The sequence below is a fragment of the Salvia hispanica genome, chromosome 3, assembly GCF_029641045.1.
Source record: "Salvia hispanica isolate PSC_SH4W2 chromosome 3, Shi_PSC_v1, whole genome shotgun sequence".
Taxonomy (NCBI): domain Eukaryota; kingdom Viridiplantae; phylum Streptophyta; class Magnoliopsida; order Lamiales; family Lamiaceae; genus Salvia; species Salvia hispanica.
In genome coordinates, this window is record NC_142694.1 from 22,129,203 (window position 1) to 22,201,291 (window position 72,089).

The 72,089-nt window shown below is 38.3% G+C and overlaps 1 protein-coding gene and 3 long non-coding RNA genes across 4 annotated transcripts; all 4 read left to right on the plus strand.

Annotated features, from left to right (window-relative positions):
• The first annotated feature begins 20,984 nt into the window (after positions 1-20,984).
• On the plus strand, positions 20,985-22,085 carry LOC148930375 (uncharacterized). The gene is made up of 3 exons (XR_016136170.1): positions 20,985-21,547; positions 21,658-21,725; positions 21,802-22,085. It is a non-coding gene; the product is annotated as an uncharacterized LOC148930375 (long non-coding RNA).
• Positions 22,086-30,414: 8,329 nt separating this feature from the next.
• On the plus strand, positions 30,415-31,863 carry LOC148930376 (uncharacterized). The gene is made up of 3 exons (XR_016136809.1): positions 30,415-31,326; positions 31,437-31,504; positions 31,581-31,863. It is a non-coding gene; the product is annotated as an uncharacterized LOC148930376 (long non-coding RNA).
• A 1,479-nt stretch (positions 31,864-33,342) lies between these two features.
• LOC125196416 (uncharacterized) lies at positions 33,343-34,792 on the plus strand. Its single transcript, XR_007171888.2, has 3 exons — positions 33,343-34,254; positions 34,365-34,432; positions 34,509-34,792. It is a non-coding gene; the product is annotated as an uncharacterized LOC125196416 (long non-coding RNA).
• Positions 34,793-51,248: 16,456 nt separating this feature from the next.
• Positions 51,249-53,369, plus strand: LOC125211161 (9-cis-epoxycarotenoid dioxygenase NCED1, chloroplastic-like). Its single transcript, XM_048110873.2, has one exon. It carries the CDS (start codon positions 51,322-51,324, stop codon positions 53,056-53,058), a length of 1,737 nt encoding a protein of 578 aa, XP_047966830.2. The 5' UTR covers positions 51,249-51,321; the 3' UTR covers positions 53,059-53,369.
• The last annotated feature ends 18,720 nt before the right edge of the window (positions 53,370-72,089 follow it).

A 72,089-nucleotide genomic window follows, 5' to 3' on the forward strand; every position in this document is an offset into this window, starting at 1 on the left:
TTCTCGGGCTGGTTAGGGTTCCATTATTTTAAAAATCAAAAACTAAGCAGTAGTTTTTGAACTATAAACATCTCTAGAAATGTCAGATGTGTTTATTTACTTAAAAAAATGTTTTCTATATAGGCGAATAGACGAACTGTCTCAAAAACAAATATTCAAAGAATAGGTTGATTGGTCTTCAAAATGTATCGAAACATCAAAAATTAATCTATAAAAGGAGGAGAAAAGTTCACTTGTATCTTGAGTGGTGTGACCTACCGGAATGGACCACCTAATACATTATCTTCACATGCGTAGGTTAATAATTGGCGTCGATCAAACATTTGCATGTAAGTAGGAACAAACTACTTGCAAAATATTATTTGCGGTCCTTATACTTGAACTTATGCATGTTTTTAGGTTCTTTTCACTTTTGTCTTTTTTGTGGACGAAAACACCCCCATATGGGTTAAAGGCCAATTTGTACACTATTTTCTCTCTTTCATCCTTCTTCTTCTTCTTCCTTTTTTTCTCTTTCGTCTTTCTGCAAAATAAACACACATTTGCCCTCTACCCTTTGGGGGTAGTTTCGTCCGAGAAAAAGGATGAAGAGTGAAAAGTACCTTAAACATGCATAAGTACAAGTATAAGGACCGTAAATGATATTTTACTAGTATAGGAACCGCTATAGGAACCGCAGAATGCGTCTTGACAAGTATTCAGCCTAAATATGTAGTTCACTAAAATTTAAAATTTTAATTTGGGTTTGTTTTATGTAATCCAAGGAATTGATATATTTTTCTCAAAGAGTCTGAAATGGAGTCAGTTGCAGTACTATTGGAGCTATTTGCTTATTCAATTTGGGTTTAGAGTACCATGGAAAATGGTCTTTAATATGAACTCTGGATTCACTCGCCATAAAATAATCAGTTACTCCCTTCCCATAATGATGGCGACTTAGGTGATATCACAGGTTTAATGCAAACACTGATGAAGTATGAAATAGATAAAAAGAAAAGGTAATTAGATATTGTTAGTAGAGAACTTATAAGCGAAAAAAAACCCTTACCGAATACTCCCTCCGTATTCAAAAACTAGAAACATTTGAAACGGCACGGGTTTTAATGCACAATTGGTAAAGTAAGTGATAAGAATTAGTAAAGTAAGAGAGAGGAAAAGAAAAATGAGTAAAGTAAGAGAGAAGAAGAGAAAAAGTAGTGAAAGTAGAGTTAGTGGATTGTGGGGTTCATGTCCTAAAATAGAAAGGTTTTAAAGTTTCTATTTTTAAGGAACGACTCAAAATGAAAATAATTGCTATTTTTAAAAAATAAAAAGAGTATGAAAATAAGCTAATTTTATGTGATGGACTAAAATAAAAAAAAAGGAAAACAATTTTTGTAGCATGTAAAGTGTATTAATTACTCCACCAGTCCCGTAAAGTTAGAGACTCTCGGGACGAGAGAGAGTATTAATTATTCCAATTCCTCAATAATCAGGCGTCCACCCCAATTGCAACCCCTCGATCTATGTCTTTGATGAGAGAGAGAAATAGAGTAAGGGAGAAAGCACTTTTGGGCTTAAAAAAGCAAATTTCAACTCAAATTATTTTATCTTCGCACATGAAATTAGGTAGTGTTTGTTTAGTAATTTAATTTATAATAATAAATACTATCCGTTCCATATTAATATAGTCATTTTACCATTTTCGTATGTTCCATAGTAATAGAGAGTCATTTCATTTTTTAGTACAAGTCAACACATTTTTCCACACCTACTTTACTCTCTCTTACTTTTTTTTCTCTCCATCTCTCTACTATTTTTATTTTTCACTTTATTCTATCTTTACTTAACTCACCTAACACAATTTTTCTTAATCTCCATGTCGAAAAGAAACGCCTCCATTACTATGGAACGGAAGGAGTAAAAGACAGAAGAAAGTAAAATGAAAAGAAAGAGAGAGTAAAGTGAGAAAGAGAAAAAAGAAATAAAATTAAAGATAGGGAGTATTAAGTATGAGAGATAAGATTAGGGGTAAGTAAAAAATCAGAAACCGAATATCTGAATCGAACCAAACCAAACCAAACCAAAATTTTGAAATTCAGTTCGGCTTTTATAATTTTTCGGTTCAGTTTTAAAAATACAAAAATTTTGATTTTTCGTTTCCGGTGGAAAAACCAAAAAACCGGAAGACAAAATTATAATTTAATATAATATATTATATTAATTTAATATTATATATATATATATAATATTATGCAACTTTATTTTGCATATGCAACTTATGCAACTTTATTTTGTATATGAAGTGAAAAGAGTAAAGTACTCCCTCTGTCCCAAGGAAGATGACTCCTTCCTTGGGTGACACGTAAATTTATGCAACTTTATTTTGTGTATGAAGTGGGGAGAGTAAAGTAAGAGAGGGGGAATAGAGTACAGAGAAAGGTGTTTCCAATATTAGTAATGAATCATATTAGTTGGGACAAACTTAAAAGGAAAGTGAGTCATCTTTAATGGGACAGAGGGAGTAAGAGAGAGGGAACAAAGTAGAAAGAAATGTGTTTCTATTTTTATTCATGGTTCATCTTGGTTAGGACAGACCAAAAAAGAAAGTGAGTCATCTTCAATGAGACGGAGGGAGTATGTATTGTATATATATTCTATTAATTTGTTTTTTTTTAGTATATATACTCTATTAGTGTATATGCTGCCTAAATCTTTGCCCTAGGATTAAGTGATCTAATGGTCAATAATTGACCACAACCACAAAAGGTTATTATTAATCCGTTTTAGATCATTTTACAAAATCTGTGTTTGATATCATTTTTAGTTCACTTTAGGTCATCCATTATTCAAATGACCTATATATACACCAACAATGACCTAAACAAGCCCTCCGTATGATTTTGTTCTGCATTTTTTATTAAGATCAAGTTTTGCATAGATCAAAACCCTATATTAATATATACTGCCTCCGTCCATGAAAAATAGACAAGATTGTGAATGGCACGGGTTTTAATATATAATTGGTAAAGTAAGAGAGAAATAGGAAAAGGTAAAAGAGAGAGAGGAAAAAGGTAGTGGAATGGATGTTAGAGGTGATAGAGTTTGTATACTAGAAATCACCTTTCGAGTGATTGAATAATGTTAAAACTCTTATTTTAATGTTTTACATTTAATGGATGCTTATTACATGTTTAAATGTATAAGTAACTTAACAAAGTCTAAGTCTTTGTTTCAGTAGACCGGTTGTGGGCGTCGTTCACTTTAAGGTAACACGGTCAGTTCTGAACAATTAAAAGAAGAATTTCACAATCTAGATAGGCTTAGACTACCTATCGTGAAAGGTTGCAATGTCAGTCCAATTATTTCTAAGCCTTACTGAAATAAGATGAAGTTGGTGTGGTATAACACTGAATTGGATCTAACAGCGAGACATGTCTTTATGCTATCTACTGAAAGACGAGGTCTTGTAAATTATTGTTTCTTAATCAATGTACGTTAGCATTGAGCATACGGTATTGATTATGCACTATTTTGACTTACCAAATGGTGCGGGTTTTTCGCAACCCAATAAGCCTGGTATATTGGATAGTGGTGATTAATATCTAGTGGTGCTAGGATTGCTATTATATTGAATCGTGCGTGAGGTGAGTCTCGTTTGATAACATCCTCAAGAGGAGCTTGAAATAAGGTTTTATTATTCGGAACCTATCTAGTTGGAGTTTGATTACTCTATGAATAATAAATAAGAATTTCTTGCTGAGTCCACTCTTGGAATTAATAAGATATTAATTAATTAAGTCCATAACAGACAATGATTAATTAATGGATGTTTCTATCTTAAGCGCGAGAAATAAATATCAAGCAATGGAAACCCGGATTACTTATAATTTCGGATTTGGATGGGGAGTGTAATATTACTTCTGTAGTGGCTGCTCATAATATTCCAATTATAAGCTTATATTAACTTGGGGTTCAATTTAATTAGAAAAAAGCTAATTGGAGGAGCCCAAATCCAAAACCTTCCATAGATCCCTGTCTGGGCCCAATATGTGACTTAATATAAATAGGAGAATAAAGGAGACGGAAAATACATTTTTTTTAGATCAAAATTTTTGTCCCCCTCTCTACATAGAAGAGGGACGATTTTCTCTCCTCCGTGAGATAGGTTTTCCGTCTTCTTTATTTAAGTCCTAGTATACTGGTGAGATCAGCCCACCCTGATATCAATTTACAGTCCGGGAACCAGACAGAAGATCCGTGGTTTAGTACTGAAGATCTTCACGTGGAGAAGGCGCTAGCTATCTTCGATTGCTTTGGAGAATCATCAAGGTAAAATAGCTAAACCGGAGAAAAGCATGTTTTAGGTTTTAATTAATTTAAAGCATGATTTATTTTGAGTTATGAGCATGATACATGTGATAATTGCGCGAATAGAATTTGTCTAAATAATCTGCTAAATAGATCAGGATTATTATGTAATCGATTTATGTACGCTTCCGCTGCCAACCACTTCAAGAGGATTGCGGGGTCCACATTTAGAATGATGTGTAGGGATAGTATTGGTTGAAAACTTTCCTTTTTGAACTTAATCTATTTTTCGTGGACGGACCTAAATGGCAAAACTTGTATATTTTTCGTAGACGTAAGGAGTATATGTCTTTTTGGTTTTTCAGTTTTTCGATTTTTCAGTTTTAGATTTTTTAGATTTTTAAAATTTTTATATAATTTGTGTTGATTCTGTTTAGTTTGGCATTTGATATTCAGTTTACGATTTTTCGGATTCAGCTCGATTTAAATTTTGAACTAAATCCGATTTTTTGGGTGAGGTTCGGTTTGGAAAAAAACTGAACCGAAACCTGAATGCTTATCCCTTGATAAGAGGATAAAGTAAAAAAAAATGATCTAATTATTGCTAAAAAAGGGAAATGTCTCACTTAAATTGGAACACCCCATTCAAAATACTTCCCCCTTAGATTGGGACAGAGGGATATTATTTTTGATCATTTGTGTAACACCCGCAAATTCCAAATAATAATTTTTTTTATTGAATGTGGTAGAGTGATTAAAATGAAATTTCTGAAAAAATAATATTTAGTTTCTTGCGGAGTGAGGAATTAAATATTTTGGGTTTACACGAATAATAGTCTTTGGAGCGATTAATTTCTTTTAGTTCTTTTGTGAACCTTGTGAAATACGAATCTTGAGGAATTAATCGAGTTGATGTGATGATGAATTATTATAGTAGTTGGCATAACACCAAACGATTAATTACTTTGGTTGCGCGAAAGGAAGGGTGTACTTTGATTAAATAATCATGCTTGCGTAGTGTGAATTAACTGTGGGAAGGAATATTTTCCTATCTTCGTTGGTTTTGTATAAAGATCTATGCGTAGTACGTTGTGTTCGGAGTCACACATTAATTTTGGAATTTAGTTTGACATCATGGAGGAAAATACGAGGATCCAACAAAGAATTTACGGGTGCAAGCGGCATGCGACGCCTTGGGCGGCCGCCGGATAATCGAACATATGCAAAATTCGAGAAATGAGATAAAAGATTTTAATTAGGGCGTATGCATTCTAACTAGTAGTTTTCTCACGCTAATTGTTGTGCTACTATTTTATTATCTAAAGGGAATTGTTACATGAGGCTCTAAATTCGGAACGAGGAATATTCAAATTGCGAGATCTTTTAAGCGAACGAGGTGGTCTTTCTTTTAATTTAAGAAGTACCGTTCATAAAATATTTTGGGCATTGTTCCCAATGATACTTAAATACTTTGACGTGAAATGAATGATTGCCATGCCGTGTTTTGGGTTTTTGTGGAATACCTATCTGCCTGGCTTCTGGCTTTTTGCATGGCAGTGCATCGTGAGCTACCTGTCGCACATTTGGCTGGTCAAGTGACCATTTGGTATGCCACATTCTTGGTTTACGAGTTTATTTTAGATAGTGTATGGACAACGGAAAATGGTTGGTAGATCGATTTTTATTGAAATGAAATACTTTTAGTGTACTTGGGTTAATTCAAATATAAACCCCAAGATCACTCGAATTGGCTTGATAATTATTTTATGCAAATATTATTTCGGCAATTGTCAACTGAGTATCTTTTCCAGTACTCAGCCCTGCATCTGTTTTCCCTATCTGCAGGTTGAGCTATGACGAGTCGTGGTTGGTGTTGAGTGGAGCCTCTGAAGTCTGCTCGTTATCTTGTACCGAATGAGTTCTGGCTTCACATATGATATCATTCTTTTACTCATATTACTATTTTGAATGATGTGTTTTTATGCTGACATTAAACTCGTTACTATGATACATCGGTTTGATGATGAAATAAATTATTATTTCGTCTACTTCAGTCCAATTATGGTTTTGCTTCAATTCCCCTATCTTCCCCATTTCTTATATCCTCTCCCATTCACGATCAACCGTTCTTTCTATTCTTAGAAAGGGCCGGCGTGACAATTTGAAACACAAAATATAGACCTCATTCCCTTATTTAATCAGTCTTGGTCTATCCCAATTCTCTCTAAAAACAATCCTTCTTTTGTGTTCCCTGCTACTCGGCGAGAATCGTCCATACTCGCTAACTTGAGCCACCAATGTCCTTCACCATCTAGTTGAACCAGTGGCTAAAGCCCGTCACCTGCACCGTCATTTTAATTGTGCTCAACTCAATGACTTTCGTATTCACGAATCCATCACCATTGTTTTTATTGTCTACAAGTTTCATTTTATGAATCCATCTCTACTTATTACTATCTAAATTTAACTTGCATAGAAAATACTTCCTCCGAACGTGATATGTTTTAATGCATAATTCGTAAAAATATAAGAGATATAAAAACCAAAAAAAATTATTGAAGTACTGTATGATTTTTTTCCGTAATATTATTATTATTATTATTGTTATTATTATTAGTATTATTTTCATTAATAGACCTTAGGCTTGGATGTGCTATCATCCTTCAGCTCGAGAACAAAATAAGTTTTAATATTGATACTAAAGTACTAGTGCATTTTTAATTTAAATATTGTTGACTCAACTAGTGTAATTCTGTTAGATAATTCTAGCCTTAAGCTGAATATGCAATTGTCAATTTTTGCATTAAATAGTACAATAAATAATTAAAGTGTATATACTTTATATATGAATGGATCATTCGCTTCTAAGTTAGGTTGAATTGTGCCACGTAAGTAAAAATTTGATGTTGTGCGATATACACTTAATGGGAGGTACTATTTCTGATATTCTATGTTATATTGTTATGGACTAGGTCCAGTGATTAATAGATTAAAATATATATGAGTATCAAAGCATTAGTCCCAAGTTTTAAATATTTATATGTAATGTGAACTAAAGACTTTTAACTTATAGCTATTATAAAAAGGTTGAAATGCTATTAATGGAAGTTCCATTGAAGTGCATGTCATGATAGTAATGATGACATGGACTATATTTACCTCGAATATCATAAACCTACTATGTGATTTAGTGTAAAAAGAACTTTTCTAACTGAGGTTTAAAACTATTTGGGGTGGGGTGGGGTGGGGGTGCCCGGGGGAAGGGGGTGTTAGCTCTTTAACTATGTACTCCCTTTTTTTTTAAGGCAGGTGAATCATTTCTTTTTTCACATCTTTCACAAAAATAATAATGAATAAATTTGATAAATAATTTTAACAGTCTAAAAATAGTCTATTTTTATTTATTGAAAGTTCTTCCTAACTCAATACCCATATATATCATTTTATTATCCACTAATACTATTTTAATTATCAATTCTTTTCTCTCTCTTACTTTGTCCATTATACATTAATTCTCGTGTCGTCCTAAATGTCCGTATTTATATGGAACGGAGGGACTAATTTTTAAATAGGCATTAGTCCAAAAATCAAAACAGATATATATACTTATGATATAAGCTCATGATAAACACAATGATAATGCTCTTTTGCGCATTCTTAGGTTTTTTTGAATCGAGATATAAGCGCAAGAAGAAAAATATCTGCATGATGATAGTGTTAGTGGAAAGTGTTGACCCGATCGTAGCCGCAAAGAAAGGCAGAAGATAGATTGCGACAAAACTCAATTGATAAGACTGGGGAAAAATGAAAGGACTTGCAAATTTTAATAAAAGACATCGTGTATAGAAGGATATGTGCTTTCCATAGGAGTGCGAATTTGGAGATATTCTACTATCATTGTCACGACCACAACTCCCTAGTGCTAGTGAGCGTAGCTATTTCGCGACTAAAAATTCTCAATAATCAAGGGACAACAATAAAAGGATGAAATCACTTAAATCAATAGTATCAAAGGCATATGGGTTCATAGTCAAAACGTGTTCAGAGTATCAAGACTAAGTTCATAGCTTTCTAGCACTTAATTCTAGATTTGCAGCGGAAGAGTCCAAGACAAAATAGCACGTATGAAGACATGCTACTTTGGGTTACCTAACTACTTATTTAAAAGTCTTGTCCCAACACCTTCGCCTCCTCGTACACGTTCAACCTGCACATTTGAAAATAACATGCAGGGCTGAGTATTTGATATACTCAGTGGGCACATTGCCAAAAATGGTTTTATCTTTAATTGTCAATGCCAGAGTTGAGTGATCACGGGGTTTTACTTAAAAAGACCCGAGTCACTAAAATACTTTTCCTTTAGTAAAGATTTGATTGCGCAATCACATAACATAGATATACCATATCTGAAACTGATGTGAACCGGGAATGTGGCCACATTCCACGACGGTCACTGGACCGGCCAACCCCTTTTGTTAGCTCACGGTCCCCTTATGTGTACACTAGTCCGAGTAGGGTTTGCGGCCCTACTGGGACCCGAATTCGATTTAACTTGATTTGGCATAGCCAAGCAGATAGGTAATCATAAAACAAAACATGGCATGACAACATACTTGAGCAAAGATTCACATTTTCATACTGAAATCACATTTTGAAAGAAATGCCCACCTCAAAAGCTAAAGCTCTTTCCGTAATTTCCTTAACTTGGCCTTAGATGACGTTCGTAGACGCCCCTTTAGGAAATAGCATAATATTTAATTAGACTTTGATAAATCAATTAAGCTTAAACGTGGATGCATCCTAAGTGCGTGATCATTTTATTCCTTTTCCTTAATTCATAAAAAAGAGTCCCTGAGTACTAAAATAGACTCGAGGTCTTTTCATCATTTCGCACCATAAATTACTCGAGCGCTAATACTAAAGTCTGGGAATTAAATTTATCATCGTGAAAAAAATTTAGCGGACCATTACTTAACCTCAATTATTTGATTTAGCAACATAGGTGGGCTCATGATTTAATTAGGCTAGAGCAAACTCCCATTTTATTTTAATTATTAGCCCAACTCCTTAGATTATTTAAAGAATTGGTCCATTAATTAACAAAACCTTAGCCCATGCATTTAATTTATAGAGGCCCAAAAGAAGAAAAGGAGAGGCCCAAATGAAAGAGGCCCAATTTCTTCCTCCCTCAAAACTATCGGCCTCTCTCTCTCAAAACACAAAATCCCCAAAATCAAAATCAAAAACCCCAATTCCTAATCCTTGCTTTGGAGAGGAACGACGGCGCATCTCCCCCCCCTTCGTCGCCGGCTCCAGCTCTGGATCGACGGCGCGCCTGTGTCGCCGTTATCGCAGCTCGCCGTCCGGCAGCTCTCCCATCACTCCTTGCTCCAAAGCTAAGTTTTTTTCCTCTCATTTATTTCCTTGTAACAATACTATGTTTCAAAGATGAAGTCTTAGTGTATCTTACTGTGTGATGTTGAAACCATCTTGGGTAGTAATTTAATTGGGGAAAACTTTGATATCAAAACTTGTACATGAGGCCTACTGTGTTGGTTTGTATTCTTACTCAAAGTATGGGTTTGATAAGGCTAATTTCATGCATTGGTTATGTAGTGAAAAACATCACATTTCTGCTGGATCTAACAAGTTTTGTTAAGCCAGGTGTGTGTGTAGCGCTAGATCCAGGAGATGCTGGAGGAGGATATCTAGCGAGGAGCAGGAACGGAATCACGAGGAAAAGCTAGAGGAAGGAAGCCAAAAGCTGAGGGCAATCAAGTCAATCAATACCTCGCTGGGCCCCACCTCGAAGCTTATAAATAAAGGAGTGCGCAACAAGAATGGCAGATCCGTCACACTCCACACACAGTCACGCTCTTAGCTCACACACACTAGGGAAATGGGGAATTGGGGGTGGTTTTCGTTTTCAGGAGTCTCGTATCAGTGCATCACCGTCCCTTGAGGGCGAAGAAACAATTGTTCTTTTAAAATTTCTGTTTGGTACTCAGTTCAGTCTCGAACTTCACGTTTGGAAGTCGAGCTTGTTGTTTTGTTGCTGAATCAGTTTATCCGTTCTATTTACATTTGATTTGCTTTGATGAAGTTAGATTTCGTGTTGATTATTATGATGCTTGCTATTTTGGTTTGTTTATTTGAGATGTTCTCTTGAATTTGTTGCTGAATATTTTAGGAGATTCGAGAATCGTGGTATTGAAGTTGTGTTCGGTTGGATTTTTGTTCTGATGCTTGGATCCGGAGTGGATTTAGCATCCGAAGTGTGGATCTGAACAGGGGAGGTGAAATTTGTGCATGAGATTATGGGGATTTTGTTCTGCTTGGTTTGCTTCGTCTAGTAGTGTGATTTCCGTCGTTGTTTCGTTTACCGTTAAAATTATGTTTCCAATCTACATCTGAGTTTGTTTTTCTCGATCTCTGCATTTATTTGTGTTCGTTGAAGAAGATGAAGTCATTTTCAGTTGATGCTTTAGTTAGTTAGGCTGCAGATTCGATTCTGTCCGTACTTACCTTTTTCAGAGTTTGGTCCCCACTTGTTTTAATCTCCTTGGTCTAGAGATGTTCGTAGAAGTCCCAGATCTAGTAGTTGATTTGATTTAGTTCTTATACATAATTCATTTTTTGCCTAGATCTAGCAGTTAGCATAGCATACTTTATTTCCAAATTCACTTAGTTAAATTCCTCAACCCAAAATATGCGTGGCAGCAGCCAACCCAAAAATAGTTTCCAAATCTCTATGCATGTACTATACGAGTCCATCTCTGTGGGATCGATCCCTACTTCCCTGTGCTAGTTTAGTATCTGTGGTTGAGGGTTTTGAAGGTTTGCTTGCGTACCAACGACCAGACTTCCAGTCTTGTGAGTCTCTAGACCTTGTGATCTAGTTGATTTACTGGATCTAGGAAGTGTGTAATTAGAAATTGATAGGATACAGCAAGCAAGAAATCAACTCTTCAAATGGCGCCGTTGCCGGGGATGGATGGCGTAGTTTGTTTATGTGTTTAGAGATTTGGTGTAAATAGTTTTAATCTTTTGAATTTCGCTTTTGGCAGTTTATGAGCAAGGGCTCAAGGTCAGGAATCTGGAGCAACCCATCTTGGTCAAGGAACGTGCAGTTGAAGTGGCAAGTTAAGGAATCAACATCCGCCATAACTACCAGATCGGGGTTGTCAACTGTAGATCCATTTCCGTTTGAATCAGGGAGTGAAGAAGAGTGGAATTCATCGGGGAAAGAGGATTCACGGTCGTCGTCAGAAACTGAGCATTCGGAAAGGGAGGAAGAGGAGTCTGTAATGGCAAACTTAGTGGACCTAGACCCAGAGATTGGTTCGCTAACTGCACATCTCGACGGAGAGCCAGCTCATGCCATAGTGTCAAATCAACGTCAGCGGTCTATTGAGATCAAGACGAATGTGCTGGGCGTTTTACCTACATTCTCTGGACGGAGGAATGAGTGTCCTTATGAGTTTTTGAACGAGTTTAGTAAGCTATGTAGCATCCAGAAAAGGCCTAACGAAACTACCGAGGAGGACTATCGCCTGCGAGCGATTCCATTTGCATTGAAAGGAGAGGCAAACACTTGGTTGCTGAGGCTTCCACCTGACTCGATCACCACATGGAGGGATTTCAAATTGGAGTTCCTGGACTATTTCTTTCCGTCCAATAAGACAAACGCTTTGAAAAAAGAAATTCAAGAGTGTAAGCAGGACTACGATGAATCTTTAAGCCAATATTGGTCTCGGTTTAAAGGCCTGCTTGACGCTTGCCCAAATCACAGGATGACGGAGGCTGAAACATTTTATCTATTCTACGAAGGGGCAAATCCTGAGTCCAAGGACTTAATGAATTCCTCGAGCGGGGGGAATTTCACCAAGAATAAGGCAAGCGAGGCACGCGAGATTCTGGGAAGATTAATCGACGCGAAGAAGGCGTATGACTGCCCGCGTGCTATCATGAGGAGAAGCTCCGCGAACACAGTTAAGGAACGAGAAGGAGAAGAGGTTAGAGACAGAATAGATCGACTGGAGAAGGCACTGCTAAATGCCATTGAAAAGAAAAATACCCCTGGGTCGACTGATAAGGAAAAAAACCCAGGTCAAGAGGAACATCAGCTTCAATTTTACAATAATCCCTCACTCGATGGAGATTTCCAAGCTCAAGTGAATGCAATGGGGAATTGGAATCAAAGTAATCAAAATACCAACTGGAACCAGTGGAAGATTAGGGAGGCACCATGGAGGGACAATCCTTGTTTCAGATGGGCTGAAGGGAACCAACAACCACAGTCACAACACCCAGGTCCAGCGGAGAACCAGCAGACATGGCCCAGCCGGAATCAGGAAGGACCACAGCATAATTCTAACTGGGCAGGGAAGCAGCAAGAGGGGCTGAACAACTGGAATTTCCGTAACCAAGGGGATCAGCATAACTGGAACAACAGGAACCAGAGCAACCAAGGGAATTCTTATGTGCCACCGCATCAGAGGAACAATTCAGGAAACAATCAAAATTTCCAACAGAGTCACCCAGGTCCAGCAACCCAGTACAACAATAATCAAGGAGGTCAGGGAAATTTTCGCCAGAACCAGGTGGTTGGAACCAATCAAAATCAAGGATTTAATCCCAGTTCAATTCAAGGTTTCCGACCACAGCGGAATCTTGATGACATGGTGCATGACCTGGTAAATTTCCAACAACACATGCAGAATAACATGCAGGCTAACAATGACGTGGTGCACAAAATTCAAGATGCCCAGCAGGAGCAGAAGTCTGCCATGGACATGTTGGCAAAGCAGATGTCCCAGTTGGCCACGTCGCTGAACGAAATGCGGGGAAATGAAGGGAAATTGCCTGCCACTGTCAAACCACCAGACCGAGCAAATATTAGTCAAATTACCTTGAGATCGGGGAAAGGCTATGAAGGACCGAAGCAAGTGATAAACGAGGAGACACCCTCACAGATGAACGGAGAAAAGGGGAATCAGAAGTCTCGAGGAGATGATCCTGGACTCAGAGAAATTCCTATACAGGATGACCTCCAGGAGGGAGATTTAAGGGGATCTATGCCTCGACTAAGTGACCCATTTTTCCTTGATCCAGAACCTGAGTTGGAACTTAAAGAGGGAAGCAGGGAGACAGGTGCAGCCCCAGCAGGGAGTTCCACGAATGCAGTAAAGCGACCCAAACCATTCCCATATCGAGGAGAAGCCAAGAAAAAGAAAGATGATACTGAGGACCTTGTGGAAATATTTAGTAAGCTGGAGATTAACCTACCCTTTTTGCAGGCTCTGAAAATACCCACCTTCAGCAAGTTCATCAAGGAATTCATAGCAGGAAAAACCAAACCTGATGGGAAGATTGTTATAGGAGAAAATGTATCCGCCGTGATACAAAAGAGGAGGATGCCGTCAAAGTGTACAGATCCAGGTATGTTCACTCTTCCTATTTCTATAGGTGATATTAAAATTGAGCATGCCATGTGTGATCTAGGTGCTTCGATAAATGTCCTACCGCTGTCAATATATAAAAAATTGGTGGGAGTCAGTTTGGTTGATACTAAAGTAGTGATTCAGTTGGCCGATAGAACATGCATCTCTCCTGAGGGAGTATTGGAAAATGTTATAGTTAGAGTGCATGATTTCCTATACCCAGCTGATTTTCATGTGATAAAAATGAGGGGAAATGAATCTACTGAGTCTAGTGGGGTGTTACTGGGGAGACCTTTCCTTCGCACCGCGAAGACTGTTATTGATGTGTTTGATGGAACCATATGCCTGGACTATCATGGGGAGAAATACACCTTCAACATTGAAGAAGCTATGAAAAAACCGCTTGATGTTGAAAACTTGCATGTTGTAGATGTAATTAACCCCCTAGTCCAAGAATATCTTGAGACTGAACTAATGCAGGAACAGTTTGACAATTCGGAGCTGAGCCAGACTGTAGAAAAGGAGGTGACAGGATGGTGTGAAACTTTTTTCACACAGGACTTGACAGATGATCAGATCAATGAAGCGATCATGGCATTCTGCCACCAGCCACTATCATTCCAATCAGCCAGATCTGTTCAGGAGAAGAGCCCAGACGAGGGAGCGAATCTAGAGGAAATGGCGCCAAGAAGTAAGGCGGAGAACCCTTTACCTCAGGAAGCCATCACACCGAAGAAGGAGTTGAAAACTTTGCCTGAAAATTTAAAGTATGCATACCTGGAGGAAGGAGAAACTTGTCCAGTGATAATTAACAGCCGCTTGACTGAAGACCAAGAGAGTGCGCTGCTGGAAGTAATAAGGAGGAACAAGAAGGCCATAGGGTGGACACTTTCTGACCTAGTTGGAATTAGCCCTGATCTTTGCATGCACCACATCAGACTAGAGGAAGGGGCAAAGGCTCGGCGTGATCCACAAAGGAAACTGAATCCAAACATGAGGGAGGAAGTGCTCAAGGAAGTTCTGAAACTACTGTCCCTTGGAATCATATACTCTATTCCAGATAGCGAGTGGGTCAGTCCGGTTCACATGGTACCGAAGAAATCTGGAATACAAGTGGTGAAGAATGACAAGAACGAGTTGGTGCCTACTCGACTGGTCACTGGATGGAGGATGTGCATCGACTATAGGAAACTAAATGAAGCCACCAAAAAGGATCATTTTCCTTTACCATTCATTGACCAGATGCTAGAGAGGCTGGCTGGTAAACAGTATTTCTGTTTCCTCGACGGATATAGCGGTTATTTCCAGATTTTCGTGGACCCAGAGGACCAGGAAAAGACCACATTTACATGCCCTTTTGGAACTTATGCCTACCGAAGGATGCCATTTGGTCTATGTAATGCACCAGGTACATTCCAACGTTGTATGATGAGTATTTTTTCGGATCTACTAGAGGTATGCATCGAGATATTCATGGATGATTTCACTGTATATGGAGGCTCATTTGATACTTGTTTAGCCAGCCTTGACCTAGTGCTGCAAAGATGTCAAGAGAAACATCTAGTCCTGAATTTTGAAAAATGTCACTTCATGGTAACTGAGGGGATTGTTTTAGGTCATGTGGTCTCTGAAAGAGGAATACAAGTGGACAAGGCAAAGGTGGAAGTGATTTCGAAGCTACCTTATCCTACAAATCAAAAGGAAGTTAGAGGGTTCCTCGGTCATGCAGGGTTTTATCGAAGGTTTATCAAGGACTTTGCAAAAATTGCGCAACCACTCACTCATTTGCTGCACAACGATGTGGAGTTCGAGTTTGATGAGGGATGCAAGAGGGCATTTCAATTGCTCAAGGAGAGACTAGTGTCCGCACCAATTATCAGGGCACCGGACTGGAATCACCCTTTTGAGATAATGTGCGACGCGAGCGATTTCGCTGTGGGAGCCGTCCTAGGGCAGAAGATAGATGGGAAAAACTACGTAATTTTCTATGCGTCCAAGACACTAAATCAAGCTCAGAAGAATTACGATACTACGGAGAAGGAAATGTTGGCTGTCGTCTACTCGTTCGAAAAATTCCGCCCTTATCTTCTTGGGTCAAAGGTTATTGTTTTCACTGATCATGCAGCAATAAAGTACTTGCTAGCTAAGAAAGAATCAAAGCCAAGGCTAATTCGATGGGTCCTACTTCTACAGGAGTTTGATTGGGAAGTAAGAGACAAAAGAGGAACAGAGAATCGAGTGGCTGACCACTTGAGTAGAATTCATCAAGGAGATACGGACGAGGCTATTCCCGATGTTTTTCCCGAAGAGCATTTGTACTATATGGACGAACCACCTAGACCGATAAGCTGGGAATCTGTCTTAGTTTTAACCGGTCCAGGAGAATCTGATCGAGGAAAGCGCGTACGTAACGCAGAACCATGGTACGCAGACCTGGCAAATTACTTGGTCACGGGAGAGGTGCCAAGTTCAGAGGAAGCCTCCCGGGCCCAGAAGATGAAGCTTAAAAGCGAAGCCAAATATTACTTCTGGGATGATCCTTATCTTTGGAAGATGTGTGCAGATCAGATAATTCGACGTTGCATTCCTGAATGGGAACAAAGAGATGTACTCCATCATTGTCACTCCTTGGCGTGTGGAGGGCATTTCGGACCAAGGAGAACCGCAAGGAAAGTTCTAGACAGTGGATTCTACTGGCCTACATTGAACAAGGATGCCTTTGAATACTGTCAATGCTGCGAAAGGTGTCAACAGACAGGGGGAATCTCGAGACGAGATGAGATGCCCCAAGTGCCCATAGTGATCTGCGAAATTTTCGATGTTTGGGGGATGGATTTTATGGGCCCATTTCCGTCGTCGTACGGAAATGCTTACATATTGGTCGCTGTAGACTACGTTTCCAAATGGATAGAGGCGAAGGCTACGCCCACTTGTGAGTCTAAAGAGGTGGCCAAGTTTCTGAAGTCAAACATTTTCAGCAGATATGGAGTTCCTAGAGCGATTATCTCAGATCAAGGAACACACTTTTGCAACCGCACTATAGAAGCGCTCATGAGGAAATACGGCGTGCATCATAGATTGTCTACACCATATCACCCCCAATCGAATGGGCAAGCTGAAGTCTCTAATAGGGAGATAAAGAGTATTTTGGAAAAATCAGTTAACACCACAAGGAAGGATTGGAGTAAACGCCTTGACGATGCTTTGTGGGCGTATAGAACTGCTTACAAGACACCAATCGGGATGTCACCTTATAGGTTGGTGTTTGGGAAAATGTGTCACTTACCCGTGGAAGTGGAGCACAAGGCATACTGGGCCATTAAGGAAATGAATATGAAGTCTGTGGCATGTGAAGAAGAAAGGAAGCTGCAATTACAGGAGCTGGAGGAACTACGGCTAGAGGCATTCGATTCAGCAATGTGGTACAAGGAAAGAACGAAGCTCTGGCACGACAAGAACCTCCGGGTCAAGGAACTTCAGGTGGGGCAGAAAGTACTTCTATTTCAGTCCAGACTCAAGCTAATGCCAGGGAAGTTGAAGTCAAAGTGGGTAGGTCCATATACCATCGTTGGCCTCCGCGCACACGGAGCAGTGGAAATCCAGGGAAGTGCTCCTAACTCGGTCCCTTTTCTTGTTAATGGCCATAGATTGAAAGTCTATAGGGATAATTCTGAGCTATGCGTAGTGGAGGAAATACCACTACGTGCGCTCTCAGTTATCACTTAGCCAGACAAAGGAATATTCTCGATGAACTCCTGGGTCAAGGGAAATGTTATGTTTTTACACACTGATCCAGGGGATTCGAGAATATTCAAAGGTAATTGTACATAGTTTAATTGCTTTAGAAGACAAAGAAAATCCAAACAAAATAAAAATTCAAAAATTTCCAAAAATATTTTCGAAGACCCAAACTCAAAGGGGATTTATGTCTCGTACTTTAACCTTGACCCAGGAGTCTGGGGTCTTCATATTTTTTTAGGTCGCGGTCAAGGGAATCAATTAGAGGAAGCTGAGGAGGCCATGCCAAGTGAAGAGGTGGAAGAGCTTAGGAAGGAGGTGCAGGAGATGAGGAAAGAAGTGCAAGACGTTAGGAAGGAAATGCAGCTGATGAGGAAGGAGATGATGAAGGAACTAGGTGGGGTACGAAAGGAACTCAATGGGAGTCGGGAGGAAGTGAAAGGTCTGAGCAGCAACGTAGCAGATTTGGCCACGAAATGTGCCAAGCAAAGTGAAAGAGTGGCGGAAGCTGTAGAGATATCTACGAGGATGTTGAAATGGCTGCATCAGACGCTTCCCTTGACCCAGTCGAAGTCGACTCCTGGGTCAAGTGGCGAGGCACAGAAGATCATCCACAGCAGTCCCTCGATCAAGCCATTCCAGCAGTTGACCACCCCGACTATTCCCGAGAAAGTTCCAAATCCACCGAGGACGAAAATGCTAATGAGGAAACCAGGACTCGATCAAGCTGCAGAAGGAAAGGAAGAGCTGGAGCAACCAGCGAAGAAGAAAGTGAAAACAAACCGCCCCAGTGTTCCACCACCGTCTGGCTCTCGCGGGAGCCAGCCCCAGAAATGAGCAATTTCCCCAGACCAAGTAAATTTTAGTTTTTGTGTTTCTTTTTCTGTGTTTTATTTCCATGCGTTGCTGTGTTTTATGCTATCTTCTCCCACTTAGCCCAATGCTTGGTCTAAGTGTGAGAAGTTCTATGTTTTCTGTTGGTTTATTCTTCTCCCACTTAGCCCGTTGCTCGGTCTAAGTGTGAGAAGTGAAATTGTTGTTTAATTCTGCATTGAATTCTCTGTTTTCCCCCCTTCACGACGATGGCTTGAGGACAAGCTTGAGTGAAGTGGGAGGGGGAGAGGAATCAATGCAGTGTTATTATGCTTTGAGGAGTCGTAGGTCTAGGGGTGTGTCGCATGAACTAGTGGATATAATACGGCAGATTCCCTTAGGGAGAGCAATTGAAAATAGGAGGTATTCCAACTTAGAAGCCTGATTCTTTAGTAAGCCGAACCAATCTGAATGAAGCGAGAACGATAGTAAATGCCTTTACTTGCTCAGTTGTGAAGCCCTACTCTAGAGGTGAGTTATAAGCCTGTGATAACACTTAGAGCTAACATATGTCAAAAGTCTGCCACTGAATGCTGAAGGAAAAGAGAAGAAAAAAAAAAAAAAATATAAATAAAAAAGGGGGAAAGGAGAAAATATATAATCATAAAATCTGGAGGTATAAGCTGGACGAAGTCCAGAGGAGGAAATAAAAAGAGAGAAAAAAATCAAGGAGGTATAAGCTGGACGAAGTCCAGGAAATCAAGGAGGTATAAGCTGGACGAAGTCCAGGAAATCAAGGAGGTATAAGCTGGACGAAGTCCAGAAAGAAAAAAAAAAAAAAAGAAAAAAAGGGGGATAGTGACGGAGGATAGAAGGAGGAATTCTCATAACCCGAGGTTTCAGTGGTTTGGCAATAACTTAAGAGAGAATCGGTCCTAACATCCCTGGTAAGGAATGAGCGATCGAGTGAATCTAACAATTGGGGAAGTAAAAGGCTATCTTGACGAGCTGACAGATTGGCTAGGTAGAGGGGAGAAAAGGGCCTATTTGGAGGAGTGCAGCCTGTTGGATTGACCTTAATCTTGTGGGGACGGTTGTCTAAAAGTTGAAACCAGTTCATGCATATGTGTTTATGTGTTTTCATCTTATGTGATTATGTATTCTTTGTTTTAGTGTCTAAGTGTAGTAGTTTTGTCTAGAGTCTGTAGAGTCGGTCAAGGGGATAACCATGCTTGAAATTCGCCTTATTCTTCTTTTCTTCTTGTCTTTATACTTGAGGACAAGTATGGTTTAAGTGTGAGCAGTTTGATAAGGCTAATTTCATGCATTGGTTATGTAGTGAAAAACATCACATTTCTGCTGGATCTAACAAGTTTTGTTAAGCCAGGTGTGTGTGTAGCGCTAGATCCAGGAGATGCTGGAGGAGGATATCTAGCGAGGAGCAGGAACGGAATCACGAGGAAAAGCTAGAGGAAGGAAGCCAAAAGCTGAGGGCAATCAAGTCAATCAATACCTCGCTGGGCCCCACCTCGAAGCTTATAAATAAAGGAGTGCGCAACAAGAATGGCAGATCCGTCACACTCCACACACAGTCACGCTCTTAGCTCACACACACTAGGGAAATGGGGAATTGGGGGTGGTTTTCGTTTTCAGGAGTCTCGTATCAGTGCATCACCGTCCCTTGAGGGCGAAGAAACAATTGTTCTTTTAAAATTTCTGTTTGGTACTCAGTTCAGTCTCGAACTTCACGTTTGGAAGTCGAGCTTGTTGTTTTGTTGCTGAATCAGTTTATCCGTTCTATTTACATTTGATTTGCTTTGATGAAGTTAGATTTCGTGTTGATTATTATGATGCTTGCTATTTTGGTTTGTTTATTTGAGATGTTCTCTTGAATTTGTTGCTGAATATTTTAGGAGATTCGAGAATCGTGGTATTGAAGTTGTGTTCGGTTGGATTTTTGTTCTGATGCTTGGATCCGGAGTGGATTTAGCATCCGAAGTGTGGATCTGAACAGGGGAGGTGAAATTTGTGCATGAGATTATGGGGATTTTGTTCTGCTTGGTTTGCTTCGTCTAGTAGTGTGATTTCCGTCGTTGTTTCGTTTACCGTTAAAATTATGTTTCCAATCTACATCTGAGTTTGTTTTTCTCGATCTCTGCATTTATTTGTGTTCGTTGAAGAAGATGAAGTCATTTTCAGTTGATGCTTTAGTTAGTTAGGCTGCAGATTCGATTCTGTCCGTACTTACCTTTTTCAGAGTTTGGTCCCCACTTGTTTTAATCTCCTTGGTCTAGAGATGTTCGTAGAAGTCCCAGATCTAGTAGTTGATTTGATTTAGTTCTTATACATAATTCATTTTTTGCCTAGATCTAGCAGTTAGCATAGCATACTTTATTTCCAAATTCACTTAGTTAAATTCCTCAACCCAAAATATGCGTGGCAGCAGCCAACCCAAAAATAGTTTCCAAATCTCTATGCATGTACTATACGAGTCCATCTCTGTGGGATCGATCCCTACTTCCCTGTGCTAGTTTAGTATCTGTGGTTGAGGGTTTTGAAGGTTTGCTTGCGTACCAACGACCAGACTTCCAGTCTTGTGAGTCTCTAGACCTTGTGATCTAGTTGATTTACTGGATCTAGGAAGTGTGTAATTAGAAATTGATAGGATACAGCAAGCAAGAAATCAACTCTTCAGGGTTCTATCAGTCGATATTGCTAAGTTCACATTGGATTTTTGAGCACCTATAGTTCTAAGTTCTTGATTATCTATGATTGGCTATCATGATGCATTGGTGAGGGTGGGCTATGGAATACCTCTCCTTTGCGATTCTCGTTTTACGGCTGCTTCTCCGTGTTGCCGCTGCCCCTCCTCGCCTTCTTGCTCCTCCCGATTCCTTGCTGCACTCCTTGATTGTGAGTGAATTTGTGGTTTCTGGGGAGGGAGTCAGGGGCGGTTTATGGTGGTTTATATAGGCGAAGTGTGGTGTACTCGTGAGGCCTTAAATGGCTGTCAAAGCTCTTTGTTTTCATGCTGCAGATGGCACCTTTAGTTTACTTCCTTTGTCTCTTTCTTGAAACATAAGTACTACCTTCATTAGGTTACTTTGTTTGATGTGCAGGGGAAGCAGGTGGCTGTTCGGTTTGGGCTGATTTGGCGCAGCTGGAGGGACACGTTTTGGGCTAGCTGATCAGCAAGGTATCGGTCAAAGGATAGGTTGCCACTCCAAAAGAGGCAAGTCTCAAATTCTTGGCAGCAATGAGAGGTAAATTCTAAATGTTTTATCTCAGTTGTCCCTTCATTCATTTATTACTTAGTACACAGGTTTGCAGCCTTGTACTCCTAAGTTTTAAGAATTTTTGTTTTCACATACAGCTCTCGGTTTGGTGCATTGGCTGTGTAGGAGTGTACCTCCCATTTTGGGATCATTTAGACCTCCTTTGGTAAAGAAAGGATGCCTCCTTCCTTGTTTGGTTTGATGTTGGGAAAAGTAATCTAAAATATTTATTAGTTTTGTAGGTTCTTGCAGGTTTAATGGCAGATAAAGGAAAAGGGTTTTTTTAAAAAAAATTTTGGGGATGTGGCCTGGGATCGAGACGAGGCAGTCGGGCTGGCTGCACGGGCCTTCGGGCTGCCCTCTAAGTCTTTGGGCCGAAAGAAATCTCGTGTTCGAGAGTCGAGGCCCAACTCTTTGTATATTTGTATTCTTAAATTCTTTTTTTTTTTTTTTTTGTCAACACATGTGTAAATCATTTTTATTTCTTGACGTTTATTGTATTTCACACGTATATACGAAAATCTGTTTTAGTTTGATCGACACTCTTCAAATTAGCAACCAAGCAAGACCATCGACTAATATTTCTGATTTGAAAACAACAAACATTTCTCTAGGTTGACATTAGTCTTAAAGAAAAGGTAACAAAGAGCGGGTATTACATTCTACCCACCTTAGCAAAAATTTCGTCCCGAAATTTTGCTTATGTTACTCAAACAGCTCTGGGTACCTTTCCTTCATCTTGTCTTCAAATTCCCACGTAGCTTCCTCGTGACCATGGTGTTTCCATAAAACTTTCACCGTTACAATAGATTTGTTCCTCAGTTCCTTGACCTTCCTATCCAATATTTCCTCTGGCTTCTCTTCATAGCTTAAGTCTGGTTCCAAAACCATTTCCTCTTGGTGGACTATGTGTTTCGGGTCGAACACGTATTTCCTCAATTGTGATACGTGAAAGACATTGTGTACATTCCCGAAACTCGGTGGGAGTGCCAATCCGTACGCCACAGGACCCACTTCTTCTAGAATCTCGTAGGGTCCGATGAAACGTGGCCTTAGCTTGCCCTTGACGCCGAATCTCGTAATCCCTTTAGACGGAGATACTTTCAGAAAAACTTTGTCTCCCGCCTTGAACTGCAGATTGGTTCGGCGAGCATCCGCGTAAGACTTCTGCCTATCTTGAGCTTCCTTGATTCTCTCACGGATCTGACGGACAATCTCTATCATTTCCTTTACAGAATCCGGTCCGAGTATCTTTCTCTCTCCGACTTCATTCCTGTAAAGCGGTGGTCTACATTTCTTTCCATACAATGCTTCATTTGGGGCCATGTTTATAGATGCTGACAACTGTTGTTGTAAGCAAACTCTATAAATGGTAGTACTAGCTCCAAGTTTCCTCCACGGTTGAGCACTACGGCTCTCAGCATATCTTCCAAGGTCTGGATTGTCCTCTCAGACTGCCCATCAGTCTGTGGATGGAATGCCGTACTGAATTCAATCTGGTGCCTAGCTCTTGCTGCAGGCTTATCCAAATCTAGAAGTAAATTTCGTATCACGGTCTGATGTGATCGTCACCGGTATTCCATGTAATCGTATGATCTCTTGCACGTAGATTTGAGCTAACTTGTTCGATTCGTAAGTAATACGAACTGGTACGAAGTGCGCGCTTTTGGTGAGGCGATCTATAATCACCCAAATAACAATCCTGTCACGAAGTGCGCGCTTTTGGTGAGGCGATCTATAATCACCCAAATAACAATCCTGTCACGAAGTGCGCGCTTTTGTGACCTTGGCAACCCTGTCATGAAGTCCATAGCAATGTGTTCCCATTCCCACTCGGGGATTTCTAGGGGTTGCAATTTCCCATAGGGTCGTTGATGTAGAGCCTTCACTTGTTGACATGCTAGGCACCTTTCTACAAACGACGCTATGCTCCTCTTCATGCCATCCCACCGAAACTGCTTCTTCATATCTTGATACATTTTCGTACTTCCTGGGTGGGCAGTATAGGGTGTTTCATGCGCTTCGCTCATGATCTCATTTCTGAGAACCTCGTCATCGGGTACACATAATCTCCCTTCAAAAGTGAGGGCGTCATCCGCTTCTTCATGATAACTCACCTCTTTTCCCGACCTCACTTTAAGACGAACTTTCTCTAATGCTTCATCACTCCTTTGAGCCTCAACAATTATGGCCCTTAAGTCTGGTTCAATCACTAAAGGGGCGATCCTACCTTCCACCGTCTCTGGTGCTCTTACTACCTCCAGCCGCATCTTAGCAAATTCCCGTATGAGCTCCTCATTCTGTGTGAGGAAGGTGGCCACTTGGGGCATAGTCTTCCTGCTCAAGGCATCTGCCACTACATTGGCCTTGCCTGGGTGGTAATTTATACCACAGTCATAATCCTTGACTAATTCGAGCCATCTGCGTTGTCGCATGTTTAAATCCTTCTGCTCGAAGAAGTACTTAAGGCCCTTGTGGTCCGTGAAGATCTCACATCGAACTCCGTAGAGGTGATGTCTCCAAATCTTTAAGGCATGTACCACTGCTGCTAGTTCAAGGTCATGAGTGGGGTAATTTAGCTCATGTGGCCTGAGTTGGCGTGACGCGTACGCAATCACCTTGCCATTCTGCATCAGTACGCATCCAAGTCCAATCTTTGATGCATCGGTGTACGCTACATAGCCTGCTCCTGGTGCTGGCACGGCTAGGACTGGTGCGGTGGTCAACTTTTCTTTTAATAGTTGGAAGCTTGCTTCGCACTCCGGCGTCCAATTGACCTTAGCTCCTTTCTTGAGCTGTTGAGTCAGTGGTCTGGCTATTTTAGAAAATCCTTCAATAAACCTTCGATAATATCCAGCCAAACCTAAGAACTTCGAATCTCATTAGGCGTTGTTGGTGACTGCCAACGTTGTACTGTTTCCACCTTTGCAGGGTCCACTCGGGTCCTTTCTGCCGTTACTATGTGTCCAAGGAAGTTCACCTTGTTAAGCCAGAACTCACATTTTCCAAACTTAGCATAGAGTTTCTCGGCTCTCAACGTCTCTAAGGTGGTTCTCAGACGTTTCTCGTGTTCCTTCTCGTTCTTCGAATAGACTAGTACATCATCTATAAGGACTAGGACGAACTTGTCCAAGTATGGATGGAACACGCGGTTCATTAAGTCCATGAACACTGCCAGGGCATTTGTAAGTCCAAAAGGCATTACAGTGAATTCGTAATGGCCGCATCTAGTGCGGAACGCCGTCTTGGGTACATCATCATGTCGGACTTTCAGTTGGTAATAGCCTGATCTCAAGTCCATCTTCGAGAATACACCCGCCCCTCGAAGTTGGTCAAAAGGTCATCAATCCTTGGTAGTGGATACTTGTTCTTGAGCGTCAGCTTGTTCAACTCTCGGTAGTCGATACACATTCTCAGTGTTCCGTCCTTCTTCTTCACGAAGAGCACTGGTGCGCCCCATGGTGACACACTGGGTCGGATGAAACCGAGGTCTAGTAATTCCTGTAGCTGTATCTTGAGTTCTTCTAACTCTTTAGGCGCCATTCTGTATGGTGCCTTCGATACCGAGGCCGATCCTGGTTCGAGATCGATTGTGAATTCTAATTGCCTGTCTGGCGGCAATCCTGGTAGTGCGTCCGAAAAGACATCTGGGAATTCTCGTACCACTTCTACATCCTCAATCTTACGGTCCTCTTTCTCTTCTCCATTCAGATAAACGAGGTATGCAGAGCATCCTTTCCTTATCATAGTGGCCGCTTGTAGCGCAGAATCTATGGACTTTCGTCGCCTCACGGATATTCCGTGAAAGATTGTGGGTTCTTTCCCTGGGTATTGCACAGAGATCTGCCTTTCCTTACAAAGAATGGTAGCGTAGTTCTCGGCTAACCAATCCATTCCCAATATGATGTCGACGTTCCACATCAACGTTACATGTAAATTGTGAGCCACTAACTTAAGGTTTCCCATAGTGAATTCTACGTTCGAGCAAGTTCGTGAGGTATCTTTAAGGCCTCCTATGGGTGAGAACACCCTCATCTTATGTTCGATTTCATCAGTAGGCAATTCTAAAGTATCCACGCAAGGTGCTGACATGAAAGAATGACAATAGGTATGTTGAGGAGAGTTCCCATACTTGCTAAATTGTCTTGCTCTTGGTTCCCTGCTCAATCTTAGGCTGTTTCTGCCTCGGTGCAGTAACTATAGTCTGAGTGGGAAACCTCTGGCGTAGCTGCCGCTGGTGATATGGTGATTAGGACTGTCTTTCTTCTTGGCTCAGCTTGAAGTGCCCGCAACTACGGACGCTGCCCTTAATAGTCCTGCCTCCCTCCTGTCCTAGTATTCTTGTACAGCATTCCCTGGAGAAATGTCCGCTTCTGCCACAATTAAGGCACCTATGTGTCCTAACTATGCACTTTCCACGGTGGTTTCTTGACCACTTAGCGCGGGGATGGGCCTTAGGTCGGTACTCAACCTTCTTATTGAGATCGGCTTCTCTACCGCCATTCTGCGATGGTTTTGGGGCAAGTTGTTGCTTCTTATTCTCATTTGAAGTACGTTTTCGTTTTCCCGATCGTTCCTTCATTCGTTGGTTTTATTGCGCCATATCTCAGATGATTTTCCTCTTGTCGAAGACATCCGTTCATTAAAACGTAATCTATGAGAGTGTTCATATTTTCACTAGATTTCGTTACCTAACGATGATCTTGATCTCCATTTCCTCGTGGCTCTCCTAGTTCACTTTGTTATTTGTGCCCCAAACGATTAATCACTTAGATAAATAAGTCTTGCACAACGAAAAGTCATTAGGTCTGTACGTATATAAGATTCCTTTACATTTCTCTTTTTGTGGCCTACATTCTATGTATATAGCGTAACGATCCATCCCATAGCAGCTCGTGACCGGCGGCACACAAGTGCGAAAAGTCCAAACAACTATGCCCTTCGTGATTGCCTTGTACTAAGAACTCGATGATTAATCAAACAGTCTTAACTTGGATAGGTACTGATGTCACCTAGAAGAAGCATGACTGCAAATTTCTTTTATTGAAAGGACTATAGAATATCCAAAGGGATAAGAATAACATCTCTTGCTCGACTGTTGTGAATTTTCGACCTCAAATCGTGACAATTGATTTTGAAGGCAAGTACTAAGTTCAATTGAACTTATCGTATCCATTCAAAGAACTTCAAGGTTCAAATGGTTTCAAATACTTAAACCCATCGAATTTGTGAATTCAATTCTTATGGGAACTTGAAAGAACATGAGGTAGGTCATGAGAATAAGATGATACTGTATGAACTCTCAATTTCCATAGTAGGCTTGTCAAATAAGATGGTTAAATTGTCCGTTCAAATTGACTAGATCCGGACATCAAGGATGATGATTTCAACATGTCAAGATCTCAGATGATTAGTCGCAAGAGGGTTTAGAAATGTAAACAATTGCCATTGATTAACGTTGATCATGGTTCACCAACATTATAATGTGGAAATCATGGAAATACATCAATGGATTCACAGGTAGCGACCAAAGTGAAAGAAATATTTTTGGAAAAGTCAACTACCATCAAGGAAAATGCAATACATTAGCCTTAACTTAGTGTTTCAGAAAGAAATCTTGAGCTAGAAATAATGCATGTAGTGGAACTGGACAAGAAAAATTCACTCATATAAGAACGAAATAGTCACAATATGGTTGCCAAATAAGGAGGTGAACAAAAGTTCCACTTATTGTGCCATTCTCTGAGAAGAAATGTCTGAAAAAATCAGCAACTTAAGGGTGAAGTTATACCGTGAGAGTTAAAGAATCTGGGATATTGATTTTATCAATGGTGGGTCATACGGGGGACAACAAACAACAAAGATGCTTGAGAACATATAAGTCTTTCGAATTTAAGATTTGAAAGTAAGTCACCATTTTCGTAAAAAAAAAATAAATAAATAAAATGATAGTGACTTATTACTTGCAAAAACGTGAGTCAATCAAAAGTCTTAAAAAGACGGCAGGACACCCTTGTTCAGGATGTTCAAAATGAGATTATTCTGGAGGGCATGGCCGTAAGCAACTTTAGAGTCGAAGGTTTATGACCGGAGCTTATGAAGTCAACACCTTACATTTTCTGAACAATGAGCTCAACTACTATAGCCAACAAATTGAAAGAGAGTCACAACTTTCGTAGGAGAAAAAAAAAATGAGGCATTAGTTGCATAAATCCAAGTCAATCTAAGGTCTAAAGTAGACGAGGGCATTTTCATTAAGGAGGTTCATAGAAAGAAATCGATGGGAATCCAAGTAAGTACTGTTGATCATAATCATCTGTTCCACTTATGTGACACTTTCTTGTTTGTTCTTTCGGAGCTTGTACATGATCAGAGCGTTCCAGGAAACCATAGATTCCAAGCTAGGATTCCTGGTGTTACAACTAATAGCTGTCGTTGAAGGTCATATTTTCATAATGATCTCGATAAGTCAGGACGTTCATTCTCGTAAAACATTGCACTCTCCATCGTGCTTCACAGCGTGCTATAAGCATTGTTTCTAGATCACGTAGCCTCCTTGACTTGCTACGCAAGACTGGATCACTTAATTTGATCGTAAGTACGATATCTTTTCGTGTAAGGATACACCTCCTTTACTAGATCAAGGGTACGCTCATTTTGATTATGATTGAGTTCATGAAGACAAAGGGAACTTCATGTTGTTCCCATCATTTAAAACGTTCAACAGACGCCCATGTGCCGTAGGTAGTTTCTCGTATCTCGTCTGATCGTTACCATCTAAGAATAGATGGGTTATTTATAAATTGTTAGGTTCATTCTTGTACATTTGGAATTGTTCCAATTACAACATCATGGATCGTGGTCTCGTCAAGAGATAGGGTAGAGGAAAAGGTGTGGGGTCCACTTTTAGACACATTCATCTATATTTCCTCATTCTTAAAACAAAATTAGGGGTTTGCCCTAACTTGCATATACTCGTTCATTTTATCGCTTAGAAAAGCGGTAAGGAAGTCATCAACTTACAACTCTGTTCAAGAGCGTTTAGTCTAACGTACTTCTTAGGCATTCTATGTTCGCATGCGTTAGTCATTCCGTAACTTCCTAAAAAGTTCCTTAATCTATCATCATACTTCACATAATCGAGCATGTGTAACTGATAATACTTTAGCATTTGTCTCAAAGACATCCTTATGCTTAACAATTTAAACTTGAAATTCCATGGTTCGTAGGAAAAATGGAATTTACATGCTTTTCCTTGAAAACCCTGAATATTTTCACAATATCTTCAAAAAGAAATCATTTTTTTTTTTCAAGTTCTTTCATGAATAACTGAAAATTTTTCTGGTAAAAACTTCTTTCTTACCTCATTGCTGCAGTTGAACGTGACGAGTCGAGGTGTTGGGTCCTTTTAAGCTTTCCATTTTAGTACTATCCTAGTCTAGTACTATCATTCTCGACTAAGGCTTGAAAAGAAGGTTCTTGGGTCCAGAGCGAAAGAACGGTGCTCTGATACCACTCTGTCACGACCACAACTCCCTAGTGCTAGTGAGCGTAGCTATTTCGCGACTAAAAATTCTCAATAATCAAGGGACAACAATAAAAGGATGAAATCACTTAAATCAATAGTATCAAAGGCATATGGGTTCATAGTCAAAACGTGTTCAGAGTATCAAGACTAAGTTCATAGCTTTCTAGCACTTAATTCTAGATTTGCAGCGGAAGAGTCCAAGACAAAATAGCACGTATGAAGACATGCTACTTTGGGTTACCTAACTACTTATTTAAAAGTCTTGTCCCAACACCTTCGCCTCCTCGTACACGTTCAACCTGCACATTTGAAAATAACATGCAGGGCTGAGTATTTGATATACTCAGTGGGCACATTGCCAAAAATGGTTTTATCTTTAATTGTCAATGCCAGAGTTGAGTGATCACGGGGTTTTACTTAAAAAGACCCGAGTCACTAAAATACTTTTCCTTTAGTAAAGATTTGATTGCGCAATCACATAACATAGATATACCATATCTGAAACTGATGTGAACCGGGAATGTGGCCACATTCCACGACGGTCACTGGACCGGCCAACCCCTTTTGTTAGCTCACGGTCCCCTTATGTGTACACTAGTCCGAGTAGGGTTTGCGGCCCTACTGGGACCCGAATTCGATTTAACTTGATTTGGCATAGCCAAGCAGATAGGTAATCATAAAACAAAACATGGCATGACAACATACTTGAGCAAAGATTCACATTTTCATACTGAAATCACATTTTGAAAGAAATGCCCACCTCAAAAGCTAAAGCTCTTTCCGTAATTTCCTTAACTTGGCCTTAGATGACGTTCGTAGACGCCCCTTTAGGAAATAGCATAATATTTAATTAGACTTTGATAAATCAATTAAGCTTAAACGTGGATGCATCCTAAGTGCGTGATCATTTTATTCCTTTTCCTTAATTCATAAAAAAGAGTCCCTGAGTACTAAAATAGACTCGAGGTCTTTTCATCATTTCGCACCATAAATTACTCGAGCGCTAATACTAAAGTCTGGGAATTAAATTTATCATCGTGAAAAAAATTTAGCGGACCATTACTTAACCTCAATTATTTGATTTAGCAACATAGGTGGGCTCATGATTTAATTAGGCTAGAGCAAACTCCCATTTTATTTTAATTATTAGCCCAACTCCTTAGATTATTTAAAGAATTGGTCCATTAATTAACAAAACCTTAGCCCATGCATTTAATTTATAGAGGCCCAAAAGAAGAAAAGGAGAGGCCCAAATGAAAGAGGCCCAATTTCTTCCTCCCTCAAAACTATCGGCCTCTCTCTCTCAAAACACAAAATCCCCAAAATCAAAATCAAAAACCCCAATTCCTAATCCTTGCTTTGGAGAGGAACGACGGCGCATCTCCCCCCCCTTCGTCGCCGGCTCCAGCTCTGGATCGACGGCGCGCCTGTGTCGCCGTTATCGCAGCTCGCCGTCCGGCAGCTCTCCCATCACTCCTTGCTCCAAAGCTAAGTTTTTTTCCTCTCATTTATTTCCTTGTAACAATACTATGTTTCAAAGATGAAGTCTTAGTGTATCTTACTGTGTGATGTTGAAACCATCTTGGGTAGTAATTTAATTGGGGAAAACTTTGATATCAAAACTTGTACATGAGGCCTACTGTGTTGGTTTGTATTCTTACTCAAAGTATGGGTTCTATCAGTCGATATTGCTAAGTTCACATTGGATTTTTGAGCACCTATAGTTCTAAGTTCTTGATTATCTATGATTGGCTATCATGATGCATTGGTGAGGGTGGGCTATGGAATACCTCTCCTTTGCGATTCTCGTTTTACGGCTGCTTCTCCGTGTTGCCGCTGCCCCTCCTCGCCTTCTTGCTCCTCCCGATTCCTTGCTGCACTCCTTGATTGTGAGTGAATTTGTGGTTTCTGGGGAGGGAGTCAGGGGCGGTTTATGGTGGTTTATATAGGCGAAGTGTGGTGTACTCGTGAGGCCTTAAATGGCTGTCAAAGCTCTTTGTTTTCATGCTGCAGATGGCACCTTTAGTTTACTTCCTTTGTCTCTTTCTTGAAACATAAGTACTACCTTCATTAGGTTACTTTGTTTGATGTGCAGGGGAAGCAGGTGGCTGTTCGGTTTGGGCTGATTTGGCGCAGCTGGAGGGACACGTTTTGGGCTAGCTGATCAGCAAGGTATCGGTCAAAGGATAGGTTGCCACTCCAAAAGAGGCAAGTCTCAAATTCTTGGCAGCAATGAGAGGTAAATTCTAAATGTTTTATCTCAGTTGTCCCTTCATTCATTTATTACTTAGTACACAGGTTTGCAGCCTTGTACTCCTAAGTTTTAAGAATTTTTGTTTTCACATACAGCTCTCGGTTTGGTGCATTGGCTGTGTAGGAGTGTACCTCCCATTTTGGGATCATTTAGACCTCCTTTGGTAAAGAAAGGATGCCTCCTTCCTTGTTTGGTTTGATGTTGGGAAAAGTAATCTAAAATATTTATTAGTTTTGTAGGTTCTTGCAGGTTTAATGGCAGATAAAGGAAAAGGGTTTTTTTAAAAAAAATTTTGGGGATGTGGCCTGGGATCGAGACGAGGCAGTCGGGCTGGCTGCACGGGCCTTCGGGCTGCCCTCTAAGTCTTTGGGCCGAAAGAAATCTCGTGTTCGAGAGTCGAGGCCCAACTCTTTGTATATTTGTATTCTTAAATTCTTTTTTTTTTTTTTTTTGTCAACACATGTGTAAATCATTTTTATTTCTTGACGTTTATTGTATTTCACACGTATATACGAAAATCTGTTTTAGTTTGATCGACACTCTTCAAATTAGCAACCAAGCAAGACCATCGACTAATATTTCTGATTTGAAAACAACAAACATTTCTCTAGGTTGACATTAGTCTTAAAGAAAAGGTAACAAAGAGCGGGTATTACATGCACTCTGTCACGACCACAACTCCCTAGTGCTAGTGAGCGTAGCTATTTCGCGACTAAAAATTCTCAATAATCAAGGGACAACAATAAAAGGATGAAATCACTTAAATCAATAGTATCAAAGGCATATGGGTTCATAGTCAAAACGTGTTCAGAGTATCAAGACTAAGTTCATAGCTTTCTAGCACTTAATTCTAGATTTGCAGCGGAAGAGTCCAAGACAAAATAGCACGTATGAAGACATGCTACTTTGGGTTACCTAACTACTTATTTAAAAGTCTTGTCCCAACACCTTCGCCTCCTCGTACACGTTCAACCTGCACATTTGAAAATAACATGCAGGGCTGAGTATTTGATATACTCAGTGGGCACATTGCCAAAAATGGTTTTATCTTTAATTGTCAATGCCAGAGTTGAGTGATCACGGGGTTTTACTTAAAAAGACCCGAGTCACTAAAATACTTTTCCTTTAGTAAAGATTTGATTGCGCAATCACATAACATAGATATACCATATCTGAAACTGATGTGAACCGGGAATGTGGCCACATTCCACGACGGTCACTGGACCGGCCAACCCCTTTTGTTAGCTCACGGTCCCCTTATGTGTACACTAGTCCGAGTAGGGTTTGCGGCCCTACTGGGACCCGAATTCGATTTAACTTGATTTGGCATAGCCAAGCAGATAGGTAATCATAAAACAAAACATGGCATGACAACATACTTGAGCAAAGATTCACATTTTCATACTGAAATCACATTTTGAAAGAAATGCCCACCTCAAAAGCTAAAGCTCTTTCCGTAATTTCCTTAACTTGGCCTTAGATGACGTTCGTAGACGCCCCTTTAGGAAATAGCATAATATTTAATTAGACTTTGATAAATCAATTAAGCTTAAACGTGGATGCATCCTAAGTGCGTGATCATTTTATTCCTTTTCCTTAATTCATAAAAAAGAGTCCCTGAGTACTAAAATAGACTCGAGGTCTTTTCATCATTTCGCACCATAAATTACTCGAGCGCTAATACTAAAGTCTGGGAATTAAATTTATCATCGTGAAAAAAATTTAGCGGACCATTACTTAACCTCAATTATTTGATTTAGCAACATAGGTGGGCTCATGATTTAATTAGGCTAGAGCAAACTCCCATTTTATTTTAATTATTAGCCCAACTCCTTAGATTATTTAAAGAATTGGTCCATTAATTAACAAAACCTTAGCCCATGCATTTAATTTATAGAGGCCCAAAAGAAGAAAAGGAGAGGCCCAAATGAAAGAGGCCCAATTTCTTCCTCCCTCAAAACTATCGGCCTCTCTCTCTCAAAACACAAAATCCCCAAAATCAAAATCAAAAACCCCAATTCCTAATCCTTGCTTTGGAGAGGAACGACGGCGCATCTCCCCCCCCTTCGTCGCCGGCTCCAGCTCTGGATCGACGGCGCGCCTGTGTCGCCGTTATCGCAGCTCGCCGTCCGGCAGCTCTCCCATCACTCCTTGCTCCAAAGCTAAGTTTTTTTCCTCTCATTTATTTCCTTGTAACAATACTATGTTTCAAAGATGAAGTCTTAGTGTATCTTACTGTGTGATGTTGAAACCATCTTGGGTAGTAATTTAATTGGGGAAAACTTTGATATCAAAACTTGTACATGAGGCCTACTGTGTTGGTTTGTATTCTTACTCAAAGTATGGGTTCTATCAGTCGATATTGCTAAGTTCACATTGGATTTTTGAGCACCTATAGTTCTAAGTTCTTGATTATCTATGATTGGCTATCATGATGCATTGGTGAGGGTGGGCTATGGAATACCTCTCCTTTGCGATTCTCGTTTTACGGCTGCTTCTCCGTGTTGCCGCTGCCCCTCCTCGCCTTCTTGCTCCTCCCGATTCCTTGCTGCACTCCTTGATTGTGAGTGAATTTGTGGTTTCTGGGGAGGGAGTCAGGGGCGGTTTATGGTGGTTTATATAGGCGAAGTGTGGTGTACTCGTGAGGCCTTAAATGGCTGTCAAAGCTCTTTGTTTTCATGCTGCAGATGGCACCTTTAGTTTACTTCCTTTGTCTCTTTCTTGAAACATAAGTACTACCTTCATTAGGTTACTTTGTTTGATGTGCAGGGGAAGCAGGTGGCTGTTCGGTTTGGGCTGATTTGGCGCAGCTGGAGGGACACGTTTTGGGCTAGCTGATCAGCAAGGTATCGGTCAAAGGATAGGTTGCCACTCCAAAAGAGGCAAGTCTCAAATTCTTGGCAGCAATGAGAGGTAAATTCTAAATGTTTTATCTCAGTTGTCCCTTCATTCATTTATTACTTAGTACACAGGTTTGCAGCCTTGTACTCCTAAGTTTTAAGAATTTTTGTTTTCACATACAGCTCTCGGTTTGGTGCATTGGCTGTGTAGGAGTGTACCTCCCATTTTGGGATCATTTAGACCTCCTTTGGTAAAGAAAGGATGCCTCCTTCCTTGTTTGGTTTGATGTTGGGAAAAGTAATCTAAAATATTTATTAGTTTTGTAGGTTCTTGCAGGTTTAATGGCAGATAAAGGAAAAGGGTTTTTTTAAAAAAAATTTTGGGGATGTGGCCTGGGATCGAGACGAGGCAGTCGGGCTGGCTGCACGGGCCTTCGGGCTGCCCTCTAAGTCTTTGGGCCGAAAGAAATCTCGTGTTCGAGAGTCGAGGCCCAACTCTTTGTATATTTGTATTCTTAAATTCTTTTTTTTTTTTTTTTTGTCAACACATGTGTAAATCATTTTTATTTCTTGACGTTTATTGTATTTCACACGTATATACGAAAATCTGTTTTAGTTTGATCGACACTCTTCAAATTAGCAACCAAGCAAGACCATCGACTAATATTTCTGATTTGAAAACAACAAACATTTCTCTAGGTTGACATTAGTCTTAAAGAAAAGGTAACAAAGAGCGGGTATTACAATCATCGTGTATTTATGCATGAAAATTGAGAAGAGAATCCAAAAGCCAATGATAAAGGAAACGATCCAGATGAGAAGACTAAAAACTAGGGTTAACAATTTTTTGCCACAATACGATCCAATGGCGGACGCATGATTTTTATACTGGGGGGTCCAAATTTTACATTAGCGATAGTTGCATATTTTTTAGTGTCGGCGATTATAGAAACAACCCGAGACATTACGAAGCTGTGAGAGAGATGAATAGTTTGAGATGCATTTTTCTCCAATTATGTGCTGCTTCGTATTTATCAGTTACATTTTCTCTTTTCCGATACATTTTATATTCCCTCCGTCCATAAAAAAATAGTCTCATCTAGACGAAAGTAAGAGAGATGAGAGAAAAAGAAGATAAAGTATAAGAGGGAAAGTAAAAAAATAAGAGAGAAAATATGAAAAAGTGGATAAAGCATGAAAGAAAGTTTCTATTTTTGAAATGATACTATTTTTTGTGGATGGAGTGAGTATTTTTATTTGATTTCTATTATGCTTTTACTTTTTTTATTCCAGCCCATATTTTTTGCTTTGGATGTCTAGGTGAAAAAATTGCTCACAATTAAAAAGAAAGAAATAAAAAACTTTGGTGAAAAAATTGCTCACAATTAAATAGAAAGAAAACAACTAAAGGGCCCATAATTAGAATTGAATAAAAAATGCCAACAATGAGATTCGAACACACAATCAAGTGCTTACACAACCAATTCATTAATCAACTGAGCTAACTAAATACTTAAAAAATGTTTTCTAATTATGGATAATATAGCTAAATAGAAAAATGGGTGGGGTTTCCAAGGAACCCCAATACCCCCACATAGGTCCGCCCCTGACACGATCACCTCACATGAACACAATGAAACAATAACACGATGATTTCGGGGTTGGTCGGATTAGTTCGGGTATATGTTAATATATAAAATTATTATTTTTTTTAATTAAAAACATATTTTATTTTAATTTTATTATTTAAATTTAAATCGTGATAAAGTTTTAATCATATTATAAAAAATTTTAATCGTGTAATATCATATTTTTTTCATGTAATATTAGATTTAAATCTTGCAATATCATGTTCTTGTCATTATGCCAGGGCTAATAATTTTCGACATAAACATACAAGAAGTTAATGAGCTGGAACCTGATAAGACCCGGTGATATAGAGTTGGGATAGATTAGGTCTTATTGAGCTAGGTCGATATTGGATTGACCTGATAACGATCCAATTAAAGAAGGAAAGAATTTGGTCGAGCTGGTATAGAAGGAGAGAAAATATTCATGGATATCCTTAGCCAGATCCAAGGGTCCTAACCTCCTAAACAATCCACATATCTCGCCTATATAAAGAAGACTACTTGCATGAAGAAAGGGGATAGCCATAGTTTAGTTTAGTTTCCATTCCAAGAGTTTAAGTCAACCACCTGGCCAACTTATTGCGTTTCGGATGAGCTCTACTCGGATTATGAGTTAACCGAGTGCGAGCTAATTAGGCTGGAATCGCATTTGGTAAAAAAAATTAACCCTAACCCTCTAAATTTACTGAGTTATTCAAGATAGTTCACAAGTTTTTGGTTGCATTGATATTCCTAATGAAGAATAAGTGCATCTTTACAAATTCATATATAGTCATTAAACATAATTCCTCCGTCCTAAATAAGTTGAGGAAAAAAAAAAAATTATCCGAGATTAAGAAATGGTTGAATGAATTAAGTAAAATTAAATAAAATATGAGAGAAGACAAAAGTTGAAGAAATAAAGAAAGTAAAATAGGTGATGAAATAAAATAAAAGTATTAGACATTTTATTTTTTATTATAAGAAAATAACTCAAACTTAAATTGGGAGTAGTACTCAATTTAGTTGAGTCTACCCACACTTTCTTTTCATTGAAATTGTTTGAACTGTAAAATATTAATTAGAGGGGCTAGTGTTGTCCTTCGTCGTTAAAAACTATGAAATTCGTAACTTTCAGATGTGAGGATTTATTTTCATTAATGGGATGGCATTTACCGATTAGTTGATAATCGTTTGATTGTAAAAGTTGGGCCAGTTATTCGAACGTTTGGGCTATTAAAGAAATATTTTGAAAGTGTCTCTACATTACATTGTATAAAAAGTATAAAATAAAATGATGAAAAAAATTAAGTTAAAGTTCTAAATCTAAACCAATGTTCACCTTGACCCGAAACCTACTTAAAGCATTACTCCTAATAAGTCATGCATTATTAATTGAATAAAATTCTACAATAACACGATTTCGATGCCGTATAGAATATAAGTATTGAATTAAATTCGGTCTCGGCGCTTTATAATTTCTAGAACAATGTTAGCTGTAATCTTTGAATAAAATTCCAGTTTGGTAAAACAATATTAGTAAAAATAACTATAAACATCACGTAATTATTTATCCAATCGCGTTCGAGAGAGACTTTGTTTATTACCCAAAAAGTTCATTTTCCATTAACTGGAAATAGTATTCTCATCATCTCAGTTGGGGGTGGGGTCTTCAATAGCAAAATTATAATAAAGTAATTTAATTTGAATGTAGATGTATTTATTGTTGTAGGTATTGTCTTGATTTAACTGTTTTCGGAAATATCGCTTTTGGTGATAGAAGTCCATGTGCCCCCTCAGATAATAGTATGGTGGATGTCCCATCAACATACATATTCACCAATCCCACCTTCTGCAGATTTAATTCCTAATACACCCGTCATTTTCATATAGTGGTCGTATCATCCTTATTCCTTTATTTATTTTTCATTTTCATATTTTAATGTCTCCTATTTCTTAGATTACACTCCATTCGTTTTATAAAAATAATTATATTTTAAAATAACATATATTTAACGTACAGTTAGCAAAAATGGGACAAAAATATAAAATCACCAAAAGAATAAGTATCAACTTAACTAAAATAATAGACATAGTCTATACGGAGAAAATGTTAATAATCTATTTTATACTAGAAGCATTAAAACAAAATGTTTACTTTATCTCCACGAATCTGGACTAAACTTGGTATCAGCTAAAACTAATATTTAAAAGTATCTAATTTATGTTTTGGCAATAAACCGCGGATAACACCCTAATTTATGTTTTGGCAATAAACCGCGAATAACACCCTAACGAATATAAGAAATACATAATCCATCATGAAGGAGCCAATTATGAATATCTTGTGGTGTCATCTCTAGAGCGTGGAGTCCTCTACCAAACCCATAAGCAAAAATGTGCCAAATAATCGGCAGCAAAATTCTCTTCTCTATGCACATGATGGATGACCATTGAATCAAAATCTTGAATAAAAGAACATACCTTTTGCACAATGGCTCGACAATTAACACAAACATCATAACGTCCAAAATTGTTGATACTCCACCAAAGCTATCACTCTCCACCTCTAACTTTCTAAAACCTAAATCTGTTGCCAGTTGTAGACCGTATAAGATGCACCAAAGTTCAGCAGTTAGAATAGAACACTTCCCGACATTAACAACAAATCCATATCTCCATACATCTAGATCATCACGAAATAATCCTCTACCAAAAGTCCGTCCTGAACCTCCTTCTAGAGAGACATCCGTGTTGAGCTTTAATGTATCTCTCGACGGTGGCCACCAACTAACTAAGATAGGCGATCAAGAAATACCTGCAGCTCTATCGTCCCCTATCTGAGCCTCCACCACCCATTTGACCATATTAATGATCTCCATCATAACAACTTCAGGTCCTCTCCTAATTTCTTTGAAAATAAAGTCACATCTCTTTTTCCAAATGTACCAACATCCTATTCCAAAAATTAAACTCCATCTAAGACCATTCCCCATCAAACTCTTAGAGCTAATATTCTGAATCAACCAATCTGTCAGACTCAACGACTACTCAAAGAATATTTCTTCTCCACCATATCTCATAGTGTCCTTCCATGTTCTTAGAGCATCGGTACAGTACATATGTAAACATGTCACAAGAATCTTTCCTCCCCACCATATATCATAATGCCCTTCCATGTTCTTAGAGCATCAGTACAATCTCGTAACATATGTAAACTACTCCCAGTTCCACAACCACATATGTCACAAGAATCTGTCTCCGATAGTCGCATCCATGTCGCTTCTTCATATAAGTTTTTATGTCTATGTATTTTAATTTCTCCTCATTCCTTATTCTACATTGATAAATATAAATTGATTTCGACTTAAATGCAATAAATCAAAATTTGAAAAGTGTTTTTGGTATAGTTTTAGTGTAAACCTAAAGATAATTATTTTCTTCAAAATACTATAATAGGATTGGTTTTGCAGTAGTGTTGGAGGTATTTCTCTATTGCATTTTAAGTTTTGTAGTACTGTTGGAGATAGTCTTAACACTAATAATACATAAAATAAAATATATTTGCATTAATGCAAAAGAAAAACTACATGTCTACGTAATATTCATTTCTTGTACTCTTTCTGTCCCCTAAAAATGAAACTCTTTTCTTTTTGGTCTGTTCCCTAAAAGGTAGAAACTTTCTATCTTAGAAAAATTATTTCTCTTGAATGAGGCAACAACTCATCTCAGAGCTCATTTCTCTACAATGAGAGTTAATCACAAAGCCTATCTCATTTTTACATCAACACCATTTTCTTTTATTTTTAATGTCAATGTCTAAATAATTTAAATTTAAATACGTAATAAATTAATTCTCTAGTTACATTTTTCTCTCACACATAATAAAGGATGAGGTATTTATACGGGTAAAAAATTAATAAATTAATATTTTTTAGAAAAATTGAAAATCGGCCCCGACACCCCGCAATAGGGGCCTATCTCAGGGCTTACGGGGAGCCGAAGGCGGATCGTCTGTGGCGATGGCTTGGCCTTGGAGTGGAGCCCATGGTGAGTGGAGGTCGGTCCAAGCTCCACAATGGGGGCCTTTGAGCCCATGGGGTGGCCGATCGCTTGGCCCTTGCGATCGGCCACAATTGTGAATACCCTTATTAAAGTAGAGAGAATAAAGTAAGAGAGTGGAAAAATAGAGAGAGTGAGATTTTTATATTTTATCTATAGTGAAATATCTCAACAAAAAAAAAGTGTCATTTAAAGCGTAGACGGAAAGAGTATTAAAAAATCCCAATTAGAGAACATGCGCGTAATCGATGCCAATAGAGCGCACACTATTTCTGTCGAAATTTGTAAACTGACCTGCTTTTACGCCATAAAAATGGCTGTTAATTGGTACTAATAATTAGTTAATATAACTAGTGGTTGGGAGGTTGCTTTTGTCTGTTGTAGTTAGTTTTTTCAGTTAAATGTCGGTTGTTTATTCGTTCTTTAGCAATTCCTCATGTCATAGTTTGGTTAACAATACTGTGAAAATTAGTCAGATGCATCATTAATTAATTAATCATATATAACTACTGATTGCTTTTAAGGAAGCTATACTTATATCTTATATTATTCCAGAGTCCAGACCACAGACCACAGAATATGCATGCATCTACTTTATCGATTAATTAATTTTAGCTATCGTAAATATTAGCAATCAAAATTCAGAGAATAAATGACTTTTTATTACCATCTCCGTAAATTAAATGTTGTCCACTTTTTATTATACACATTTCGCGAACGGAAAGAATAGTAATCTCTCACTATACATGATACATTTTTTTTGGAACAAGTTTTTAAGTAGTGGTATTTAGTGGTTAATTGAAGACCGAATAAAGTGAAAGTGAGAAAAAAAATAGGACATATAATAAAATAAAATAGAGATGGAGTATTGTTTTTTCCCATAAAAAGAAATGTTTCACTTAGAATAGGATTTAGGATTTAGGATTTAGGATTTAGGATAGTATAAAAGAACCCTATAATAGGACGGCCCAAAATGAAATGCGCATCACTTTTGACGGTGGAATGAAGGAAGTATAAAAGAACTAAAATGATTCACACTCTAACCAAGTTAGTACTATAAATCAGATTTTGCGAGAAACAGTTGTTCGGATTAGATAAATCAGTAGTAATGTAATAAGGGGTAGTGATAAAATGCAAACGCTAAATATTATAAAAACTTCAAACTATAATCTGTACCGAGAGAAAATGTCGATAAATGACAAAATAATAGCAACAAAATTTTCGATAAATGACAAAATAATAGGAACAAAAATGTCAACACAACATCAACCATTGACACTATATTGATATTTTTTATTGCTATTATTTTGTCATCCGTTGACATCTTCTAAGTTCCATATTTTAGTTTGAAATTTATATAATATTTAGAGTTTTTATATGATTATTATATATACGTAGTCAGAACACGAATATTAAATTGATTTACGAAATTGCGAATTGATTGCGACTCAATAAAATGCTGGATTTTACACCTCAGATTTTGTCAGTTAAAAATCACATTTCAATTCACCGCCCAAATCCGTTTTGATTTGCTTCATGTACTACTTACATTATTTTTAATCGTTGCGTGTTGATCAATAATTATTTATGAAAACCCACGTTACACCTTCGTCTATTAAGGATTTGATTAGAGAGAAGAAATCCTTAATTACTTGATACAATAAATATTTATTTATCTAGTTCATCCCCTTAAACACTAAAAGTCTAAAACCATTGACGGGTTGAATGCGTCTTTCCATTATCCTTTAATTTATAGATTATAATATAGAGTATGAAAAGAAATTAAATTTAAATTTGAACAACCAATTGATTAGAAACTGCAGTTCCCTTACCTCTTCTTATCAATATACATGATACATGTACAAATGAAACAACGCACGTGTATAATGTGGTTTTTATTATTCCTTTTGTCCATCAAATATTATCCATATTTGATTCGGTGCAAATTTTAAGAAATGTGAAGAAAAAATAGTTAAAAAAGTTAGTAGAACGTGGGTTTCATTATATATTACTCTCTCCATAGTTCATTCTCTTATAGTTGAGTCGTTTTTCTATTTTGGATAGTTCCCTCATAGTTGAGTCATTTCCATACATAGTACTCCATCCGTCTCAACTAAGTTGAGTCAAAACTTTTGGGCACAAAGATTAAGAAATTATATTGAAAAGTAGGACAGAGAATAGGAAATATGAAGAAAGAGTAAAATAGGTTATGAAATAAAGTAAGATTGATTGAATGTTTTATTTATTTGTTAAAAAAAAAAAGACTCGACTTAGTTGTGACATATCAAAAAGGGATATGACTTAACTTAGTTTGGTGAGTAATAATTAAACTTTTTATCACTCTTATTTTATTTTCTCTTATTTTATTCTACTTTATTAACTTTCTACTGTATTCTATCTATTTTTTTCTCTTTTTTACTATTTAATCTATATAATTAACACACTAAACATCCAATTCTTAAAATTCATGCCAAAAAGTTCCATCTCACTTATAAGGGAACGGAGGAAATTATTTTATAACAGAATATGAGTGTAATAAGTTAGTGGAAAGTGAAGTTTATTTACAGAAAAAGAAATAAAGTAGATAATATTAGAAATTTGGGCTTCTACATGACTAATTTAATGTGTATTGGGCTAAAGTGTATTTATTTGTTATGGAAATAAGTGTAGATACCATTTTGTGATTTTATATTTGATGAGGGACCGAATAGAAAATAAAAGGGTTTATATTTAATATAAATATAAGCTAGGGCTATATCCCCAGACGTCAGAAGAGCGTTCAATATCTCTGTATTCTCTCGGCAGACTATTGTAAAGGACGTCTCTGATCGTTTGGAAGATCCATAGCCGCTACAAAGCAATTCAACCTTTCAATTCATCTTGGATCAAGGTACGCTTCCGCTCTATAGTTTGTGCTCATTCTCCATCGTTCTTAGTTAATTATCATAGAGAGCTTTATATAATTGTTCACTTAATTATTCCAACAAGTGGTATCAGATCTACTATATTGATGATTATCTGAGAATTGGAAAAAGAAAATTAGATTTATATTTTTCTCATATTTTGGAATTCAAGGATTTATTTTCTTGATATAAGGGTCTTATTTGAAAGTATATAGACACGGCCGCCGCTTTCATTTAATTTGATGAATTGTTAATTCATTCAGTACATAATTAAATTCTCGTGTGTACACATAGACTTTATGTTGATGAATTGTGTTTTTTTTTATGGCTACGGTGTTTTTAATTAAGAATTGATGATGGTCATTTTTTGGGTTTAATCGTTTGAATTATGTATTGATTGTTTAATACATGAAAATTCCCTTCTACCATAGTCAATTGAAGATAACTACCGCCGCCTCATATTTTGTTTTATGTTCTTGGGTATGGATCTAAATTCCCGTATGGCTTTGAGTATTGTTTTGTGATCATCATGCATACCTAGATATTACAATTTGTGGTGGATGTTTAGTAAAGTATTCATAACAGAATTATCATGCCGGATGTTTTGCAAAGTTTAGACTTTGAATAGAAAATATTGTGAAAAATACTTTCTGCAGTATGTATATCGTGGCTGTTAATTTAGGAATGTCAATCGGGCTAACTCGTTTGGGTTCGTGCCAGTCCACTCGGGTCGCCAAGCTATTTGGATGCGGGCCATTCGAGTTATGGATTTTTCGGGTCGTAATTTTTCAACCCTAACCTTAACCCGCCGGGTTTTGGGCTAACCCATCGGGCTATTCGGGCCTAAAAGCTTTCGAAAATAATCTCTTATATCAAAATTTTCTTCTATAAAATGATTTTAAATTTTAGATACTTTTTTTCCTTTTAGTTTGGAATCATATAAAGTCTTCAAATTTTTATAATTTTCTTCAATAATACTTAAAAAGAAGCCTTTCATCTCGATCAACTACAACATAAATTAAAGCTTGTGTTCGTGACATTATTATGACATTGTTCGTTACTAATTCTTTATGAAAATAAAAAATCATATCTTATAAGAATCATTATTAAAATGATAAATATATTGAGATTTTGATGGGTTAGTTATTAATTTTGTCTTGATTGGCTTTGGTGTTGGTAAGACACAATTGGCAGATGATGAGACGGTGCAATAATGAGTTGAAGTGGAACTTGAAAGCTGATATTGTGGGATCGAGTGGAAAAGTGTAGAATGAAAATTGAATAAGACTAAAAATTGTGTAGAATGAAGATCGAGGCTTCAAAAATATAAAAAACTCTTAAAACTTAATATTTTATAATTAAAACTCGCAACCCATCGGGCCGACCTGCAACCCATTCGGGCCAACCCGTTTAACCCGCCAACCCATTCGGGCCAACCCGTTTAGCCCGTTTTGTATTCGGGTAATTAAATTACAACCCTAACCCGCTCATTTTACCGGGCTGTTCGGGCTGGTCCACGGGTTTCTGGTTGAATTGACATCCCTAGCTGTTATGAATGTATATCATGCTTGTTTTGAATGAATGAGTTGTTAATTCAGTTCCGTATGATGTCTTAAGGTTTGGTGAATTCACAAAATTTGGTATTGTGTTTCGTGTAATTGTTTGATTGTTTTGATGTTGTTTTTGGCTGTTATGTTCGTTGGTTACGATCTTGGGAACATCAAAATTTGGATATTTTATCGATTTTAGTGAAAATCGGATTTGGAAAAATTATATGGAATCCCATTAGGAGTCAGCAAATTGCGATTTGTTGGGGAGTTATTGGACTGACCGTAAGGATTTAACGACTTGCTGAGTTTGCAAGATATGTGAACCCAGTGCCTCATTGGCTAGCCACTATATTCCGGAAAGTTATCAACAACTTGCTTGCAAGCGTTTGCATTCAGTTTTTTAAAATTTAAATTCAATAATTTTGGTGCATCTCATGTTCCTTTTATTGATGTGTGTATTTTAATGCGGATATTAGTCGGCCCAAAGGAAGATTAATATTTGGCATGAAATACATGCATATCTTTGGTGATAAATACGTGACAATTATTCAGTTTTCGTGTAAGTAGTGTGATGCCCAAAGGTGGACACTATTTGACATGATTTTATTGTCAATGTTTGATCACTATAAGGAGGTTGCCACTTGCAAGTTCACATTACTGTCAAAAGACTTGATGTGGATGTTGTGCCCGGAACCTCGTAATGTTTTACTAATGTTCAAAGTAGATTAGTCGAAGCAAGACGTTGCAAAAGTAACCTCTCTTGTCTAGACTTCTTTATTGCGAATATTAGGACGGTGATGTGTGTGTATTTTTAATGCGGATATTAGTCGGCCCAAAGGAAGATTATTATTTGGCACGAGATACATACATATTTGTGGTGATAAACGGGTGACAATTATCCATTTTGTGTAAGTAATTGTGATGCCCAAAGGTGGACATTATTTGACATGATCTTATTGTCAGTGTTTGATCAGTACATAGAGAGGTTACCACTTACAAGTTCATATTACTGTCCAAAGACTTGGTATGAATGTTGTGTCGGTACCTCGAGATGTTACCATTTTATTTGAATTTTATGATATGAGCATGACAATTTATTTGGTTTTGTTATCTGTTCAATTTTGATGTCTGCTTCTGCAGTTTCTTCCAACATGAACAATATGCCAGTGTTGAATGAGTCAAATTTTAAGGATTGCGAAGATTATATTTTGATTGCTCTGGGTTGCATGGATCTGGATTACGCGCTAAGGATAGAGCAACCTACTTTTCCTACGGATGGTAGTACTTCTTATCTAAGGAGAAACTATGAGAAGTAGGAATAATCGAATTGTGTAAGTCTACTGATCATTAGGTTTAGCATCCCAGAAGCCTTTCGAGATACTGCATCTAAGTATATAACTAAGGCCAGTGAATACCTTGCCAAAATTAAGGAACGTTTTGTGAAAAACGATAAGGTTGAGACAAGCGTGCTTGATCTCAATAAAGTATATAAGGGCAAGGGCTACATAAGGGAGCACATTATGAAAATGTCTCACGTTGCTTCAATTAAGCTTGAATTCTAAAGACTTTATGTGCATTTGGTGTTGCACATCTGGTTAGTATCTCAAGAAATAAAGTAAAGGGCATTAAGAAAAAGTGTATTGAGAATGCTGCTATGGATAAGGGTTCATCACAAAGGTAACAACATAAGGACAATGATAGTTGTTTCTTTTGTGGTAGACATGGATATAAAAAGGAGAATTGTGACAAATATCACGCATGTCGTACAAAGGAAGTTACAATTCTTGTTTTGGTCTGTTCTGAAGTTAATTTGACTTTAGTCCCTAATGATACTTAGTGGGTAGATTTTGGTGCTACTTCTCAGATAATGTTATCATATGCAAGGTTGTCTGAGCTGCCGCAAGTCAATTGATGCTGAAAGATACATCTAAGTGTGATGTGACAAATCGGTGGAAGTATAGGCTATTGGGCATTATAGATTGTTATTAAAGACTGGAATTTTTCGATTTCGAAGGATACCTTGTATTGTCTTTTAGACAAAATGTTTCCATTTATGAATACTTATGTTTTGTCAATCGAAGCTGGTGAACTATTTATTCGTTCAAATAGTTTATTTTTTTTTCTTTAGTAAATACTACTCCATATTACATTTTTCTTTATTTGTATGTCTTATTGTATTTTATCCACGCATCTCCTCTTTTGTTATTTCTTTTATTTTATACTACTATACTCATATCATATATTAAAGTCATTTTGCCATTTTGATACATTCCATTGTAATTGAGTCATTTCCTTTTTTTTAGTAAAGTCAACATATTCTTCTCACTTACTTTATTCTCCCTTCATCTCTCTACATGTTTCATTTCTTACTTTATCCTTCATTTACTTAACTCGCTTAACACAATTTTTCTTAGATTGCGTGCCGAAAAGAAACACCTCCATTATTATGGAACGAAGGGAGTATACAATCATATGCTAAAATATGAAATGTTTTATTGAGAGTGGGTTGAGAGAAGTACAAATATCTTTATGTTGTTGTTTATAATATCTTTAATTGCTTATAATATTATAAATACTTATTTTAATTAGTTCTTTATCTCTAAATACATTTTTTTATTTATATACTCCATATTCTTTATTTTAAGTTAATATATTTCTATTATTAGAAAATTTTTTGTCCGGTGTATAACACAGGTGTTAGCACTAATTAATAGAAAAAGAAAACAAGAAATGTGAAAGAACCGACGTAGTTGCATAGAGCCGCATGTTATAAACAACGAGAAAGCAAAACAAGAAAAGTGCAGCCGAAGTCATTGCAGATAGCCTCATGTTGTGTATTCAGTATATTGCTTATTATTTATAAAAACTAATCTTGTATTAGTACCGGTCAAGATATGGTTGTTAACCAGTCTTTGATTTTTAATTTAAATATTCGTTTATCATGGTAGAATTATTCTTCCTGGAAATCGGTACCTAATTACTTCAATAATTTGTATTTAATTAGGTCTTGATTAATTGTTAAGTAAGCACGCATAAACAGTACCCAATTGGATACTTCTTCAACAAAATACGATATTGCTACTTTACTCAACTAAATATGAAAATAAGAATAAAATCAAACTATAACAATCGACATATATATTAATTATATATAATAAATTGATAGGATGCCCGCAATAATTTCTGATTAGTTAAAGAATATTGTTTGGAAAAAAATAGATAAATTTGAAACAATTATTCGGCCTTATTGAATGAGAACATCATGTGCTATGTTCTTTATAAGTAAACAATTAGAAGACAGGCTAGCCACCCTTTTTATAACAGGGCCACGAACTATAATCGAATTACATACAATTTATTCATGTTGCCCATTTATAGCGTTTAGAAATGATAGAATCCATTCACAAAATATCAATATAATACATAGCTAGAAGATATTATGTAGACACCTCCACCAACTAAATCAAAACATGTAACCATTATTTTATTTTCATTTCGTAGTTTTGTTATTAGGTCACATTCACATCCTTAGTCACTATAATAAATCTTGTTTTAGGGACACAAAAATTAAGACACTAATACATGCGTTAGAAAATTTTAAAAAATAACAATAATTTAAGATGAAAAAAAATCATTTCCATATGAACGACAAATTAACTTAATCTTTTGCTTTTTTAGACACTTCCATTTTCGTCCTTTAATTTCAGTTGGAACACCAATAATAAGGACACTTTTTAAAGCGTTGGTGGAGTATTTAGAGACAAAAATTGCACTAAAAAATATCGTTAGCGAGTTTTCATGTTGTACTCTCTCCGTTCCATAGTAATGAAGGCGTTTCTTTTCGGCACGGAGATTAAGAAAATTGTGTTAGGTGAGTTAAGTAAAGAGAGAATAAAGTGGAAAATGAAAAAGGTGGAGAGATGAAGAGAGAAAAAAGTAAGAGAAAGTAAAGTATGTGTGGAAAAATATGTTGACTTTTACTGAAAAGGGAAATGACTCTATTACTATGAAACGTACCAAAATGACAAAATGACTCTATTATTATGGAACGGAGGGAGTAGTATATAACAATGATAAATAAAAATTATTGTCCTAGTTAGAAAGAACCTCCAACGAAACGTATATGATTTAATTTTTCAAATGTAAATTCAATTCACGGAGGAAATTACAAAACAATGTGTTATTTATGTATAGATCCCAAAGATTTACTAAAAAGATAAGAGAAATTTTAAAGTGGGAAACCACTTAAAAGTAAAATGGGAAGGTAAAGAGAGCAAGCGTGTTGGACATTTGTGGATGTGACATAGATTTAAGTTTTGAGGCATTAAGCTAAACGGCCACGTGTCACCACAAACTGTCATTTTCTATGCTTTGAGAGGTTTCAACGCGGGTTTAAGCTTTTTCAAAACGAGTAGTGAAAATTGACCAATCAATGAATCTTTTTAATCAAATAATTTTGTCTTGGCATTGGGCTTCCACATTAAAAGCATGACTTCATACTATCATCTTCCTCTAATTTCCCTTCTCAGTTATTTATAAATTTGCCACGTTATCTCCTATTCCCTCCGTCTCGATTAAGATGACACATTCCTTAGCCGACATGAGATTTTAAGAGTTATTGGTTAAAGTGTTTAATTGGAGAGAGAGAGAAGGTGAGTGTAAATATTAAAGTAGAGAGATAAAGAAAGATGAATATTTTAATAGAAGTGAAAAAAAGTGGTTGAGTGTATTAATTGGAGAGAGAAAATTTCTAAAAAAAGAAATGTAGTATCATCTTAATTGGGACAAATTAAAAAGGAAAATGTATATCTTAAATGAGACGGGAGGAGTAATACAAAGTCAATCATAATGCAGCTCCCATATCATATAGCATGAGGACACATCAGATAATATTAATTATCAGAGATTAATTTTAAGTTTTTTTGGTAAGCTAAAATAGTACTACCTTCGTCCGCAAAATATTGTCCAAATTTGATTTGACACGAGTTTTAAGAAATATAAAGAAAAGTAACTAAAAAAAGTTGGTGGAACGTAGGTCTCACATTTATTTATTAGTTTTATAATATATTTTGATCCATTTACCAAAATTGGGAAAAAGCAAAGTGAATAATATTTTGCAGACGGACCAAAATAGCAAAATTAGACAACATTTAATGGATGGAAGGAGTACTATAATATAATGATACTTTTCTTATATTTAATTGTTGGATATAATGGAATGAATGAATTAATGAAATAAAAATATAAGTCTTCATACTTTCTTCACAACTGAACAATCTTGTGACAACTATTGTAGTAGAGTTTTTCTCATTCTCCCGGAAACAAGAGATTTGATAGGCTGCACAGATTTTTCTGTTTTGGGGAAAAAGCTGAATAATTTTCTTCTGAGTTATGCACTTCTAGTAAAAGAGATATAGTAAATCAGAGATATGGACATTGTAAATGTGAAGAACAAAGGAAACAACAAACAGAATCACCCACGCAGGCTGCAGCCACATTGCTAACTGTATTATAGATTCTGTTTCATGATAATCTTCTAATTCATGACACCCTAGTGATGTGTTACACAGCTAATTAGAGCAATTAGATGAACTAATTAATCATTAACAACTAGCAACTAATTCCAATAACTCCACTCAATTTTCAACACCTCGACATCCAAAAACACACAAAACGAATATCACATTTTAAATCTTAAAACACACACAATCAAGATTTTTAAAGGGATGTTTCGAATGACCTTAATTAACTAGTCAAAAAATCCAAAATGCTACTCTACTACACACTCTGGAATTCGAGCTAATAGACTGAAAAAAAAGTTTGCAACTTTTATACTCTATATGTTACATAGTACTACCTCCGTCCCTCAAAATTTGCTACACTTTGACACGACACGGGTTTTAAGAAATGTAATGAAAAGTGAGTTGAAAAAGTTGGTGGGATGTGGGTCCTACTTTTAAAGTACTCCCTCCGTCCCGGCTAAGATGACACATTGCTTAGCCGGCACGGGGTTTTAGGAGTTATTGGTTAAAGTGTTTAATTGGAGAGAGAGAAGGTGGGTGTAAGTATTAAATTAGAGAGATAAAGAAAGATGAATATTTTAATAGGAGTGAGAAAAAGTGGTTGAATATATTAATTGGAGAGAGAAAGTTACCAAAAAAGGAAATGTGTCATCTTAGTTGGGACAAACTAAAAAGGAAAACGTGTCATCTTAAGCGGGACGGAGGGAGTATTAGTTTTATAATAAAATGTGAGTAGGAATGAGTTAGTGGAATATGAGGTCCACTACCAAAAATGGTAAAAGTGAAGTGTATCAAATTTTTAGGGACGGACCGAAATGGTAATATGTATCAAATTTTCAGGGACAGAGGTAGTAATAGATTAATTTTTCCATTTTAGTACGTTCCATAATAGTGAAGTCATTTCTTTTTTAGTAAAAGTAACACTTTTCTTCTCACTTACTTTTCCCCCCTCTTACTTTATTCCCTCTACTTTTTCCTCTCTTCTACTTTATTATCCTTTTATTTAATACATTACACACTATTTTTTTTAACCTTGGTACCAAAAAGAAATATCTCTATTGCTATGGAACAGAGGTAGTATTATGTTACAAACTTATCCCATATTGGTATGAGGCCTTTTAGAGTGATCCAAATATAAATCCGTCCTGGCTTGACTGCACCCAATACAGAAAAGAAAACATCAAACTAATATACCGTCGATGATCCCAGCATAACCAACAAGAAGATTTGGGCTGTGGTGACTTGGTTTGGAGCCGAGCCGATAGAATAGTGGGACAGAGTATCCGACGTGGCAAGAAAGAAGGTGGTCTCGTTTATTATTAGAGTCCCCCGTTTCTAATATCCAACACGTGGGCTTCTCCTACATGTTAGAAGTGGACCTCCGTCTCCGCAATTCGCTCTATATATACATGTATTCAATCACTCAAATTCAAACACAATCAAATTCTCTCTTACTAAACATCAATCTTTGCACACTTCCAAAATAGGTTGCCATGACCACTCCCAAATTATATGCAAGTGAACTTGGGTCTTGTACACACAATTCATTCCCATTCAACAAGCCACAACCACCACAAAAGCACTCCTCCCACATCATCAAATGCTCCCTCCACACCCCCACACTCCACTTCCCTAAACAATCCTCCACTATCTCCTCCCCTCAAAAACAAACTCCCCAATGGAACATCCTACAAAAGGCCGCCTCCACGGCCCTGGAGGCCGTCGAGGCCGCCCTCACCGCCCACGAGCAGAAACACCCCCTCCCGAAAACCGCCGATCCCCGGGTCCAAATCGCCGGGAACTTCGCCCCGGTTCCCGAGCAGCCCGTGAGGCACAACCTCCCCGTGGTCGGAAAAATCCCGGACGCCATCCGCGGCGTCTACGTCAGAAACGGCGCGAACCCACTCTTCGAGCCGGTGGCCGGGCACCACTTCTTCGACGGCGACGGCATGATCCACTCCGTCCAATTCCAAAACGGCGCCGTTAGCTATGCGTGCCGGTTCACCGAGACGCAGCGCCTCGTCCAGGAGCGCTCCCTTGGCCGGGCCATTTTCCCCAAGGCCATTGGCGAGCTCCATGGCCACTCTGGCATAGCGAGGCTCCTCCTCTTCTACGCCCGCAGCCTCTTCCGCCTCGTCGACCCCACCCGCGGTACCGGCGTCGCCAACGCCGGCCTAGTCTTCTTCAACAACCGCCTTCTCGCCATGTCCGAAGACGACCTCCCTTACCACGTCAGAGTCACCTCCTCCGGTGACCTCAAAACCGTCGGCCGTTACGATTTTAACGGACAGCTCGATGGAACAATGATCGCTCATCCTAAAATTGACCCGGCCACCGGGGAAATGTTCGCCCTGAGCTACGACGTCATCCGGAAGCCTTACCTCAAATACTTCCGCTTCCAGAAAAATGGTGAAAAATCGGAAGATGTCGAAATTCCGGTGGCGGAGCCGACAATGATGCACGACTTCGCCATCACGGAGAATTTCGTGATCATCCCCGACCAGCAGGTGGTGTTCAAGCTGTCGGAGATGATCCGGGGCGGCTCCCCGGTCGTCTACGACAAAAACAAGACATCCAGATTTGGCGTACTGAATAAGTACGCCAAATCTGCGAGTGGGATTAACTGGGTCGAGGTGCCAGACTGCTTCTGCTTCCATCTCTGGAATGCATGGGAGGAGCCGGAGACTGACGAGGTCGTCGTCATCGGCTCCTGCATGACCCCGCCAGACTCCATCTTCAACGAAAGCGACGAGGGACTGAAGAGCGTTTTATCCGAAATCCGACTAAATTTGAAGACCGGAAAGTCGACAAGGCGGCCGATCATGTCCGAGGCCGATCAGGTCAACCTCGAGGCCGGCTTGGTCAACCGGAACAGGCTCGGGAGGAAGACTCGCTACGCCTATCTCGCCATCGCCGAGCCCTGGCCTAAAGTCTCTGGTTTCGCAAAAGTCGACTTGTTAACCGGGCAAGTCGAAAAATTCTTTTATGGAGACGAGAAATACGGAGGTGAGCCTCAATTCCTCCCGGTCTCGTCCTCCTCTGAGGACGAGGCCGAGGACGAGGGCTACATTCTTGCCTTCGTGCACGATGAAAAGAATTGGAAATCCGAGCTACAGATTGTGAATGCAAAGACGATGAAGCTAGAGGCGACCGTTAAGCTTCCTTCGCGAGTTCCTTATGGATTTCACGGTACATTCATCGCTGCGAAGGACTTGGCCGGACAGCTTTGATTTGGCCGGAATTAGGAGATTTTCAAACAGTAGAGAATTGCCTGAGGGATGGCTGCGATGCGTCCCCGGAATCTTGCTGCTGTGGTGAAGAAGAGCCCTCCATTTGTTCATGTGGAAGAGGCTTAATTAGATTAATTTGGAATGTTTTTTTTTATTTTTGTTGAAATTTAATGTGGGGGGGTTTTAGGAGAAAGCAGCTTGTAGCTTTGGGGTTATGGAAGCTCAGCTGTTTACTGCTTATTCTTTCACATTTTGTGTGCAAATCTCATATTTTTAATGATTTTACACAGTTTTTACACAGTTTTTACACAGGAACAGTTTGTGAATTATTAGTATTACTATTCGTTCGGCTTTGCCCTGTTTACATTGCAACAATTTCTGAATTATTTACTTCGATAACTAAAAATATAAACATTTTTATTTTAATTGTATTTTTTATATATTTTATTGGGAACGGAGTAATGTGTCAGTCATTTGTTAAAATTGCATTTGAAAAACGTGATTGCTATTTTTTTTCTTATGTGCAAGTTAATTTACTAAGTAACAAACTAAAAGCATTTCTCAGAAGATGCAGAGGAATTTGCTCACACCAGTTAAATTAAATTTGACACAAATCTAAGTGATATCAGCATTTTTTATACTACTGCTTATATTTTCTTCACCCGTCATTAAATATCTCATTTTTCTATTTCATGTCATCTCATTTTTGTTATTTTCAGGTAGCAGAACTCAGATTCAACTCACTCATTCTACTCAGATTTTATTATAAAATAATATTTATATTCCATTAATTTTACTATCCAATTTTTTACATAAGTATGAAATATTTAATCATGTACATGGAGAGTATTTTCATTGGGGTACAGAGCAATCAAGTAATTGGCTCAAACACAACCAAAACCAATCCGACAAAATATTTCCATTAAAATAATAAATGAAGATAATGACTGCCCGAATTTGGAGCATAGCCCACCTTCAATTCTGATGGATGGTGGGCGTCGGAAGTATCAAAATGGTACAAAAATATATATGTCTCATCTACATAGTCTTCATGCAAAATCAGCATGTTATTTCTGGCACCTTTTGATTGGTCAATTCTAAGTGGCTTGGATTTGTTAATCAGCCAATGGCACGTCAAAACTCTATTAGTCCCTAATTTTCCAATACCTACCGTTGATTTTTTTATCTTTAGGAAAGGTCCAATCTTGTAATCCTATCGTCAAAAGAAACGTAATTTATATTTGTCCTTAGCTGAAATATTGTTTATTAGGCTCCTAGATTCTGCATTTATAATACCTGATCGTTAGATTGAGGATGATTTATTTACTTTTACTTCTAATTTTAGTTTTTGGGATGATTTATTTACTTTTTTTTTTTAGTTTTAGTTCATACTATATTCGTCTCATAATAAGGTTATATTTTGTCATTTTCATCTATCTTATAATAAAAGTTCTACATTCAACTAACTTATTTTACTTATATTTTATTATAAAGTTGATATATATAAGGGAGATCCATTTTCCACTAACTTATTCAATTCACTTTTTTTTACGATTCTTAAAACCTATGCCGAAATTAAATATGACTCATATTATGAGACGGAGAGAACAGTGGATAAACCAATAGACAGTGTGGCTTTTCCTTTAGTGTGCATCTCTTGATAGAGGGAGTTGAATACTAAAGTATGTACCTAAATGTTGTTAATTAGTTGATTTTTGAGAGTTTATGTTTTATTTGATGTAGATAGGATGGATCTAAAAGCTTATAATAAGATTAAAATTAAGGTATATTCATTGAACTTTCTCAGATTTTTAGATTTTGTAAGATCATATCTTAAAGCCAAAATAAAAAAATTGAGGCATCTATCTATATAATTGGTCACGAAGTCTAAACTTCAATTCAGCTGGGGAATAACAAAAAAGATCTGGCCACCTCACCTAAATAATTTATACTAGTCGACCAGATTAGATGTTTAGACATCGTTTCTTTTTCTCCTTTTATTAATAAGTGATTTATATAATAAAATTCAATTGGCCTACCAGTATCTAAAATTAGTCTGCAATAATGCGAGAATGCTATACCTGGAAGGTTAAGATTGGTCAATAGATTTGTGAAAGTGGTGTAGTGGGCTATATCGGAACACGATATTAATTAATTAATTTGATTGATTATTTGCAGTCAATGGGGGCGTAATTATGAACCAGCAATTTACTCCTGAATTTGGTGGTAACAAACTATAATTAATAAAGCACTACTCCACGCTAATCGGGGTCAATACTTATTGAAACATGACATCAAAGTTTTGTGGAATTGGAAATGTGGAGTACTTATTTATTCTTTATATTTTAAATAGGGTTTTTGGCTTTAAAAATAAAAAACTTTCGTCGAATTCTGATTTTCTCACGAACTATGTGATTGGATTTTAAAACCACGAACTTTAGATTCGTTTGATATTTTTCAACCCGACCCGAATTCAATTTTTCGGTGCAAAATTGTCCAACATGGACAGTTAAATATGACTTGGAAATTGGTTTGTTGACTGTGAAATACCACTATTTTTTAATTAAAACTTGGAATTTAAAATTTATTTTCACATCTCTGACGAATTTCTCTTTGCGCAATGCAACGGTGCCGTCTCCGCCGAATTCACGGCGGCTTCAGCACCGTCACCGGCGTCTCTAAATCCATCACCTCACGCCGCTGCCTACAGCTTTGTTCACATCTCTCTTTCATTTCTCTTTCTCTGCCCTCTCACGACCAGATTCAGCCGCCGGATGATGCACTATTTTTTAGCACTATTAATACCTGCAAGTATACAGAGTAGCAACAGTATAGCCAAAGGTCTGTACCGGATATCGAGTACGGGGAAAACAAACACGGACTGTCTATCTTCTACAAAGACTCAATTACTATTTAAAAAACCGAAAGATTTTGGAAAACTTTGAAAACTGAAAGCAATTGAAAGCAGTGAACAACTGATTGCAGATAAAACAAAAAGATAAAAGTATAGAGAATAAGGGAATTCTAGGGATGTGCGTTCACAGTTATGGTTATACAAATTTCAAACTACAATACCCTAGCACAGTTATTACTTTGATAGGACTAGTCACCTAGCTTATGCTCATGCGATGCAAACGTTGATTACTAACATTTGGGTTGTCAATCCTAACACATAACTCCTAAAAGCTCCTAAGACCCTTGAAAAGTCATCACTCTCAATTAACAGTGCCGTTTTAAAGGAAGCTAATTGTAGTGTCTACTAAGTGGACCTAATGATGCACTATTTTTTAGCACTATAAATACCTGCAAGTATGCAGAGTACGAATGGTATAGCTAAAGGTCAATACCGGATATCGAACACGGGGAAAACAAACACAAAGTGTCTATCTTCTACTAAAACTCAATTACTATCTGGAGAACCGAAAGATTTTGGAAACTTTTGAAAACTGAAAACAATTAAAAGCAAATAACAACTAGATGCAGATGAATCATAGAGATAAACGATGGAGATAAGGGGAATTCCAGGTATGTGCATTCACTTTGATAGGGCTAGTTGCCTAGCTTATGATCATGCGATGCAAACGTTGATTACTAACATTAGGGTTGTCAATCCTAACAAGTAACTCCAAAAAGCTCCTAAGACCCTTGAAAAGTCCTCACTCTCAATTAACAGTGTCGTTTTAAAGGAAGCTAACCGTAGCGTCTACTAAGTGGACCTAACTCGCTAGAACTCTCTCACAGTTATGAAGCAAGTTATTTTAAATCATTCACAATTATGTCACTCAATTATGAAGCATCAAGATTAACTTAGGGAAGAAACAAAGTAAAAATAAAACGGATATTAAAGGCAAAATCGCGTCTGGATTTGGCGATTTATAATGGTGGGGGTATGTGCAAGGAAGGAATTAGAGAATAAATGGAGAAAGGAGAAGGAAAACTTACCTTTTAAAGGCAAAATCGCGTCTGGTCTCTCTTTGGCGACCGCAGCGTAATGTGTGGCGGGCCGACACACGGGCTGCGAAAAACTGCACTTTCCTGGCGGGCCGCCGCGGGCCGCTCAGCGGTTATTCTAGCCCGCCCTAGGCCCAACCTATCCTGCACACTTAAACACACGTGTGGCGACCGACGTGGATTGTGCGGCGATCGCCACTAATTAATTTTTTTTAGAGAAAAACGAAAACGAAATTAAAAGAAAGAAAAATAGAGTTGGGTTGCCTCCCAACAAACGCCTTTGTTTTGAGTCGTCGGCTCGACTTGAAGTGGCCCATTAGTTGGGCGGATCAACTATCCTAGTGCTGAAAATCGGCATTTGGATCAATTTGGTTCCTATCTTCTTCCACCACTTGTATTTCCCCTTATTATTTTTAACCACATAGATCTCGGGGTCTACCTTGGGTGTTTTCTTCTTCTTTTTCTGCGAATCAGAGTTAGAAGAGTTAGGTTCGTTTTTTTGGGAGAACGACTTACCTTATTGACAATGTATATAGTGGAGGTAGAAGGATCCTCCACATGAGGCTTAGTTACGTCGGTCACCATGATCGCCCTGCATTGTCGTTTGGCTCTGCCTACTTTGCCTCCTCAAACTTAAGCATTTCGCTCTCGATCTTGTAGGTGGAGCAACTGTTGTTGTCACTAATGGTGATCTCGCCACGATCTACGTCAATCAAGGCTTTGCAAGTGGCTGGAAAATCTCTGCCTAAGATTAGAGAAACATTTTTGTCTACTTTCATATCAAAAATAATAAAATCAGCAGGAAAGATGAAATCGTTTACCTTCACCAACACATCCTCAATCATGCCTACTTTTTGATGGCCGAGTTATCGGCCAACCTTAAAGTCACATCCGAAGTTTTGAGAGGCCCAATGTTGAGCTTCTCGTAGTACTTTAGTGGCATTAGATTGATGGAAGACCCTAAATCACATAGAGTCTTATTAACTTTCCCTTCTCCAATTATGCACCTAATGATAAATTGGTCTGGATCTCTCTGCTTCACTGCCCTTTCCTTTTGAATGATCTCGCTACAATGATGTGGTAGCTTAAGGTCGGCTTTAGTTGGCTTCTTCTTCCTCATCACAACCTCCCTTAGTAGCTTTGCATACTTTGGTATCTCCTGCAACGATTCAACAACATGAATGTTAGTATGAACCTTACAAAACATGTTTAAGAATTGCTTGAACTACTCTTCAAGCTTATACTTCCTCTTCGGCTGGAAAGGGAGTACAATCTCGTTGTGCCGCACGAGCTCCTGCTTGGTGGACGACTCTGCCTTCTCAGCGGCGGCCCGCCGCGGTGTATGTGGCGGTCCGCCGGCGGTTGGGCAGACTACATTCAGGTGGTCAGCGGTGGCCCGCTGCGGTAGTTGCGGCGGTTCGTCGGCGGTTGGTGATGCACTATTTTTTAGCACTATTAATACCTGCAAGTATAAAGAATATAAATAGTATAGCCAAAGGTCAGTATCGGATATCAAACACGGGGAAGACGAACACAAAGTGTCTATCATCTACTAAAAATAAATTACTATTTGGAAAACTGAAAGATGTTGAAAACTTTTGAAAACAGAAAACAATAGAAAGCAAATAACAACTGATTGCAAATAAATCACGGAGATAAAATATAGAGATTAGGGGAATTCCAGGGATGTACGTTCACAGTTATGGTTATACAAATTCCAAACTACAATACCCTAGCACCGTTATTAATTTGATAGAACGAGTCACCTAGCTTATGCTCATGCGATACAAACGTTGATTACAATATTATGGTTGTCAATCCTAATCGAAAAGGCTCCTAAGACCCTTGAAAAGTCCTCACTCTCAATTAACAATGTTGTTTTAAGGGAAGTTAACTGTAGCGCTTACTAAGTGAACCTAACTCGCTAGATCTCTCTCACATTTATGAAGCAAGTTATATTAAATCATACATAATGGTGTCACTCAATCATGTAGCATCAAGATTACTTAGGGAAGAAAAAAAGTAAAAACAAAACGGATATTAAATTGAAAACTAGAATTGTATAACCAAAGTCGTTACTAACACATCCCTAGAATCCTATGAGTTTAGTTACACATAATGAAATAAGTTAAACACATAGATTAAAGGGAAGACAATTTGAACATAAAACTATAGCAAATAAAACCCGTAGGTTGAATCCTTGTCGTTCTTGATGTTCGTGAAATCATTCTTCAACTCCTTGCACAATGACATACTCTAGCTTTTAATCTCTGGGAATTTATGTTGCAAAAAGAAGCTCTAATTTGATGAAGCTTGAGTTCCTATTTATAGGGGAAAGTCAATCCTCATTGTAGAAGGAAAACATCTTCAAAATATGATAATTCTTGGAGCAGATCTAGGGCAATTCGGATTTGCCGCCTTTCTTCGGAGGGCCGCCGCACCTTGGCTGGCGGTCGCCGCGTTGTAGTCCAGAGTCTCGGTACCTTCAGCGGTGGGCCGCCGCATGACCTCCGGCGGTCGCCGGGCAAGACTCGTTTCCAAGTGTAAATTTCTGAGGCGGGCCACTACATAACACTGACTGCCGGGTGCCGGCGGTCTCCATACACGTTGCGGCGGTCGCCGATCGCCGTCAGAACTCCAAAATTCCAGACTTTACGTTTTGACTCTCTTTTTCGGCTCAAAATGCACATTTCTCACAAAACACGTCAAAATACTGAAATGTATAAAATATACAATTATTGGACATGTAGAGTGACTTTGACGTAAAAAACGGACCAAATAATGGTCTTAAAACAGTGCAAAATCCGAGCGTATCAACTCCCCTAAACTACATTTTTGTTTGTCCTCGAACAAAACAATAAAGACACAAGAATAGACGCATGGAATGCACAAGGACTAGACGTCGTAATTGCCTCAAAAGATGAAAGAATAGATTAAGCATGAATTAACGCAATCAAATCTAGCAAGCCTTATTAGTGTACTTTCATTTCTAACTTGTGGAACACCTTAAATTCATGCACTCTCATGTGGCAAAATTCCAAAGATGGGAAGTGTTCTCTCACTCGCAATATAAAGGTAATGTGTATAAGCACTCAAATTATGCATCATGCAAAGTTTACCATAGGCTTACTCAAAGTCTAATCCCTCCTCTACTCGATGTGATTAAGCATCAAAAGTCAGAAAGGTCTTTATCTTTGGTTGTAATGTAGGCTCTTTGGTAGGTGAGGAATATTTGGCTAAAGAGTGACTAAAAATAAAATATCCCAAGTAGAGTTAAATTGACTCCACTTTTCTAAACCCAAGACACTTTTAACATTTTATTTTTCTCCTTCAACTCACTTTACAAACCTTTGATTTTCTTTTTCTTCTTCTTTACACAACCTTTCACACTTTTTCTTTTTCAGCCTTTCTTTCTTTTTCATACGCATCCTTTTGAGATGAAGAACATACTTTGAATTTTTCTATTTCACAACTTGTACTTTCTTTACATTAAGCACACTAATTTTTATACTTTCCTCCTTATCTCTCTAATTCCTTTACAAAAGATAACAAAAGCTATACTAACCCAAGGAATTGTCCCAATTTATTTTGGCTTCCAAGGAAAAGGCTAAAAGGCTTTAAAATTGGCTCCAAAGGGAAAAATTTTGAAATTTTGAGAGGGTCGAAAATTTTGGATAAAAGTAGGCTAGAAAAGATGGTCAATCATCCTCCTAAATCAACTTAAACACTATGTAAACTTAGGTAGACTAGGAGCAAGTTCTAGAAACATATACATGAATGCAGCTAAATCACACAAGAAATAAATTAAGGCTCAAATCTCACAAGGTATAAGCATGATTCAAGACGAACAAAAAATTCATTAATTATGCACCTTTTCACCAAACCATCAAATCAAAACGTCAAGCCATACTTAAACATCATCGACAACTCAGTCTTAAGTGTGTCCCTAAGCATGCGTGTTTCTAAGTTCTTAATGTTAAGTTCACGACATGGATTAAAGAAAACATTTTAGAGAACAAAATTCTCCTACGGGGTTTTGAAAAACAAAAGCAAAAACTTAAAACAAAAAAAAAACCTAAAACAAAAACCTAAACTCCTGGTCCACCATTTCATCCCGCCAAACTTATTTACAACAAAGTGTAAAATAAGTTTGTAGAATCGGTTGGGACGTGAGTAAACTACTAAAAAGAAAACATACCTTGAAAAAATTTCGCGTAGAGGCTTGACAGGGCGAAAATTCAAAAAATTCGAACCTACGAATGTGGCGGTCAGGCGCGGCCTGTCAGGCGATCGCCGCATGTCATCAGATTGTTGCAGTGAGCAGGTGGCGGCCCGCTGCAGCTCATGCGGCGGTCGCCACGTAGAGGTCAGAACCTACGAAAAAATTTTAAAAGCACGAAATTAAAACAAAACCAAAAGTACTTAGAAATTTGAGCAAAAATTGTCAAAACATAAAAAATTGTCTCAAAAACATCCAAAATAATGACACAAGTTCTAATTTAAAGTCATTGATCTTGACTTCTTCAATCTTGAGGAGGAGGAGGGGGGAAACGGGCGTTGAGGTCGTCGAACGCGCTAATAAGATAGGCGATGTCGCCACTATGGTTTGGCACTCTTGTCGGGCCTCGGCGGCCATCCTTTGGAGCTCATCAATTTGTTGACGGCGATGCACGTCTTCTACTGAGACTAAATAAACCTGCAAGTATACAGAGTATATATAGTATAGCTAAAGGTTAGTACCGGATATCGAACATGGGGAAGACTAACACAAAGTGTCTATCCTCTACTGAGACTCAATCACTATTTGGAAAAACATTTTGGTTTTGAAAAATTTTGAAAAACGGAAAACAATAGAAATCATAGATCAACTAAGATCAGATAAATCAAGAGAAAGACAATAGAGATAAGGGAATCCCAGGGATGTGTGTTCACAGTTATGGTTATACAAAATTCCAACTACAATACCCTAGCACAGTTATTACTTTGATAGAACGAGTCACCTAGGTTATGCTCATGCGAAACAAACGTTGATTACAAGATTAGGGTTGTCAATCCTAACACGTAACTCCAAAAAGCTCCTAAGACCCTTAAAAAGTCCTCACTCTCAATTAACAGTGCCGTTTTAAAGGAAGCTAACTGTAGTGTCTACTAAGTGGATCTAACTCGCTAGAACTCTGTCACAGTTATGAAGCAAGTTATATTAAATCATACACGATTGTGTCACTCAATCATACAACATTAAAACTACTTAGGGAAGAAACAAAGTAAAAACAAAACGGATATTAAATAGAAAATGGGACTTGTATAACCAAAGTCGTTATTAACACATCCCTAAAATCCTATGAGTTTAGTTACACATAATTGAATAAGCTAAAAACATAGATTGAAGGGAAGTCAATTTGAACATAAAACTAAAGCAAATAAAACCCGTGGGTTGAATCCTTGTCGTTCTTGATGTTCTTGAAATCCTTCTCCAACTCCTTGCACCAATGAAGTACTCTAGGTCTTGATCTCTATGAATTATTTTGCATGTAGATGTTCTCTCCTTTTGATGAAGCTTGAGGCTTTATTTATAAGGAAAAGCCATGCCTTGTTGTAGAAGGAAAACAATCTCCAAAATATGGTAAAACTGGGTACAAATCTAGGGCTTCTTGGATTCGCCGCCTTTTTCCGACGGGCTGCCGCACCTTGGCCGGCGGTCGCCGCGTTGGATTCCAGAGAGTCTGTTCCCTCGGCGGCGGACCGCCGCACATCTTCCAGCGGTCGCCGGGCGAGACTTCTCTTCCAAGCACATTTTTCCGAGGCGGACCGCTGCATTGATCTGCCCGCCGGGCGCCGGCGGTCGCCGCACACGTCCGCGGCGGTCGCCGGTCGCCGTCTGACTCCAGATTCCCAAACTTGGCGTTTTGGCTCCCTTTTTTCAGCTCAATTATGTACATTTCTCACAAAACACGTCAAAATACCAAAATAGACAAAATATGCAAATAATGGACGTGTAGAGTGACTTTGACATCAAAAACGGACCAAATAATGGCCTTAAACCAGTGCAATATCCGAGCGTATCAACTCCCCCAAACTTACATTTTTGTTTGTCCTCAAATAAAACAATAAAGACACAAGAATAGACGCACGGAATGCACAAGGACTAGACGTCATAATTGCCTCAAAAGATGAAAGAATAGATTCTTCATGTTAAGTTCACGACATGGATTCAAGAAAATATTTTTTTCTTTAGAACACAAAATTCACCTACGGGGTTATTGAAAACAAAAACAAAAACTTTAAAACAAAAACCTAAACTCACGGTCCACCACTTCATCCCCCCAAAGTTATTTACAACAAAGTGTAAAATAAGTTTGTAGAGTTGGTAGGGACTCAAGTCCCTACCAACTCCTTGTCGTTCTTGATGTTCTTGAAATCATTCTTCAACTCCTTGCACAATGACGTACTCTAGCTTTTAATCTCTGGGAATTTATGTTGCAAAAAGAAGCTATAATTTGATGAAGCTTGAGTTCCTATTTATAGGGGAAAGTCAATCCTCATTGTAGAAGGAAAACATCTTCAAAATATGGTAAATCTTGGAGCAGATCAGGGGCAATTCGGATTCGCCGCCTTTCTTCGGAGGGCCACTGCACCTTGGCCGGCGGTCGCCGCATTGTTGTCCAGGTACCTTCGGCGGCGGGCCGCCGCATGACCTCCGGTAGTCGCCGGCCGAGACTCATTTCGAAGCGTAAATTTTTGAGGCCAGCCGCTACATAACACTGATCGCCGGGCACCAGCGATCGCCGGTCGCCGTCTGAACTGTAGAATTCCAGAATTTGCATTTTGACTCCCTTTTTCGGCTCAAATATGCACATTTCTCACAAAACACGTCAAAATACCAAAATGTATTAAATATGCAATTATTGGACATGTAGAGTGATTTTGACATAAAAAATGGACCTAATAATGGTCTTAAAACAGTGCAAATTCCAGGTATGTGCATTCACAGTTATGGTTATACAAATTCCAATCTACAATACCCTAGCATAGTTATTACTTTGATAGGGCGAGTTGCCTAGCTTATGATCATGCGATGCAAACGTTGATTACTAATATTAGGGTTGTCAATCCTAACACATAACTCCAAAAAGCTTCTAAGACCCTTGAAAAATCTTCACTCTCAATTAACTGTGTCGTTTTAAAGGAAGCTAACTCTAGCATCTACTAAGTGGACCTAACCTGCTAGAACTCTCTCACAGTTATGAAACAAGTTATATTAAATCATTCAAAATTGTGTCACTCAATTATTAAGCATCAAGATTAACTTAGGGAAGAAACAAAGTAAAACCAAAACGGATATTAAATAGAAAAACTGGAATAGTATAACTAAAGTCGTTACTAACACATCCCTAGATTCCTATGAGTTTAGTTACACATAGTGGAATAAGCTAAACACATATATTGTAGGGAAGACAATTTGAACATAAAACTATAGCAAAAGATCTTCAGATTTTGGTAAATATTGGAGTAGCATCTAGGTCAAATCGGATTCACCGCTTTTCACGGCGGGCTGTCGCACATTCTCCAACCGTCACCGGGTTGCAGTCCAGAGTCCCTGTCTCTTCGGCGGCAGGCCGATACACTTTACTGGCCGCCGGGCGTCGGCTCCGTATACCTTGCGGCGGTCCCCGGTTGCCGTTTGAACTCTAGATTTTCAGACTTTACGTTTTGACTTCCTTTTTCAGCTAAAATATGCACATTTCTCACAAAACACGTTAAAATACCAAAATGTATAAAATATGCAATTAATGGATATGTAGAGTGACTTTGACATAAAAAACGGACCAAATAATGGCCTTAAAATATTGCAAAATCCGAGCGTATCTAACTCGCTAAAACTCTCTCATAGTTATGGAACAAGTTATATTTGATCATGCATGATTGTGTCACTCAATCATGAAACTTTCAGCGCAACTTAGGGAGAAACAAAGTAAAAACAAACCGGATATTAAATAGAAAAAGGAATTGTATAACTAAAGTCGTTACTAACATATCCCTAGAATCCTATGAATTTAGTTACACATGATGTAGTAATCTAAACACATAGATTGAAGGGAAAACAATTGGAACACAAAAGTAAAGCTAATAGAACCCGTAGGTTGAATCCTTTTCTTTTTGATTCTCTTGAATCCTTCTTCAACTCCTTGCACAATGAAGTACTCTAGCTTTTAATCTTTGAGAATTATGATGCAAAAAGAGGCTCCCTTTTGATGTAGCTTGAGGTCTTATTTAGAGGGGAAAGTCACTCCTCATCCTAGAAGGAAAATATCTTCAAAATATGGTAAATCTTGGAGAGAAATCTAGATCAAATCTAATTCGCCGCTTTTCGTGGCGGGCTTCCGCACATTCTCCGGCGGTCGCAACACTTCAGTCCAGAGTCTCTGCCTCCTCGGTGGCAGGCCGCCACATGTCCTCCGGCGGTCGTCGGGTGAGACTTCTTTTCTAGCACAGATTTTTCGAGGCTGGTCGCCGATCGCCGGCGGTCACCGTACACGTTACGGTGGTCGCCGTCTGAACTCTAGATTTCCACACTTTGCCTTTTGACTCCCTTTTTCGGCTCAAATATGCACATTTTTTACAAAACACGTAAAAACACCAAAATGTATAAAATATGCAAATAGTAGACATGTAATATGATTTTGACATCCCAAACTTACATTTTTGTTTGTCCTCGATCAAAACAATAAAGACATATAATAGACCCACGGAATGCACAAGGACTAGACGCCGTAATTGCCTCAAAAGATGGAAAAATAGATTAAACATGTATTAACGCAATCAAATCAAACAAGGCTTATTAGTGCACTTTCATTACTAACTCGTGGAACACTTTGAATTTAGGCACTCACATGTGGCAAATATCCAAAGATGGGAAGTGTTCTCTCACTCTCAAAGTGTAAAAAGGTAATGTGTATAAGCACTCAAATCATGCATCATGCAAAGTTTACCATAGGATTGCTCAAAGTCTAATCCCTCCTCTACTCGATGTGATTAAGCATCAAAGGTCCTAAAGGTCTTTATCTTTGGTTGTAATGTAGGCTCTTTTGTAGGTGAGGAATATTTGGCTAAAAAGTGACTTAAACATAAAAATATCCCAAGTAGAATTAAAGTGACTCCACTTTTCTAAACCCCAAGGCACTTCTAACGCTTTATTTTTTCTTTCAACTCACTTTCCAATCCTTCGATTTTTTTTTTTCTTTTTTTTTTCCTTTTTCACAACCTTTCTTTCTTTCCTTTTTCTTTTTCTTTTCTCTTTCTTTTTTCATAAGCATCATTTCTAAGATCAAGCACATATTTTGAATTTTTCACTATTTCACAACTTTATAATTTTCTCCTTATCTGTCCAATTCCTTTACAAAAGATAACAAAAACTATACTAACCCAAGGAATTGTCCCCATTTATTTGGCTTCCAAAGAATATGCTTAAAGGCTCAAAATTGGGTCCAAAGGGAATTTTTTTTAAAATTTGAGAGGGTCAAAAATTTTGGGTATAAAAGTAGCTATGAAAAGATGGCCTAACATATTCTCTTATCAACTTAAACACTATGTAAACTTAGGCAGACTATGAGCAAGTTCTAGAAACATATACATGAAAGTAGATAAATGATACGCTCGGATTTTGCACTGTTTTAAGGCCATTATTTGGTCCGTTTTAATGTCAAAGTTTCATTACATGTCCTTTATTTGCAATTTAATCTATATTGATATTTTGACGTGTTTTGTGAGAAATGTGCATATTTGAGCCAAAAAAAAGTCAAAACGCGAAATTTGGAAATCTAGAGCTTCAGGTGGCGTCTGGCAATCGCCGCAACACTTCTGGCGATCACTGAAGCTCACAGACCGCCGGGGAGTTCGTGGAGACCGCCACAAAAGAGTCAGAAGCTTCTGATTAACGCGCGGCGACCGCCGGCCAAGGTGCGGCGGCCCGCCAGAGAAATGCGGCGCACGATAGCTGTGTTTAAGCAAGAGATCATCAAAGAGCTACAAGGATTCAACCTTTGAGTTTTATTTGCTTTAGCACTTATGTTTATTTTTTCTTCAATTCAATCTATGTTTTTAGCTTATTCAATTATGCCTAACTAAATTCATAGGATTCTTTGGATGTGTTAGTAACTTTTATTGGTTTATACAATTCCTTTTTCTATTTGATATCCATTTTGTTTTTACTTTGTTTCTTCCCTAAGTTATTTTTTGACGATTCACGTCTGAGTGACACATTCTGTGTTGATCCAACATAACTTGCTTCATAACTGTGAGAGAGTTCTAGAGAGTTAGGTCCACTTAGTAGACACTACAATTACCCTCCTTTAAAACGACATTGTTAATTGAGAGTAAAGACTTGATAAGGGTCTTAGGAGCTTTTCAGAGTTACGTGTTAGGATTGACAATCCTAATGTTAGTAATCAAAGTTTGCATCGCATTAGCATAAGCTAGGTGACTCGTCCTTTCAATGTATAAACTGTGCTAGGGTATTGTAGTTGGAATTTGTATAACCATAATTGTGAACGCACATCCATGGAATTCTCTTATCTCTCATATTTTATCTGTGTGATTCAATTGCATTTAGTTGTTTTCTTGTTTTTAATTGTTTTTACTTTCAAAAATCCAAAATTCTCTTGTTTCTCTAGATAGTATTTGACGCTTAGTACATAATAGCCAGTTGCAATTATATTCCCCGTGTTTGATATCCTGGTACTGACCTTCAGTTATATTAGATCTACCCTGTATACTTGCAGGTATTTTTAGTGCTAATAAAAAGTACATCAATAAATCACACAAGAAAGAATTTATGGCTCAAATCTCACAAGGTATAAGCATGATTCAAGGCGAACAAGCAATTCACTAATTATGCACCTTTTCACCAAATCATCAAATCAAAACGTCAAGCCATACTTAAACATGGATGGAATGTAATATCATCGGCAACTCAGTCTAAAGTGTCCTAAGAATGCATGTTCTAAGTTCTTCATGTTAATTTCATGACATGGATTCAAGAAAATTCACCTACGTGATATTTTTTTTGAAAAAAAAAAACTTAAACTAAAACTCTAAAATTCTAAAACAAAAATCCTAAACTCACGGTCCACCGCTTCATGCCCCCAAACTTATTTACAACAAAGTGTAAAATAAGTTTGTAGAGTCGGTTGGGACGTGAGTAAACTACCAAAAAGAAAATATACCTTGAAAATTTTCGCGTAGAGGTTGGCCGGGGCGAAAATTCGAAAAATTCAAAAAATCATGCAGGAAACTGCAATCAGGCGGCGGTCCGCCGCACCATATCTGGCGGTTGCCGCGAACGGTCAGAATCTTTCCAGCGAGCAGGTGGCGGCCCACCGCAACGGCTGCGGAGGTCGCCACAGAAGGGTCAGAACCTGCGAAAATTTTTCAAAGCATGAAAAGTAAACCAAAACCAAAAAATAACTTTAAAGACTGAAAACAAATGGTTGGGTTGCCTTCCAACAAGCGATTTTTCGTCTTTAGCTTGACGTTCTTTCATGCTCATGAATTATCCCCCATCGTGGAAATTCCGTTGGTATGCCTCTGTACATACAAATTCGCAATGTGAGCATAGAATGAAGAAAATTGTAGTAGGATACAACACATAAAAATAATCATATGCAAGATCAAATAATCAACCTTGATTCAACAATCATCCCCCCATCATGATCTCTATCCCCCCATTAAATTGCAAGAATTTTCAATAATAGACCAAGATTATGCAAAACAATTTGAGCTCAAAAATATACACAAGTCATGCAAGATAAAATAGCCTCACAATGCTATGAACATGAACTATGCGTATCAACAATCAAGAAAAGGGGGTTTTCAATTTTGATCCTCTGCCACCATCTATACTTTCCCTTGGCAATTTTGATGACATAGATTTCGGGGCACACCTTTGGTGGGTTTGTCTTCTTTTTCTTCTTGTTCTTCTCCTTTTTCTGCAAAACGAGATTAAGGAGATCAGGTTCATTCTTTTTAGGAGAACTCCTTACCTTGTTGACAATGATGATAGTAGAGGTAGAAGGATCCTCCACTTCAAACGGATCATGAGGTTTTGTCAAATCAGTCATCATGACCGCCCTGCATTGTTGTTCCATCTTAGCTCTCTTTGTCTCCTCAAACTTGAGCATCTCACTTTCGATCTTGTAGGTGGAGCGACTGTAACTGTCGCTAATATTCTCGCAGATATTCGCCCGGTATGTTGGCATCTAACACAATTCTGGCAGAACTCGTAAGCATCCTTGTTTAGCGTGGGCCAGTAAAACCAGCTATCTAAAACCTCCCTTGTTCTCTTCCTAGCCACAAAATGACCTAATGACCTCCACATGCCAATGTGTGGCAATGGGTTAGCACATCTCCCTGCTCCCATTCGGGGATACATCTCCTGATTACTTGGTCTGACCCCATTCTCCAAAGGTACGGGTCGTCCCAAAAGTAATATTTAGCTTCGCTCTTGAGTTTCATTCTCTGGGCCCGGGAGATTTCTGGAGCACTAGGTAATTCTCCCGTGACCAGGTAATTTGCAAGGTCCGCAAACCAGGGCACCCCAGTCAACTTACCTTTTCTCTTGTCTGATTCTCCCGGGCCGGTTAAGGCTAACACTCCCACCCAACTAATTGGTCTAGCATGTTTCAGTACAAGGTATAGGTGTTCCTTTGTAAATGCATCTGACACCTCCTTATCATTTTCTTCTTGAAGTATCCTGCTGAGGTGGTCAGCCACTTTGTTCCCAGTTCCTTTCTTATCTCGGACCTCCCAATCGAATTCTTAAAGCAGCAAGACCCAGCGAATTAGCATCGGCTTTGATTCCTTCTTGGCTAATAAGTATTTGATGGCTGCGTGATTTGTAAATACAATCACCTTCGACCCTAGAAGATATGGCCTGAACATCTCGAAAGAGTATACCACGGCCAACATTTCTTTCTCTGTAGTGTCATAATTTTTCTGGGCCTGGTTAAGGATCTTTGAAACATAGAAAATCACGTAGCTCTTTCCATCGATCTTCTGCCCTAGTACTGCTCCCACAGCAAAGTCACTTGCGTCACACATTACTTCAAACGGATAATTCCAATACGGAGCTTGAATTATAGGTGCTGAAATGAGCTTGTCCTTCAAAGATAAACTCGACATCGTTCTGCAGTAGTCAGGTAAGAGGTTTGTGCAATCCTTGCGAAATCTTTAATGAACCTTCTGTAGAATCTCGCATGACCTAAGAATCCCCTTACTTCCTTCTGGTTTGTCGGATGTGGCAGCTTTGAAATTATGTCGACCTTCGCCTTATCTACCTGAATTCCTCTCTCAGACACCACATGACCCAGGACAATTCTCTCTGGCACCATGAAGTGGCATTTTTCGAAGTTTATAACCAGGTTCTTTTCCTTGCATCTTTTCAACACTACATCCAGATGCTTTAGGCAGGATTCAAACGAATCTCCATACACCGTTGGAAGTCTCAGGGGCGTTGCAGAGCACAAAAGGCATTCTCCTATAAACGTACGTACCAAAGGGGCACGTAAAGGTGGTCTTGTCTTGGTCTTCCGGATGAACATATATCTGAAAGTAGCTGCTATATCCATCAAGGAAACAGAAGTACGGTTTTCCCGCCAACCTCTCCAGCATCTGATCAATAAAGGGCAGGGGGAAGTGATCCTTTCGTGTGGCTGCATTTAGCTTCCTATATTCGATACACATGCGCCATCCCATGACTAGCCTTGTGGGAACCAACTCATTTTTCTCATTCTTCACCACTTGTATCCCTGATTTCTTCGGCACATATGCACTGGGCTAACCCATTCACTATCCGGGACCGACTAAATAATTCCTAGGGCCACTAGCTTCAATACCTCCTTCAGAACCTCCTCTCTCATATTTGGATTTAGCTTCCTCTGTGGGTCTCGATGAGCTTTCACACCTTCTTCCAATCGGTTGTGATGCATGCAAAGATCTGGACTGATTCCCACTAGGTCGGATAAGGTCCACCCGATAGCTTTCTTATCCTTCCTCAATATCTCCAATAAATCTTCCTCATGCTTCTCTGTTAGCTGATTGTTTATTATGATGGGAAAGGTTTCGTCCTCCCCGAGGTAAGCATACTTCAGACTCTGGGGTAGTTTCTTCAACTCCTTCTTGGGTGTGATAGCTTCCTGGGGCAGGGGATTTTTTTCCATAATTTTGGTTGCCATTTCCCCGAAGTCGTTTGCCTTTTCTAAGCTGTTTGCTTGAGCAGAGCAAGTTGATTCAGTTGAGATGGGTTTGTGGCAGAATGCCATGATCGCTTCATTGATCTGCTCATCCGTCATGTCCCGAGTCAGTAGAGTCTCACACCATCCTGCAACCTCTCTTTCCACAGCTTGACTTAGCCCTGAATTCTCAATCTGTTCCTGCATTAATTCAGTCTCAAGATAATCCTGGACCAAGGGGTTAATAACATCCACAACTTGCAAATTTTCCATATCCAACGGCTGTCTCATGGCATCATCAATATTGAATGTATCCTTTTCCCCATGATAATCTAAGCATATAGTTACATCAAACACATCAATTATTGTTTTGGAAGTGCGTAGGAATGGTCTTCCTAAAAGCACTCCACTAGACCAGTAGCTTCATTCTTATTCATCTTGATCACATAGAAATCCGCTGGGTGTAGGAAATTATGCACCTTAACTATCATATTCTCTAACACACCTTCTGGATGTATGCATGACCTATCAGCAAGTTGGATCACCACTTTTGTTTCGGCTAACCTTACTCCTATGAGTTTCTTATAAAGAGAGAGAGGTAAAACATTTATGGAAGCACCTAGATCACACATAGCATATTCCACTTTTAAATTTCCTATCTCAACAGGCAATGTGAACATACCTGGATCAGTTTTCTTTGACGGTAGCCTCCTCTTCTGGATCACGGCCGAAAAATTTTCGCCAATCACGATCTTCCCTTCTAGTTTAGTCTTTCCAGCAATGAATTCATTGATGAACTTGCTGAAGGTGGGAAACTTCAACACATGGAGAAAAGACAAATTTATCCCCAGCCTT

Excerpts from the sequence above, each read along its gene's own strand:
- LOC125211161 (XM_048110873.2), top strand. The coding sequence starts at position 51,322 with ATGACCACTCCCAAATTATATGCAAGTGAACTTGGGTCTTGTACACAC.